This window comes from Peromyscus leucopus, chromosome 8b, assembly GCF_004664715.2.
Source record: "Peromyscus leucopus breed LL Stock chromosome 8b, UCI_PerLeu_2.1, whole genome shotgun sequence".
Taxonomy (NCBI): Eukaryota; Metazoa; Chordata; class Mammalia; order Rodentia; family Cricetidae; genus Peromyscus; species Peromyscus leucopus.
In genome coordinates this window covers 32,475,445-32,530,250 of record NC_051086.1, presented here as the reverse complement: position 1 = coordinate 32,530,250, position 54,806 = coordinate 32,475,445, and the positions used below count along the sequence as shown (strand labels likewise).

The following is a 54,806-nucleotide window of genomic DNA, read 5'->3' as shown; positions in this document are numbered from 1 at the left end:
CATGTGCATTTCCTCAGTCTTTTATGTCTCTCCCTGTTATGTCCTTCAGTTGCTCCTGACATATTTATGGGTAATTACATTTCTGATTCCTCACACTATCATTTCTACTTTTTTTCTGGTTAAAATCCTTCACTTATTTTTACTCTACCTCATGCAACCAGTTCTGGAAAAGTGCAATTCGGTGTGGTCACCGTGTCTGAAATTAGATCCATAAGTTGACCTATACCATTCAGCCTTTTACTTTTGGTGCCTAGAATAATGACTGGTACATGAAAGTTTTCTATAGGTCCTTGACCCTAAAATACTCTCTTACACTAGTTCTTTACTGGTGCCTTAGGAGAACATGAATTCTTACAGCAATTCCATTATTGCGTAAAAAGTTGGCTGTGACAATATCCTATTTCCTTGAGAGCTGTTCTTTTACTTGAAAACCTAGTGTAGAAGGTGAGATTCCCAATGCTCAGGAGTTCCAAAGGTGAAGACTTTCCCACCCCATTCTCCATTGCCTTCCTTCTGTACAAGCAAGATCTTGACACAAGTGGCTGCTTGTGTGATCCACCTTAGGGGATTTGTACTGCTTTCCAACCCCTAGAGTCCTGCAGAGGGCATGCTGACCGGCCCAACCACAATACCTATGTTCACCTGAAGTGTCCCATTGATCTTGAGACTGATGCCATCAGTTCACAGCTCCCCTGTCTGCACACTGCTCATGTATCTGTTACTCAGATACCAGTTCCTGCAGTTATGACACCTTACCAGCCACTCACAGAGTTTTTCTTCATTCTTTTCTTGACTCTGGTAACTGGGGCCTTCTTGATTATATACACGTTCTGAATTCATGAAGAGAATGTCCCTCTGGAGCCTTTTGCATCTTTTAAGAACACCTGTAAACTACTCCTCACCTGAATCCAATGATGGGCCTCTGGCATAATTTCTAGTCACATATCTAATCACTTAGGCTGACTTTGACTTTGTCATACTTGCTCAGGGTCTGGGCAGCAATGAGCTTCCTGTGTGAGCCCAGTACATGTGGGTGAAGATGGGGCAGACTTGTTAGGGTTCTCACATGTAGACATAGGCCTTTTCCAAGTGACTACCCTCCACACATAGAGGAAAACAATGACCTTCAAGTTTTTACTGGATCCCATATCCAAGTGGAGTAATACTTCAACAATTTATATTTATATTGTATACATTTTTCATCCAGTAAAAAAATGAAATGATGTTTGCCAATGGAAAAGGCCATAATTATTAATGCTTTCATTTCAACCATCTACTAGTTGTTAAAAAAATACACTTTTGTGGCTTAATGTGAAGACAGTTTCAAAGTAAATAAGTATAAAAATAGACTGCCTAGAAAAATTTGATATTCTCAAAGAGTCAAAGCTTTCTTCTCAAATTCTGAGAGTTGAACACTTCAGGATGTTAGAAAAATGTTCCTTTATTAACTGAACAATTGGGAAGGTTTGGGTCCTCCTGCACAGCTGTGACTTTCCTTATTCTTCTGATCCTACGTTTTTAAAGGTTGAATCTCTACTTCTAATCTGCTTGACACACATAAGGTATTTTGACATTTATGCATTTGCTTTCTGAAGTATAATACTCAGTGTCATCTGTGTTAAAGTGTGTGTTTATGTCTGAGCATGTGCACACATCTGTGTGCCTATGCATGAGTTCTATAAATAACATTTATGATCAGCCATCAGAATCAGTGTTTATGTTACATCCTTCAGGTAGCCTATCTTTTAATAGATAGGGACTCAGTGTATAGTCTAGACAGATCTTGACCTCATATCCTCCTGCCTTTTCCTTCCAAGTGTTGACATTATAGGCTGTACCAGAATGACCAGCTTGCAGTCAACTAATTGCATGACATTTTCAGAATATGATAGAAGGAATTTGTATCACACATTTCTTCCCACACCTGTATTGTTCAACCCTGTATTCTTAACTTTTGATCTGACTGCTCTTCCACCTTTTATGTCTGCATGTGTGACTCTTTTGTTTCTGTTTGAGAAATTAACTTACTTTCACACCTTTCTAGTCACCAAAGTGTCCTACTAACCCCCTCCCCCACCATTACCATGTACTCTTCTACAAACTGTTATTTTTCTGGTCTGGATCATATTCCCTCCACACTAAGAATTACACAGCATGTCTTCCAATTCCAGAAGTTTTAGGGTGATCTTTATTATCTTAAACATCCCAAATGTAACTATAAAGTTTCTAGTATAATTCCAACTAACCAAGGTTTGGGTCCAGACAGTTTTTTTAGACAATGACTCCATTGAGTTGATTGTTTTAACAGTGACTTCTGATACAAAATGTCAACTCTACCTAAGATCAACTCCCTGTTGTTCTCTAATCTTCCACAAGTCTTCCTTGATTTCACTTCAATTGCTGTTGACCACACTCCTAATTCTCTACCTAATAACTTTGAGCATATTTTTTTTACATGTTGTGAGTAATCAAACTAGTGAGTTGGTGAATGGATCTTAGAGAAAGATGATTAGTAATAGAATGTTCATTTTTTAATTTAACATTTCTCTATCCTCAATCTAGGTAACCAGAAGAGTGAAATCCTGTGTTTATTACATAATGGAATATTTCTTGATTATGGTTTTAAGTTGTGAGACTGGTGTAACTCAACCAGTCAGTACTCACTCAGAGTTCCAGGAACAGAAAGTATTGCATTACCATCTTCAATTTTCTTGGTTTCGAAATGATGTGTGATTCATCTGCACCTAGAGATGTTCTAGGGAGAATTGATATATTTTGTAGGATGCTGGCCTTGCATGAGAGCTCTTGTCTGGAGAACTTACTTACTTTTAATGATTATTCATGACTCCCTTTCCAGGGAAGAGTTTTCTCACTGGTGCTCATAACCTAAGGGATGGCAGTGTCTTCCCAATGTACCCTGTAGCCTCCCTTACCAGAGAGACAAGGAAGAAGCTGGAGTATTATCAAACCTCCTCTTAGCTTAGTGCGTCACACATGCCCTGGGGAAATTGTCAGACTCCTCAGTAGCAGCAAAGAAAAATTGTTTGTCAAGGATGGCCTTGGAGATGTCTGAGTCCCAGTGTGGCAATTACAACTCGTGGATGGGCTCTGTAAGACGTCAAATACAATCTTCAGTTCTCTATATTCCCAACACACTGCCAGTCGAATTCTATTGAGTATCCCCATAATATGACTTTTTCCTTTATCAATTTACCCTCTGAGATTCCTCAGACTGCATTTACTTTCATCTCCTTTCTTTATGTCCTTGACCAATCAGGCCAAATTCCCAGTCCTATTTGAAGTGTTCTGTGTTGACCACACCTTATATTTTCTCACAGTCTGGTTTATATGCATCATTGACCTAACTGAGTGTTTCCTTAAGGGAAGTCTGTTTTTTATCTCTCTCGAACACAAATATAATGTATCACTATGGCCCTGGGTTACTTCCTATGGCTGTCATAAAGCATAGTGATCAAAAGCCACTTAGGCAGAAAAGAGTTTATTTGATTTTACAACTCCCAAGTTATAGTCCAACATTGAGGGAAGTCAGCTCAGGAACTCAAGTCAGGAGCCTGGAGGCAAGAACTGAAACAGGGTGACTCCCCTTGGGAGGCCTTGCCTTGGAGGAGGTGGGGATGGGGGGTGTTGGGGAAGAAGGCTGGGGGAGAGGCAGGAGGAGGGAGGAGAGGGGCTCTGTTGCTAGTATGTAATATGACTAGAAACATTCTTAATACTAAAAAAGAAAAAAGGAATCTCAAAAATAGGCAAAAGTTAAAGTGGAGAAATAACTACAACCCAATTCCTGGGTTTGGAGAAAATAAAAAAATGAAAAAAGATTTGAAGCAGAGGCCATGGAGGGATGCCACTTACTGGCTCACTTCCCGTGTTTTGCTTAGTTTGCTTTTGATCTCTCTGCCTTGGGGCCCGGGGCACTGCCCACAGTGCTGGGTCCCTCCTACATCAACCACCAATCCAGATAATGCCCCCACAGACTTTCCTACAGGCCAAATGATGAAGCCAATTCTTCAATTGATGTTTTCTCTTCCCAGATGACTTCAGCTTGTATCAGATTGACAAAACAAAAAAAAGAAAACAAAACACACAACCAGCACAATTATGATTCCCTATTGTCTGATTTCATCAATAACAAACTCAAAAACAGCATTTCATCAATATATTCCAGTTTATGTACCAAAAAGTTAACACGAATCTACTCAATGTAGGGAGTTAATTTTTTTCAGTTTTTCAAAAACTTCAATATTTCACCAAGTACTTAAATTTTACAACCACGGTTTCTTGTATGTAATTAATCTTAAAAAGGATTTATTGGCTTCTAAAATAATCTTTTACATATATCTAATGAGCTGAACTACTTTAAAAAATCTTTTTGTTGATGTTTTATGGACTTCAAATCGTGCATCCTGATCCCCCTCATTTTCCTCTCCCCTCCCTTTTGCCCTCTGTCCTTGCAACAACCCCCTGAAAAAAAAATTTAAAAGTAAAACAAAAAAACCAAAGCACGAAACCAAACCAACCAACCAAACAAACAAAAACCAGTAAAAAATTCTCTCAGTGGAAGCTGTAGTGTGGCCCAGTGAGCCACACAGTAAACCCTTTTGTCCACACATCTTCACTTGCAAGTGTTCATTGCAGTAAGTCATTGGTCTGGTTGGAGCCCTCTGGCTTCTGCTGCACCCCTGATACTGGGCCCTCACTGGACTCCTCTTGGGTATCCTATTGTTGTGTCTTGGAGATCCTGCAGCTTTGAATCTGCCGGTAGAGCTCCTTCTCATGCAGCAGCAGTTCATAGATGAGGTGGATGTTGGCATGGGCTCCTGGGTTGGTCATCTCTCCAGCTTTCCCTCATTGTCCCCACCAAGGTGAGCTCTCTGGCACTGCCCCAGCTAATCACCCAGTGCAGCAGACAGCAGGGGAGCAGGGCCAGTTCTCCTGCTCTGATACCCTTGGGTCAGGTTCACCTACATTCACACCACCAGGGCCAGCATACAGTTTTGCCCAGGTGAGGTGCAGAGTCAGCTCTCCAGATTGCTGAACTTAGTGAGGGGCAAGGCCAGCTCTTCCATTCTTGTGACCCTGGGGAGGGGCAGGGATATCTTTCCTGTTCTCACGCGTACAGGCGTGGCTCACCTGTGCACCTGCCAACAGGATCAACTCTAGTGTGTCTCCAGGCAAGGTGCCCCGCCCACTCTCATGTGCTACAGCTGGTCATGGGTAGGGCCATCTCTCCCACTCTCAGTGTCCCTGGGGCCAACTCTCTCACCTGCTGCAGGTGGTAAGGGGTGAGGGTAGAGAAGGCATGTTACCACACCCATGCCACCACATGGCAGATGACTGGGGACAGGGTCGGTCCTCCTGCTCTCACGCCGCTGGGCCAGCTCACCTGTGCCCCTGACAACAGGGTCATCTCTACTGTGGTGCCCGGGAGCGGTGCAGGGCCTCTAGCCATTAGGGGCTGGGGCCAGCTCTGTGCAGCCCTATCCTTACTGCTTTCGGTGGTAATAGGAGCCACAGACAAAAACACAGACTGAGGCTGTGGCTGGGTCACAGACCCAGACATCATTCCTGGCCTGGATAACACTATGGTTCTGGGTGGCAGTGCAGTCTACTCAGATCTGCATGGGCCAGCAGAGGACCAACCCTCGGACAGTAGTCTGTACCTGCGTGGTGGCCCAGGCCGTTGATATCCTTGTGGCCCTTAGTGACACTATGGGACATGTATATCAATATAGAACCCAGCTGTGGTTGGACCATGGACCCAGACATGGCCCTTGGAAGCAGCCCAGGCCAGATATCACCATGGTTCCCGTGTTGGCAGTGCTGGTCACTAAGATCGGCGTGGACCCAACAGCAATGTGGTCCTTGAACCACCACATAGCCTCAGGTGTGGACCCAGATTCTGGGCATCCATATGGCCTTTGATGGCAACAGCATCCTCAGACATCAATGCAGACCCTGGCTGAGGCAGGGCCACTGACCCAGACATCAACATGGTCACAGGTACTAGCCCAGACTCCACAGGTCCACAGGGCCCTCGATAATAACAGCAACCATAGACATCAACGTAGACTTCCACAGCTGCATCACGGTCATGGACTAAGTGATGGCCCTTGGTATCAGCCCAGACCCAGACATCTCCACATCACTGGGTATCCAGCAGGGCATCTAAATCAGCTCATTCCTCACTGCCTCTTCAGATCTGTTTCCAGCACATGACCTGTGCTGCCAATGTCACTGTCTCTGTCTTTCTGTGTCTGTCTGTCTGTCTGTCTGTCTCTCCCATTTTGCTACCCTGTACTCACCGTAATGGTGACTGACTGCCCTGCCCCAGAGGTGCCTGGCAGGCTTGTGGGTGAATTCTAGGTCTCTGTCCTTGGGGCAGAGCTGTGTTTGTCCTCCACAGCCTGCCAGGGAAGAAACAGCCTTGGCTAGAAACATCAAGCAGCTCATGGGTGAATTCTTCCCATCTAAGGTCCGTTCAATGAGTTAAAATTTTAATAATAAGCCGGGCGGTGGTGGTGCATGCCTTTAATCTCTGCACTTGGGAGGCAGAGGCAGGCGGATCTCTGTGAGTTCCAGGCCAGCCTGGAATACAGAGTGAGTTCCAGGAAAGGTGCAAAGCTACACAGAAAAAAACCCTGTCTTGAAAAACCAAAAAAAAATTTTTTAATAATAAAAATTATTTGTAAACACTTAAGGAGTCATAACACAATGTTGGAAAATAGCTGTAGATGCAAGTTTTTTTAAATCCTGACAAGATTTCTTACATGTTTAAGACTCAATTTCTCCATCAGGGAGGTGATTTTGTGACCTATTCTATAAGGCTGTTTGAGGATTAATGAAAATATATGCAGATGCCCGAATATGAGAAAAATTTATCAAGAGGAAGACTTCAGGGTAAGATGTCAGACTAGAGGCTGCTTCTGTGTGAGGTGGTAAAGGAGAGTTAGAAAAATTAAAAAGAAACTTTATAGGAAAGGCACAAAGCTACACAGAGAAACCCTGTCTTGAAAAACCAATCAATCAATCAACCAACCAATAAATAAAAATATATAAATATATAAATAAATAAATAAAGAAACTTTATCCCCAGGGGGAAATTTCAAGCATCCATTGTCAAAATCCATGCTCACTGGAATTTGAATCATGCCATTATATGACCTGGATGCTGACACACTGAGCTATAGGTTTTAATGTGTGATCTTCAGGTTTTCAGTCTTGATTTGGTCCCATCTCCTTTCTATGCTCCCATATCTCCATTTTGGAACAAGAATGTTCATACTTTATTATTGTATGTCAGAACTGTATAAAATCTTTTTGTTTTTGAGACAGAGTTTCTCTGTATAGCTTGTGGCTATCCTGAAACTCACTGTGTAGACCAGGATGGCTTTGAACTCACAGAGATCTGTCTGTGTCTGCCTCCCGAGAGTGCTGGGATTAAAGGCATGTGCCATCACTGCCCAGCTATAAATACTTTTTCAATGTTTACAATGGCTCATAGCCAAGAGTTTGCTTTGAGTCTCACAGGAGAATTTTAACTTGACCTTTTGAACAATTCTAGGATTGTTAAGATTAATGGGACTCCTGAAGGAGTCTGAATGGACTGAATATGTGCTTGGGTGTCAAGCCGACCATGGGTAGACCTATAATGGTCCATCTTCTTTGACAACTTGATTAGATCTTGAATCATCAAAGAATCAATTTTGAGACACATCTTTGGATGTTTCTGTGAATACATCTACCTGGGAGAATGAATGTTACAAGGTCCATGGACTTGGCGGGTTGGAGAGAATAAAAGGGAAACAGGAGGAAGCCAGCAGAGTTCCTGTATTTCCCCCTCTCTGCTTCCTGCCTGACCATGATGTGAAGCTGCTTTGCTTGTTTATGTCCTCCCGGTCATGACAGACTGACCCTCCTGAAGCCATGTGCAAAATGAATCTTTACTTCAAATTTTCTGATCATTTGATCATAACAATGAAAAAAGTAACTGACATACAGAGACATTGATCACATGTTACTAATAGATTATTGTCATTAAATCTAATTATATTTATTTGTGATCATCCTCGTTGACTCAGGGAAACATTTCCATTGCTTGGGGTGGAGTTTGTGTAAATTTCCTGTCATGCTTTTATCACACTCTTAGGGACACAGTGAAGTTACAATCAGGTAATGAAAAATTATCTATTGTGCCTCCCCATGGGAGGTCTTGCTTTCTTGTGAGGGAGAGTGGGTGGTTATTGGGATGGGGAAGCTAGGAGGAGTGGGGAGAGGAGAACCTTTGATTGGTGTGTAAAATGAATGAAATTTTTTCTTAATTAAAAAAAATACCAAAAAGAAAAACCTGTTTTTAAAGAACAAAAACAGCATCACAACTGACAATGGAGAAATTACATAGACTCTTAACTCTCTTATACAATATCTTATTAAAATCTAGTTGCTTCAGTTTGGAGGCGTGGTTGTGACAGCCTCACTAAGCTATTTTTTGGTAATCTATTCTATTGTCTTTAAGACCTACCTGCTGAAAATACTGTGAAAATATAAATAACTCCACAAATGTAACAAAATAATGTGTATAAGATCCTTGTCCCTATGACAAGAAAACAATAGCTGTCTGCTTGAACATGTAATATATTAAAATAGAGGAAAGGCATTTCTGAATAGCTGTTATATAAATAAAATGGAATGATGCAAAAATAAAAAAAATCCAGGAAATTATCCATGCTCAAGGAATGAGTAGCTAGGGAAGGCCAAATCAAGAGATCTTTAGATCCTGAGTATGAAATGCTTTTTTATATTTTCCACTGAAAGCCATAGCAGTGAACTTATGTACTTTGCATTAAGACTTGATGCCTCGTCTGGGGCACCTGTTGGGAATCAGGTAATGACACATTTCCTGAGCCTTTCCTCACTCTGAGATGCCCACAATTCCTATACTCTCTGCATGTAGCTAGAACATACCATCTTCCCAAGCCTTCTTTACAATGTTGTGATATAAGGCAACTTTCATTCTCTGACACTGACATAGAAAGAGCCTCAAGAGATCCCCAACCTCTCCAATAGGAAGACACTAAAACTCTGAGGTCTACTGAAGGCTGTTTACTAGTGACCAATGGTTCTAGAACAGACTATGAAAGTTCTAATAGAAAAATGAGCTGGTCCTTCTTCCCCATCTTACCCGGAGTCTGTGCCTTTTCCTAGCACCTTCCACAGAGCCCCCTTCACATCCTTGTTCCTCAGGGTATAAATCAGAGGGTTGAGCATGGGGGTGATGATAGTATAAAAAAGGGCAACAAACTTCCCATCACTCTCTGAATAGCTGCCCTTGGGTTGTAAGTATGTGTAAATGGCTGAACCATAAAACAGAAAAACCACCAGGAGATGGGACCCACAAGTTCCAAAAGCCTTTCTGCGCCCAGCTGTTGACTTGACCTTCAGCACTGCCCTGGCAATCTGTGCATAGGAGCCCAGGATGAGCACAGCTGGAACTGCAACAATTACCACTCTGGCCACAAACATCTTGGCCTCTGTCCCTTCAGTGTCTTCACAGGCCAACTTGAGGAACACAGGCATCTCACAGAAGAAGTGGTTCAGTCGACGGCCACAGAGGGGCATGGTCACCATGAGGCTTATCTGGATCAGAGAGTTCACGAGGCCTCCCATCCAGGAGATAATCGCCAATGCCTGGCAGAGAAGGGGGTGCATGATGGTCGTGTAGTGCAGGGGACGACACACAGCAGCATAGCGGTCAAAGGCCATGACCACCAGGATCAAACACTCAGTGGAGCCCAGAGCGAGAAATATGTACAGTTGGGCCACACACCCACCATAGCTGATGGTCCTGTCAAGTCCATGAAGGTTGATCAGGAGCTGGGGCACGGTGCTGGTGGTGTAGCAGAGGTCCAGGAAGGAGAGATTGGAGAGGAAAAAGTACATGGGAGTGTGTAGTCGAAGGTCCAGTCTTGCAAGAGCAATGATGGTTGTGTTGCCAAAGATAGTCAGGGAGTAGAAAATCAAAATAGTGACAAAAAAGAAGACTTGTAGTTGAGGCCAATCTGAGAAACCCACCAAAATGAAACTCTCTGGTGAACTAGAGTTGTAGTTTCCCATAGCCTTTCAAATGCACAAATACTAAAACTCAACTCACTATTTCCTATAAGGAGTATGGATTAAAACACGACTTCCAGTATTCTACAAGTACTCAAAAATCAAGCTTGTCATCTTCTAATTCGCTATTCCATCCCATCGGTCCAGTCTTCTTTCTCTTCTGTTCTTCATATAGGAAAGCTCTAGTTCAAGGTGTTGCTAGAACTCCAACCTAGCTGTCTGGATGTTTCCAGATAACTCAGTCCTTTGGGTTCAATGCTTCTTTGTCTGAGGTAGAAATTCTATATTGCTTCCCTGACAGCACTGAGATGCAGATCCAAATGCAGTCACTTGGAAACTGCATTACAAAAATCTACTGTTGGCATTTGAAAGCTGCTGTGAGTGGGAGAATCAGTTTTATATAATGGTGTGACCACTATTAGGTTGACCACACACCAGGGCAATCCCCTCTCTCAAGACTAGATGAAAAACACAAACTGGACTGGATGGGGGAAAGGAAAAAAAGGAAAAAGAAGTCTCAAAGTTGGATGGAAGGTAGCGAAGGTGGTTATGGAAGGTTTAGGGGAGGTGTGAACATGTTGAGAGTACAGTGTATGAAATTCTCAAAGAATAACGAAAATGTAGATATTTATTTTAGGGTTTGTGATACAGATGACTGATAAAGATGTTTTCTAGCATGTGTAAGATCCTATATTCAACCCCAGCACCCAAGACAATTAAAATAAATACATGGATAACATGAAATTACAAAGCATTAGTGCTGCTCTCATTTCTTCCTCATCATGGTTTATGAGGCAGAATTCTGTAAATACCTGAAGATCCAGTATTAACCAGGCTAAGACCACAAATCTGCTTCCCCAGTGCTTATCTGCTTTCCTTTGCTGAGTGTACGTGATCCATATGGCACTCACAGGAGACTCACTCAAGTCAGCAGGTGTCTGTCATAAGACCCGAGAAGAGCACACACCTGTCCCTGCAGGGAAACAAAAGAGCTTTTGAGAAGTATGTGGCTTCCCATGTATCACCATGCCTATCGCCATGTGCCCACCCTCATCCCACTGGATTAAAACCATGTCTGAACTTCTCAGGAAAAGTTTTCTTCTCCTCTCAAGCCAAAATTTCTTTGTATGGTTTCTATCTGTACTTTGAGACTGGTTTTCAGTTAGTAGCACAAGGATTTTGACTGTCTCAGCTCCACCAATGATGCTTATAATGAACTCACTAAGTTATTTTACTCTTCTCTGTCCTCTTGTAAGCTGAGATGCTCCTAGGCACTGAGGAACACAGAAAAAAGGGTAATGTATACAAGAGGCATTAAATTAATTCTAATTTCACTTATGGCATGTAGTAGATATTAAATAACTTGAGTGAAACATTTTACTCTCCTCCCTAATGTCACTAAAATCAGTTTCTTTCAGCAACTTGGAGAATTAAACATGAATGCACTTTAAAAAACTATATTAACACGCTGTGAATAAAAGTAACTCCCTTATAAGTGGACATTATCATAATTTTAAAAAATCTGAATAGGATCAAGGAAAGCAGAAAAAGATGTTAGCAATCCACAGAACCTTCACCTGTGCTCCACACAAGCAGTTTTGGGAAATGAAGACATTATTCTTTTCACTGAGCCTACTCTACTGGGAGTCATCTCCAGTGCCCTAGCTGGATATTTGACTACCATGTTTGAAGCCTCTGTGGGAAATGTAAACAAAAGGTGAACTGTGAAACAAAGCATGAATATACACATAGGTAACCAGGACATCAAAGATGGTTTTGAATGACAATGACAGTTGAGTACCGTCCCAGGCACACCACTACATACGGACTTTATCACCTGTTCTGGAGGCTTGCTTCACATAAGTATAAATCTTGTATATTTTACAGGATTTTGATGGGGATTAAGTGCTGTGAAACATTCTGAAATGAGAAAAAAATGGCAGCATGTACTTCTTCCAGTGGTCTGTCTACACAGCTAGGCTTTAAGTGTCATATGTTGGGGTCTTTTCCATTATTCACTCATTTCCTAGTTCATTGCTTGGTGGAAATGGGCTCTCAACCAATGTTGAACTTGTTAATGGGTACATTACACTTATGGCACCATGCCTGGTACAATAAAAATCCCAAAAATAATTGTTTCCTTGAAATAGGAAAGAATTAACACTTTCATACTCCTTCTCAGTTAGTAACAATGAGGATTGTAATTGTCTCCATCCTATCAATGATGTTTCTAATGATATGTAGACAGCTTAATATACTTGAAGTACACAATCAGACCAGTTATGTGAAAGGTGCTGGAATTGCAAAGGATCTCAACATAAGTAAAGAAGACGCTGTAGACCATTAAGTGGCTACCACAGACATAAGGCAGAATTTACTTTAACTACAAGTTTTCAGCTGTACAAAAAGAGATGGAAGTGATTAAATTGAAAGCTTTTAAGTCATGTACTTAAAAAGAAGAAAACAAAAATGACCTGGATATATTGACCAAAAGGTAAATAAAAACCAGAAGTGGTGACTTAACAATGACTTTTTACCAAAAGCAAGCTGAGGCTAGATTAAAAAAAAAAAAAAAAGAATACAGAGCTGTGGTTGCTTTGGTTAGAACTGAACCTGAAATTCATTTTTCCACAGGTACATCATAGGGTGCACCCCACACACCTGTACACATTCTTAACCCAGGGCTTTTTCTATGAAACCCGTGTGCATTTCTTCAGCCTTTTATGTCTCTCCCCGCTATGTCCTTCAGTTGCTCCTGAGATGTTTATGGATAATTACGTTTCTAACTCCTCACACTATCATTTCTACATTTTCTGGTTAAAATCCTTTACTTATTTTCACTCTACCTCATGCCATCAGTTCTGGAAAAATGTAATTAAATGTAGTCACCATGTCTGAAATTAGATCCATAAGGTGACCTATGCCATTCAGCCTTTTACTTTTGGTGCCTAGAATAATGACTGGTACATGAAAGTCCTCTATAGGTCCTTTTCTCTAAAATACTCTCTTACCTAGTTCTTTAGCGGTTCCTTAGGGGAACATGATTTCTTGCAGCAATTCCAGTATTGCTTAAAAATTGTGCCGTGACAATATCCTATTTCCTTGAGAGCTGTTCTTTTACTTGGAAACCTAGTGTACAAGGTGAGATTCCCAATGCTCAGGAGTTCCAAGGTGAAGACTTTCCCACCCCATTCTCCATTGCCTTCCTTCTGTACAAGCAAGATCTTGACACAAGTGGCTGCTTATGTGATCCACCTTAGGAGATTTGTACTGCTTTCCAATCCCCAGAGTCCTGCAGAGGGCATGCTGACCGGCCCAACCACAATACCTATGTTCACCTGAAGTGTCCCATTGATCTTGAGACTGATGCCATCAGTTCACAGCTCCCCTGTCTGCACACTGTTCATGTATCTGTTACTCAGGTACCAGTTCCTGCAGTTATGACACCTTACCAGCCACTCACAGAGTTTTTTCCCCCACTCTTTCATTGATTCTGGTAACTGGGGCCTTCTTGATTATATACACGTTCTGAAATCATGAAAAGAAAATCCTTGGGAGCCTTTTGCATCTTTTAAGAACACCTGTGAACTACTCCTCACCTGAATCCAATGATGGGCCTCTGGCAGATGCCATATGTCACACCTAGTCACTTATCTCATCTTTCAGACTAAATTTGACCTTTTTCACACTGGCTCAGGGACTGGGCGAAATGAGCTTCCTGTGTGAGCCCAGTACACAAAATTTTCTGGTATAATACCAGATAACCAAGGTTTGGGTCCAGACAGTTTTGTAGACAATAACTCCATTGAGTTGATTGTTTTAACAGTGACTTCTGATACAAAATGTCAAATTTTTCTAAGGTCAACTCCCTGTTGTTCTCTAATCTTCCAACAAGTCTTCCTTGATTTCACTTCAATTGCTGTTGACCACACTCCTAATTCTTTTCTTCTAACTTTGAAAATATTTTTTAAATGTTGTGAGTAATCAAACTAGTGAGTAGGTGAATGGGTCCTAGAGAAAGATGATTAGTGATTATATGTTCTTGTTTTAATTTAACATTTCTCTATCCTCAATCTAGGTAACCAGCAGAGTGAAATCCTGTGTTTATTATATAATGGAATAATTCTTGATTCTGGTTTTAAATTGTGAGGCTGGTGTAACTCAACCAGTCAGTACTCACTCAGAGTTCCAGGAACAGAAAGCATTGCATTACCATCTTCAATTTTCTTGGTTTCGAAATGATGTGTGATTCATCTGCATCTAGAGATGTTCTAGGGAGAACTGATATATTTTGTAGGATGCTGGCCTTGCATGAGAGCTCTTGTCTGGAGAACTTACTTACTTTTAATGATTATTCATGACTCCCTTTCCAGGGAAGAGTTTTCTCACTGGTGCTCATAACCTAAGGGATGGCAGTGTCTTCCCAATGTACCCTGTAGCCTCCCTTACCAGAGAGACAAGGAAGAAGCTGGAGTATTATCAAACCTCCTCTTAGCTTAGTGCATCACACATGCCCTGGGGAAATTGTCAAAGACTCCTCAGTAGCAGCAAAGAAAAATTGTTTGTCAAGGATGGCCTTGGAGATGTCTGAGTCCCAGTGTGGCAATTACAACTCGTGGATGGGCTCTGTAAGACGTCAAATGCAATCTTCAGTTCTCTATATTCCCAACACACTGCCAATCAAATTTTATTGAGTATCCCCATAATATGACTTTTTCTCTTTATCAATTTACCCTCTGAGATTCCTCAGACTGCATTTACCTTCATCTCCTTTCTTTTCTTTTTTGTTTGTTTATTTATTTATTTATTTATTTATTTATTTATTTATTTATTTATTTATTCCTTTTATTTTATTTTACAATACCATTCAGTTCTACATATCAGCCACGGATTCCCTTGTTCTTCCCCCTCCTGTCCCCCTCCCCTTCCCCCCAGCCCACCCCTCATTTCCACCTCCTCCAGGGCAAAGCCTCCCCCGAGGACTGAGATCAACCTGGTAGACTCAGTCCAGGCAGGTCCAGTCCCCTCCTCCCAGACTGAGCCAAGCGTCTCTGCATAAGCCCCAGGTTTCAAACAGCCAACTCATGCAATGAGCACAGGACCCGGTACCACTGCCTAAATGCCTCCCAAACAGATGAAGCCAATCAACTGTCTCACCTATTCAGAGGGCCTGATCCAGTTGGGGGCCCTCAGCCTTTGGTTCATAGTTCATGTATTTCCATTCATTTGGCTATTTGTTCCTGTGCTTTATCCAACCTTGGTTTCAACAATTCTCGCTCATATAAACCCTCCTCTTTCTCACTAATTAGACTCCTGGAGCTCCACCCGGTACCTAGCCATGGATCTCTGCATCCAGATCCCTCAGTCCTTGGATGGGGTTTCTGGCACGACTATTAGGGTGTTTGGCCATCCCATCACCAGAGTAGGTCAGTTCCGGCTGTCTCTCGACCATTTCCAGCAGTCTATTGTGGGGGTATCTTTGTGGATTTCTGTGGGCCTCTCTAGCACTTTGTTTCTTCCTTTTCTCATGCTATACCACTCTTGGGCATATACCCAAGAAATGCTCAATCATACCACAAGAGCACTTGCTCAGCTATGTTCATATCAGCATTGTTTGTAATAGCCCAAACCTGGAAACAACCTAGATGCCCTTCAACTGAAGAATGGATAAATAAATTGTGGCACATATACACAATGGAATACTACTCAGCAGAGAAAAACAATGACATCATGAGGTTTGCAGGCAAATGGATGGATCTAGAAAAATCATCCTGAGTGAGATAGCCCAGACTCAGAAAGACAAATATGGTATGTACTCACTCATAGGAGAATACTAGATGTGGAACAAGGATGACTGGACTGCTACTCACATCACCAGGGAGGCTACCTGGAAAACAGGACACCAAGAAAGACATGGGGATCGTCCAATGATGGAGAAATGGCTGAGATCTACATGAACAACCTGGACATGAGTGGGAGTAATGAAGGGCGAGGGTCGAGGGAAAGAGAGCCTGTGGGAGCGGGAGTTCCCAGCTGGATCAAGAACAGAGAGGGAAAACAAGGAATAGGAGAGCATGGTAAATGAAGATCATCTCCTTTCTTTATGTCCTTGACCAATCAGGCCAAATGCCAGTTCCATTTGAAGAGTATTGTGTTGACCACACCTCATATTTTCTCACAGTCTGGTTTATATGCATCATTGACCTAACTGTTTCCTTAAGGAAAGTCTGTTTTATATCTCTTTCACGCACAAATAACACTATCGTCCTAGGTTACTTTCAATATCTGTGGTAAAGCACCATGGTCAAAATCCACTTAGGAAGAAAAGGGTTTATTTGATCTTACAACTCCTATGTTATAGTCCAACACTGAGAGAAGTCAGCTCAGGAACTCAAGGCAGGAATCTGGAGGCAAGAACTGAGTTAGATGCCATGGAGGGATGCCACTTACTGGCTTGCTTCCTATGTTTTGCTTAGTTTGCTTTTTATCTTATTCAGGTCCACCTGCCTGGGGGACCAGTGCACTGCCCACGGTGCTGGGCACCCCCACATCAATCACCAATCCAGATAATGCCCCCACAGACTTTCCTACAGGCCAGTATGATGGAGCCAATTCTTCAATTGATGTTTTCTCTTCCCAGATTGTATTAGGTTCACACACAAAACAAAAAACAAAACCCACAAACTTCACATTTATATTTTTCCATTGTCTGGGTTTATCAATAACAAACTCAAAAACAATATTTCATCAATATATTCCAGTTTATGTACTGAAAAATTAACATGATTCTACTCAGTGTAGGGAGTTAATTTTTTTTAAGATTTTTTTTTCAAAAACTTTAATATTTCTACCAAGTACCTAAATTTTACAACCATAATTTCTGGTATGTAATTAATATAAAAAGTATATATTTGCATCTAAAATAATGCTTCACATATATCTAATCAGCTGAACTTTTTTTTGTTTTTGTTTTTGTTCTTTGTTTTTTGAGACAGGGTTTCTCTATGTAGTTTCAGTGCTGTCCTGGATCTCGCTCTGTAGACCAGGGTGGCCTTGAACTCATAGAGATCTTCCTGGCTCTGCCTTCCAAGTGCTGGGGTCAAAGACGTGTGTCACTGCTGTCCAGCAAGCTGAACTACTTTTTAAAAAAACTTTTCATTGATTCTTTATGGATTGCACATCATGCATCCTGATCCCATTCATCTCCCTCTCCCCTCAGTTCTTCCCTCTGCCCCTGCAACAACCCATGAATCAAAATTTACAAGTAAAACAGAAAAACCAAAACACAAAACCAAAGCAAACAAACAAACAAACAAAAAAACAAGTAAAAAATTCTCTCTGTGGAAGCTGTAGTGTGGCCCAGTGAGCCACACAGTAAACCCTTTCATCCACACATCTTCACTTGCAAGTGTTCATTGCAGTAAGTCATTGGTCTGGTTTGAGCCCTCTGGCTTCTGCTGCACCCTTGATACTGGGCTCTCACTGGACACCTCTTGGGTATCCTATTGTTGCCCTGTGGCTGGGCTACAGACTCAGACATGATTCCTGGCCTGGAGGACCCCATGGCCCTGAGTGGTAGTGCAGGCTACTCAGATCTGTATAGGCCCAGTAGCCTGGCCCTAGGTGGTAGTCCAGGCCATTGATATCCCTGTGGCCCTCAGTGGCACTGTGATGGGCCATGGACATCATTACAGAGTGCAGCTGTGGTTGGACCTTGGAACCAGACATGGTCCTTGGCAGCAGCCCAAGCCAGATATGACCATGCAGTGCTGGTCACTAAGATTGGCGTGGACCTAATGGCAACATGGCCCTTGAACCCCCACATGGTCTCAGGTGTGGACCCAGATTCTGGGCATCCATATGGCCTTTGATGGCAACAGCATCTTCAGACATCAATGCAGACCCTGGCTGAGGCAGGGCCACTGACCCAGACATCAACATGGTCACAGGTACTAGCCCAGACTCCACATGTCCACAGGGCCCTCGATAATAACAGCAACTATGGACATCAACATAGACTTCCACAGCTGTATCTGGGCCATGGACTACTGTGGAGGACAAACTCCATGGCCCTTGGTAGCAGTCCAGAATTAGACATCTCCATGTCCCTGGGTGTCTACCTCGGCTCATTCTTCACTGACTCTTGAGATCTGCCTCTCTTCCTAGCACATGAACCATGCTGCCTTTTCCCCTCTCCCATTTTGCTACTCTGTATTCATCATAATGGTGACTGACTGCCCTGTCCCAGAGGTGCCTGGCGGGCTTGTGGGTGAATTCTAGCTTTCTATCCCTGGGGTAGAGCTGTGTTTGTCCTCCACACCCTGCTAGGCCTTGAAATGCCAAGTGGCTCATGGGTGAATTCTTCCCACCCAACGTCCCTTCCATGAGTTAAAATTTTAAAAATCAAAATTATCTGTAAACACTTAAGGAATCATAATACAATGTAGGAAAACAGCTGTAGATTACAAGTTTTTTTTTTTTAATCCTGACAATCTTTCTTACATATTTAAGACTTATTTTCTCCATCAGGGAGGTGATTATGTGCCTAACCTATAAGGCTGTTTGAGGATTAATAAAAATGTATGCAGATGCCTGGATGTGGTAAAAATTCATTAAGAGGAAGACTTCAGGGTAAGATGTCAGACTAGAGGCTGCTTCTGTGTGAGGTGGCAAAGGAGAGCTAGAAAAATTAAAACTAAAAAGAAACTTTATCCCAGAGGGAATTTTAAGTATCTATTGTCAAAATCCATGCACATTAGAATTTGAATCATGCCATTATGTGACCTGGATGCTGACACACTGAGCTATAGGTTTTAATGTGTGATCTTCAGGTTTTTAGTCTTGCTTTGGTCCCATCTCCTTTCTATGCTCCCATATCTCCATTTTGGAACAAGAATATTCATTATTTGTTATTGTATGTTGGAAGTATATAAAATATTTTTGAGACAGAGTTTCTCTGTATAGCTTGTGGCTATCCTGAAACTCACTGTGTAGACCAGGGTGGCTACGAACTCAGACAGATCTGCCTGTGTCTGCCTCCTGTCAATTAAAGGCATGTGCCATCACTGCCCAGCTATAAATACTTTTTCAATTTTACAATGGCTCATAGCCAAGAGTTTGCTTTGAGTCTCACAGGAGAATTTTAACTTGACCTTTTCAACAATTCTAGGATTGTTAAGATTAATGGGACTCCTGGAGGCAGACTGAATATGTGCTTGGGTGTCAAGCCGACCATGGGTAGACCTATAATGGTCCATCTTCTTTGACAACTTGACTAGATCTTGAATCATGAAAGAATCAATTTTGAGACACATCTTTGGATGTTTCTGTGAATACATCTACCTGGGAGAATGAGTGTGACAAGGTCCATGGACTTGGCGGGTTGGAGAGAATTAAAGGGAAACAGGAGGAAGCCAGCAGAGTTCCTGTATTTCCCCCTCTCTGCTTCCTGCCTGACCATGATGTGAAGCTGCTTTGCTTGTTTATGTCCTCCCGGTCATGACAGACTGAACCTCCTGAAGCCATGTGCAAAATGAATCTTTACTTCAAGTTTTCTGATCATTTGGTCATAACAATGAAAAAAAGTAGCTGACATTCAGAGACATTGATCACATGTTACTAATAGATTATTGTCATTAAATCAAATTATATTTATTTGTGATCATCCTCGTTGACTCAGGGAAACATTTCCATTGCTTGGGGTGGAGTTTGTGTAACTTTCCTGTCATGCTTTTATCACACTCTTAGGGACACAGTAAAGTCACAATCAGGTAATAAGAAATTATCTGTGTTCAAGAAATGAGCATCTAGGGAAGGCCAAATTAAGAGATAATTCTTTAGATTCTGAGTATGAAATGCTTTTACATATTTTCCACTGAAAGCCATAGCAGTGAACTCATGTACTTTGCATTAAGACTTGGTGCCTTTTCTGCGGCACCCCATTGGGAATCAGGTAATGACACATTTCCTGAGCCTTCCCTCACTCTGAGATGCCCACGATTCCTATACTCTCTGCATGTAGCTAGAACATACCATCTTCCCAAGCCTTCTTTACAATGTTGTGATATAAGGCAACTTTCATTCTCTGACACTGACATAGAAAGAGCCTCAAGAGATCCCCAACCTCTCCAATAGGAAGACACTAAAACTCTGAGGTCTACTGAAGGCTGTTTACTAGTGACCAATGGTTCTAGAACAGACTATGAAAGTTCTAATAGAAAAATGAGCTGGTCTTTCTTCCCCATCTTACCCGGAGTCTGTGCCTTTTCCTAGCACCTTCCACAGAGCCCCCTTCACATCCTTGTTCCTCAGGGTATAAATCAGAGGGTTGAGCATAGGTGTGATAATAGTATAAAAAAGGGCAACAAACTTTCCATCACTCTCTGAATATGTGTGAGTGGGTTGAAGGTATGTATAGATGGCTGACCATAAAACAGAGACACCACAAGCATGTGGGATCCACAAGTTCCAAAAGCTTTTCTGCGCCCAGCTTTTGATTTCACCTTCAGCACTGCCCTGGCAATGTGAGCATAGGAACCCAGGATGAGTGTTGCAGGGAAGACTAAGATTATTGTTCGAGCCACAAACATCTTGGCCTCTGTTCCTTTTGTTTCCTCACAAGCCAACTTTAGGAATATGGGCATCTCACAGAAGAAGTGATTCAGTCGATGGCCACAGAGAGGCATGGCCATCATGAGGCCTGTCTGGATCAGAGAATTCACAAGGCCCCCTACCCAGGAGGAGATGGCCAGTGCCTGACATAGCTGAGGGTGCATGATGGTTGTGTAGTGCAGTGGACGGCACACGGCAGCATAGCGGTCAAAGGCCATCACCCCCAAGAGCACACACTCCGTGGAAGCCAGAGCAAGAAAAATAAGGAGCTGGGCCACACACCTTCCATAGCTGATGGTCCTGTCAAGTCCATGAAGGTTGATGAGGAGCTGGGGCACAGTGCTGGTGGTGTAGCAGAGGTCCAGGAAGGAGAGGTGGGAGAGGAAGAAGTACATGGGTGTTTGCAGTCGAATGTCCAGTCGTGACAGAGCAATGATGGAAGTGTTGCCGAAGAGAGTTAAGGAGTAGCAAATTGAAATGATGACAAAAAAGACTAGCTCCAGGTGAGGCCAATCTGAGAAGCCCACTAAAAAGAAGGTCTGGTCTGAACTGGAGTTGAAGGTTCCCATAACCTTTAACCAGCACAAACAGCGAACAATTCAATGCTTCCAGAGAGGAGGATGCCTTTGAACATTACATCCTAAATACTACAGATTCATGGATTGTATTTTCCATGTTGCTATTTAGTTCCACCTATCCAGTTATCTTTCTCTTTTCATCTTTAGTTATGAGACATCCCTGTTAAGATGACGTCCCCTTTGCTTGAGTTCTAGTTCTGATCATTTGTATCATGATTTTATTGAGACCACTCAACCCTGGGGATTCAATATTTTCATGTCTGGAAGGAGAGATGATGTTTTACCATAGTCACAACACTGAGGCATGGTTCCAAATGCAGTCATGGGGAAGCTGCTTTTAAAATTTAATGTGGGATTGGAGATGCCACTCATAGGTGAAGTTCTTGTCTAGTATATGCTACTCCCTGACTTTGTGCTCTGAAGAACAGTATCAGTCAATCAATAAATCTCTTGTGTACCTGTTGTTCTTTTTTGCTTATCATCCTGGTCTGCTTGACAGGGTGTTTCAGTAGATGAAGACTCAAGAATAACCAGGCTGAGATCACATATTTTCCCTCTGGTAGTCATTTACTTCCTCCTACCTAGTGAATACTGTCATCGCACCTGTTCTGGACTCCTGGCTCACACAGCTTCCATCTGCCACAAAGGACTGAAGAGTGTAGATCCCTTTAGAAGAAAAATTAACTTTTATTACTGATGTTCCATGTCACGAATCAGCATGGCAGACATACTCTACTTTTCTCCCTTTGATTCATTCATTCGTGAAATTACCAGAAGGAGCTGTTTTCTCCACCCAAGTCAAAACTTCGTTGTACACTTTCTCTCCAGAAATTTTCACACTCTGTGAAAACCTCTTCCCTGCTATTGTTCAGTGAGATCTTGGGGGTGGGTATAGAACACAGTGAGTTTTAAAAAGGAAGGATCAATTTTTTTTTAACTTGATGAATCAGTTTTCTTCATTTTTAGATTTCTTTTTGAGTATTTTATTTTTGAGATTATAATATAATTACACTATTTCCTTCATTCCCTTTCTCACAACCCTCCCATGTACCCCTCCTTGCTCTCATTCAAATTCATGACCCCCTTTTCATTAATTGTTGCTACATCAATTTATGTACATGTATATATATTCCTAAATATAACCTGATCAGTCTGTATAATGTTACCTGTGTGGGTGTTTTCATGACTGACAGTTTGGTATTGGATAGCTAGTTGGTGCGTTATTTCCCAGGGAAAATTATTTCTTCCACTGCCATCAGTCAGGAGTTGCCTGTAGTTCTTTGTTGGGCTGAGGCCTCATGCGGCTTCCCCAACCCACATTCATCTATTGTCCTTGTTTATCTCATGTTTAAGGAGTCACGTTGTTGAGACTTTTAGGGTGTAACTTCTGACACAGTCTCACAGGAAGTTTCAGGATTCTCTGGTTCTCATATTCTTTCTGCTCTCTCTTCCACCATAATGTTCCCTGAGCCCTAGGTATGAGAGTACTCTTATAGATGTATGCTTCGCACTGTTAATTTTTAAAAAGCTCCACTACAAATGTCTATGTCTTCTCTTAGACCACAATCACTTGCGATTATTTGTCAAGGGACAGTATGCAGAAATCCTAATTGGAAACAAACTCTTCTTGACGTGTAGTCATAAACATGCCAAATAAATCGTAGTCTTCTAAAACAAATAGTGACATACCTTATGGAATATAAGATGTACTCAGTGTTACTTCCATTCATAACATTTAGCAGATCTCATGTAACTTGTTGATGGAAACATTTGATTCTTCTTCAGATATCATGAAAATCCATTTCCATGAGGAACCCTGAGAATTCACAGGAACATACTTTAATATGCCAGTGGGTTACACATAAAAGTTTGTTTTCTTTCCAGGTTGTGATTTCTCATAGTAGAAATCACAATTGGGAATGGAGAGCTGGCTCAGAGGATAAGAATGTGTACTGACTGCTCTTGCAATACTGAAGTTTGGTTCCTAGCATGAATGTTAGGTGGCTCACAACCAACCATAAGTTCAGATTCAGGGTTATCCTACACCTCTGCCCTCCACTGGCACCAGTGGCCATACATCCATATTCATACACATACACATACACGACATAATTGAAAATAAACAAGTCATTAAAATAAAATTAGGACATAAGAAAGCTTATCAGATAAGATTAAAAGAAACCATTAATTAATGGAAATTAATTATTTAATTTCCTCTGCTCAATATGAGAAAATTTGCCAAATTAGCATCTTCTCATGATTTATTATAAGGTTCACAATGCTCCATTGTGATGACAGGAAAGTGTGACAATCCATCCAACAATTGGCAAGGACCCTGCTTGAGAAGTAGGTGTTTTTAATTGAGTTTTCAAGATTAGAGAAAGGACATCATGAGACAACCACAATAACCGTTGCTCCTGTTTGAAGATCTGCCATATGGCAAAGATGCCCAGTTTGCTTTCTTCTTTGCAAAAAGCCAAAACTCGGACAAAATGCTGAAGTTTACAAGAGGAGAGACTATAGATTGGTCAGGAGCAAACTTGAAAATGAAGTTGAGATGGATTTATCTCTAACTGGCAGCTGTACTTCTGCCTTTAAATCTGTCTTCTCACTCAGATACCATAAGCTGATCTCTCAGTATGAGTCAAAAATATTTTTACATTAACCAAATGGTTGACTGTAATAGTTTGGAGCATTCCAACTCTCCCTAATGCTTGTTTTCAAATCAATATAAATTAAAAATTTTTTCTTGCCTATTCTTTATTTTTCTGGCAAATATAAGACATTTTGACACTTGCATACTTGATTTTCTGTAACACAAATGTCAGTGATTACCTGCAGTCAAGTCTATGTTCTTTGTGTGTGTACATGCATGTCTATATGTATTCTCATGATCTCTGTAAATAATTCACCAATAAGAACCACATAGTACTACATCCTTCATTTGCCCACTGATTTAATGTGTAGTTATTGGAATCACATTCAAGTAAAATAGGTTATTTTATATTTGAGCAGAAGTTCCAGAAATTATTCTCTAATCATCTTCAGTGTTAGAGTATACATTTTATAATTTGAGTCTAATTTACGTCTTCCTTTTGTACCTGTATGTGTAACTTTCTCATTAATGTTTGGGGAGCTAACTCACCATTAAACCTTACCAGGCACCAAAGCACTCCTCTATCAACTCCCCATCACCATCTGTATGTTCTTCTGCAAACTGAGTCATACTTTGATCTGGACCATATCTCATTCACACTAGAAACCATGCAGTAGCCCATTCTACACTACAGGTTTTTTTACAGTGATCTTCAAAACTCTTGAACACTCAAAATATCACAACTTTCAGAGCAATACCAGCTACCCAGAGTTTGAATCCAGGCAGAGTATTAGACATTCAAAGACTAAATTAATACATTGATTGTTTTAACTTGTGTCAGCCAATCGTTTGATTTCGAGTACATTCCCTCCCTCTGTGTATTCTTACAACAAATCTTCCTTGCTGTGTTGCCCACTGGCCACACCTCTTTTCTTCATCTCCTTGTTCTGATATGTGCAATTTACTTAGCTTATTAGGGCCTTGGATTTTTCAGATTTGAGTTTTATAAAAGATTTAAAAACTATTTTAAATAGACACTTCTTCATATTAAAAACACTCCTTTAACTGTATGCAGTTGGGATAAATACATGCAAATGAGACTATTTTTGCATGCTGTGTCTGGTGAAGTAAGTAGACAGGTGACAGAGGAAGAAACCCTGTCAGCAGTAAAACATAACTTCAGTGTCCTCAAGCCAGTTGTCCATCAGAGTGGAGTTCCGTGTTGCTTGTATAAGGGATATTTATAGCCTGATTTTCATCTGTGAAGCTAGAGTAACTCACCTGGTCAGTACTCACCCAAGCACTAGGAAAAGAAACCACCCTGTTAACAGCCCGAATTCTATTGGCTTCAAAGGCAAATGTGAGACCCACTTGGGACTGTCTACACAAGAGATGATCAAGGTGGCTATGTCCCTCTGTGGCCCTGAATTCTTTCCTGAAGTAGAGGTCTTGAACAAGAGATCCTGTCCTGGAGATCACCATTTCACATAGTTCTACACAAGAAAAAATGTTGCTGATGCTGGTAGTCCAGGGAGTGACAGCATCCTTGCAATGCCCTCCATTCTCCCTTTGGTTGGTTAACTGAGAATTGAAAGGATCTGGTGTATTACCAAATCACCCCATGATACTAAGGTTTTAGTGCACCACAAATGCCCTGGGGACATTACCAAGGCCTCCATGGTAGCAACAAAGAAAGAATTATTTGCCAGGTTGGCCTTGGAGATCTGTGGGCCCCAATGAGGCAATTACACTTAACCAATGGGTTTTCCATGATCCACCTTGAATTGTCAATTCCCTCTGTTCTTCATACATTGCCCAAATGAAACAGCTGTATCAGCATCCTCAGCGTGCCTCTTCTTACATGACTCTGCCATGTAAGTCATGTAGGGGAAGACACTCATGCTTCCCCTACTTTGACAACAGTCCTATCAGCCTTCACCCACCAGAACACATTCCATGACTCCCTTGGGAGCGATCATAGGCTGTCACTTAAATCTTTTCCTTCTCTGGACTCTTCATGTAGTATTCATGTATTCTATTTGTAGGAATTAGCAATCCAGCTAAATATTTATTTCCTTAATGAAGATTTTGATGATTTAATTTCTGTTACAGTGTTGCTATGTGAATATTTATTTTTATCCCCAACTAAACTGAAAAAGATATTTCACCAATGTATCCTAAAATCATTTATTATATATTTCCCACTATTGTACATAATACAGGAAATTTTTATATTGTTGATTGTGAGCCTAGCCTTTAACGACTGAGCCATCTCTCCAGCCCCAGGAAATTTTTAAAAATCAAAATTTTCTGTATCCTCTTAAGGAATCATAGTATAATACAAAGAAAATGATCTATCATTGCAAAATTTTCAACCATAGAACATTTTCTTGACACGTTTATGCCTCAGATTCCCCACTAGTAAATGATTTAGTGTGACTTATCTATATTGTTTATGAATTGATGGCAACATATGGGAGGTGACTTTTGTATTTAGTTAACACTTTTTCCAGTGGGAGTTAGTGTTATTCTAGTAATAAAATTTAGTAATAAAATTTATTCAGTGCCTTTTTTTGCCTGAAGAGTACAGAAAGTATTCTCTCCAACAATATCCAGCTCTAAGGATAGTCACAGTCTAGTGAAATTCAGACCTCCTATGAGATAATTACCCTAAGGTAGGAAGTAAACTAACCCATACTTTCATCCCAATCCCCTTCAGCAGTTAAGAGCACTTGCTGTTCTTGCAGAGGACTGTAGTTCTGTTCCCAACATCCATGTTAGGCGGATCACAACTACCTGTAACTCCAGCTCCAGGGGATTTGACACAATCTTCTGGCCCCCACAGGTATACACATATGTGGCATACACACACACACACACACACACACACACACACACACACACACTCACACACACATGCTTGCACAAACACACAGACAAATAAAAATCATTTAAAAATAAGGTATTTTTATGATCATTTAGTAATGTCATGTAAAATGCAAATATTTAAAGTCTACGATGCAATGGTTTTTAGTTTGTTCCCTGAGTTGTGCATTTATCACTTCAGGTTTTCTTTTGGGAAGTGGTGAAAATATTCTGAAGTGATAAATATACAATAGTTTAAAAATATCGTTTTTTTTTTTTTTTTGAAGAATTAGGAGGGTCTTTATTAATTCTTTTTTTTAACTTATTTTTTTCTTTTATTTTACAATAGTATTCAGTTCTACATAACAGCCACAGATTCTCTTGTTCTCCCCCTTCCTGCCCCCCTCCCCTTCCCCCCAGCTCATCCCCCATTCCGACCACCTCCAGATCAAGGCCACCCCGAGGATTGAGATCGACCTGATAGACTCAGTCCAAGCAGGTCCAGTCCCCTCCTCCCAGATTGAGCCAAGCGTCCCTTGTATAAGCCCCAGGTTTCAAACAGCTATCTCATGCAACGAGCCCAGGACCTGGTACCACTGCCTAGATGCCTCCCAAACAGATCAAGCCAATCAACTGTCTCACCTATTCAGAGGGCCTGATCCAGTTGGGGACCCCTCAGCCTTTGGTTCATAGTTCATGTGTTTCCATTCATTTGGCTATTTTGTCCTGTGCTTTATCCAACCTTGGTTTCAACAATTCTCGTTCATATAAACCCTCCTCTTTCTCGCTAATTAGACTCCCAGGGCTCCACTCGGGGCCTAGCCGTGGATGTCTGCATCCAGATTCCTCAGTCCTTGGATGGGGTTTCTGGCACAACTATTAGGGTGTTTGGCCATCCCATCACCAGAGTAGGTCAGTTCCGGCTGTCTCTCGGCCATTGCCAGCAGTCTTTTGTGGGGTATCTTTGTGGATTTCTGTGGGCCTCTTTAGCACTTTGTTTCTTCATTTTCTCATGTGGTCTTCATTTACCATGGTCTCCTATTCCTTGTTCTCCCTCTCTGTTCTTGATCCAGGTGGGATCTTCCTCTCTCTTTCCCTTGCCCCTCGCCGTTCATTGCTCCCACTCATGTCCAGACTGTTCATGTAGATCTCATTCGTTTCTCCATCATTGGGTGATCCCCGTGTCTTTCTTGGGGTCCTGTTTTACAGGTGGCCTCACTGGTGATGTGAGTACCTTGAGGTAACACTAACCAAGCAAGTGAAGGATCTATATGACAAGAACTTTAAGTCCCTGAAAAAAGAAATTGAAGAAGATGTCAGAAAATGGAAAGATCTCCCATGCTCATGGATAGGCAGGACCAACATAGTAAAAATGGAAATTTTACCAAAAGCAATCTACAGATTCAATGCAATCCCCATCAAAATACCAACACAATTCTTCACAGACCTGGAAAGAATAATACTCAACTTCATATGGAAAAACAAAAAACCAGGATAGCCAAAAGCATCCTGTACAATAAAACAACCTCTGGAGGCATCACAATCCCTGACTTCAAGCTCTACTATAAAGCTACAGTAATAAAAACAGCTTGGTATTAGAATAAAAACCGACATGTGGACCAATGGAATTGAATTGAAGACCCTGACATTAACCCACACACCTATGAACATATAATTTTTGACAAAGAAGCCAAAAGTGTACAATGGAAAAAAGAAAGCATCTTCAACAAATGGTGCTGGCATAACTGGATATCAACATGTAGAAGGCTGCAAATAGATCCATATCTGTCACCGTGCACAAAACTTAAGTCCAAGTGGATCAAGGACCTCAACATAAGTCCAGCTACTCTGAACCTGCTAGAAGAGAAAGTAGGAAGTAATCTTGAACGCATTGGCATAGGAGATCACTTCCTAAATATAACACCAATAGCACAGACACTGAGAGAAGCAATCAATCAATGGGACCTCTTGAAACTGAGAAGCTTTTGTAGAGCAAAGGATACAGTCAACAAGGCAAAGTGACAACCTACAGAATGGGAAAAGATCTTCACCAACCCCACATCTGACAGAGGACTGATATCCAGAATATATAAGGAACTCAAGAAATTAGACATCAAAAAGACCAACAGTCCAATTAAGAAATGGGCTATAGAACTAAACAGAGAATTCTCAACAGAAGAAACTCAAATGGCTGAAAGACATTTAAGGAATTGCTCAACATCCCTAATCATCAGGGAAATGCAAATCAAAACAACTCTGAGATACCACCTTATGCCTGTCAGAATGGCTAAGATCAAAAACACTGAGGACACTTTATGCTGAAGAGATGTGGAACTCGGGGAACTCTCCTCCACTGCTGGTGGGAATGCAAGCTTGTACAACCACTTTGGAAATCAATATGGTGCTTTCTTAGAAAATTGGGAATCAATCTCCCCCAAGATCCAGCTATACCACTCTTGGGCATATACCCAAGAAATGCTCTATCATACCACAAGAGCACTTGCTCAGCTATGTTTAAAAATACGTTTTTAAAAGTTTGGTTTCATTATGTACAATGAAAATTGGAATCAAAACTACAATGAGAGATCATCTCATTCTAGTTTTAATGATATTCCTAAAACAAGCAAATCATATCAAATACTGGTGAAGACACAGAGAAAAAGGAAATCTGACAGTTGGTAGGAATACAAATTAGTACAGACATTAGGGTGAACGGTGTGTATGTTCTTTTAAAGACTGGATTTATTACAGATCTATCACACGATCCAGGTATTCTACTTCTGGGTGTATATCCAATGGAACTGAATCGGCATCCAAAGAGATACACACTTACTGTGTCTGTTGTGATACAGTTCACAGTAGTCAAGGTGTAGGATCACTCTGCACACCAATCAATGGATGGATGGAAAAGAATAGGTTCTCTATATGCATAATATAATGTTATTCAGTCACAAAGATGAAAGAAATTCTGTCATTTAAGTAGAACTGATGAATTGAAGGGTGCTGTATTAGTTAAGCCAGGCATAGAAAGACAAGAGCCACATATTCTCTCATGTGTTGATGCTGAAAACATTGACCTGAATGGAAATTAGTGATTACTAGAGTTGGCTAAGAATGGAGGGGAACTGTAGATGGAAGAAGGATTTTATAAGTTCATTTATATTCATGTGTTGAAATATCATATTGAGCCAAATAAACATGTAAAATTAATGTTAATCCAAACCAGAACAAATTTGTAAAAACAATTTATACAATGATTAGAAAGCAGTAAACATTAATAAAAATTAGGTATATCTCCTTGTGTAAGGGTGCATAGAAAAGAGATGGAAATGTTGACAAAATTATTAAGAGGCTATTATGAGCTATTATCTTAGACCTTTAAATATATATATATATATATATATACACATACATATATACACATATATTCTACATTACTTCAATGTGTATCCTTACCTCATCTTAAAAGCACTTTAAGGGGTGAGACTGTATCTCAGCATTAGTGTATCTACCATATCAAGTATAAAAATTCAATGCTCAGAACCACCAAAATTACATTTTTGTGTCTGCTAATGAGATGCTATGAAACTATCTCATTGTCCTGCTAATTTGCATTTCATTGATTATATGGAGATGAGACCATCTTTTTGCATGGTTTATTTTCCATTTCATTTTCTTCTTTAATTACCTGCTCATATTTTTTTCAACCATATTAAGATACTTGTACTTTTCTGAAAGAGTTTTAGGACATTGATTGTGCACATTGTAAGTCCTCATCTCCAGCTTGTTTTATTTTTTTACTGTATTTATTTATTTATTTAGAGAGAAAACTCACTAATGCCTCTAATCCTAATCTATTCTTTATGTTTTGAGGCTTAACAATTACAACTACAACAACAAAAACAAACTGTATCTCTGGGAGAAAGGAGAGAGGATGGTTAACAGATCCTGGGGTTTAGTTTGGTGGTGGAAATAACATCTCCCTACATAGAAACTTAACTGTGATTTACAACTTTGTCTCCTTCAAAATAGTGAGTAGAGAGGATTTTGATTGCTGACAATACAAAGAAATGATACATATGTGAAGTTATATATATATATATATATATATATGTGTATATATATATATGCCAGTTACCCAGATCTAATCATTACAGATGTCTGTCTATTGCAATATTGCCATGGGCTTCATAAATATTGAAGGAGTTGATGCTGAGTTATGCCAAAAAATGCTGACAAGGAATCTTGTTTATTTCACACTGAAATCATTAGAGAAAACAAAATTTCACAAAGAGGCATTTAGACTGCCTTTTCCTACAAAAAATAAACTCTAGAGATCCTTTGGAGGGGGTTGACATCACTTCCCTAATGTGGGGAAATAGCCTTAACCATAGATTGTCCAAGATAAGACTTTTATGTACCCAAATAAATAAGCTATTGGAAATAACAATAATCTTACACTAGGCTTAAACCAAGCCCTAATATGCCTCTTAGAGATATCCCTATCCTACCTGAGAGATGCATTTGCTTTATAATTCTGTCATGTATTACTTATTCTTTGTTTAAAAAATATATAAAAGCATTTTGCTTTATAGTGATTTTCTTAGGATTTTATTGTTTTATGAACATCCCAGTGTATATAGAAATTTATTAAAATGTCTATGGGCTTTCTTGTTAGTCTTTTATTAATCTATGTATTATACTCAGTCAAATAACTATAAAAATATTAGAGATTCTCCCCTTCTTATGGATGCTTATTATGTATTTTTTAAGTGAACAATATAAATTACCTCCAAGATAAGGCCATATAACATGGTATCCTATATGATCTTCTTAAAGTTTTAAGATCTGCCTTGAGTCAAAATAATGTCTGAGAATGGAACTGAGAAGCTTATTTAGAAGGACATATACGCTTCGATAGAAATCCAATCTTTAAACACATGGAAAAGGGAAAAGGGCTGGTGAGATAATCAGGGATCCACACAGTGCAATAAAAGAATGGACTCCTACAAGTTGTTCTCTGATCTACACACACACACACACACACACACACACACACACACACACACACACACACACACAGACACAGACACACACACACAGACACACACACAGACACAGACACACACAGACACAGACACACACACACACACACACACACCACACACACACATACCACACACACACCACACACACACATACACACGCACACATCACACACACACACACACACCACACACACACACACACACTCACACACACAATAAGCAAATAAATGTAAAACAAGGCATTGAATAGATGGGAAAAATGACAATGGCAGATTGTCAAGAGTCCATTGTCTCTTTGAAGTTCCTATATCTGCCTGTTCAGGAACCTTCTGGCTCTTTTTTCTTCTTTTGTAACCACCCCCCCTCATGGATCATTTTGTGTGCACTCATGTCTTCTCTATTCTCTTTCCTCTTACACGAAAGTCTTCATGTCACTCAGCCTCCTGACATGGTTTCCTCATGCAGCTGAAGAGACTACGATGCTTGTTTGTATATAACCATCCTAATGGCACTACCTTTCATAGCTACAACTCTACCACTGTCCATGGCCTCCTTATCTCTCCATGTAACATTAGCCACTGGAAGATCAGTGGGGTAACTTCTACCAGTGAATGTAGTTACAGAATCTAAGGTGTGTGAGACTATAGCTAGCATGGCAACTATTTGGAAATCCAATGGTGAATTCATGTCCTATACCTTTGAGCAAAGGGTCACCTACATGACATCACACCAGAAACCAATCACTTTGGATAAGGTGATGTCATATATTAAGTCTTACTTCACTCTCAGAAATGCCTGTGATCCTCTACTCTCCATGTACAATGTAAATGCAAGCCCTTCCCAATATTCTTGTGGAAAGTAGCTATATAGATCAGCATCTCCTTTTGCACAAGAACCGTATACACTAACCTAGAAAGCATTGCAAGAGACCCCTCCCCACTTCCAGATTCCTGGAAGAATAGTCCTGGAACCTTGAGGACTGTTTGTTACTAGTGACCCTCAAAGGTGTGTTTCAGATTATGAGTGATACCACAGAGAATCATACGTGTCCTGCTTCTCCCTCTTACACTAAATCTGTACTTTTCCCAAGCACCTTCCACAGAGCTCCCTTCACATCCTTGTTCCTCAGAGTGTATATTAAAGGGTTGAGAATGGGGGTGAGTATAGTATAAAAAACAGCAACGAATTTTCCCTCATTCTCTGAATATCGGTGGATGGGTTGGAGGTATGTGTATATGCCCGAGCCATAAAACAGAGAGACCACAATGAGATGGGACCCACAAGTTCCAAAGGCCTTTCTGCGTCCAGCCATTGACTTGATTCTCAGAATTGCCCTGGCAATGTGTCCATAGGAGCCTAAAATCAGCGCTGCAGGGAATATCAAGATTATCGTTCGAGCCACAAACATCTTGGCCTCGGTTCCATTGGTGTCTTCACAAGCCAACTTCAAGAATATGGGCATCTCACAGAAGAAGTGATTCAGTCGATGGCTACAGAGGGGCATGGCCATGACAAGTCCTGTCTGGATCACAGAGTTCACAAGGCCAGACACCCAGGAGGAGATGGCCAGTGCCTGACACAGCTGAGGGTGCATGATGGTGGTGTAGTGGAGTGGACGGCACACGGCAGCATAGCGGTCAAAGGCCATGACCCCCAAGAGCAAACACTCCGTGGAGACCAAGGCAAGAAAGATGAGGAGCTGAGCCACACACCCTCCATAGCTGATGGTCCTGTCAAACCCACAGAGGTTAATGAGAAGCTGCGGTACGGTGCTGGTGGTATAGCAGAGATCCAGGAAAGAAAGATGGGAGAGGAAGAAGTACATGGGAGTGTGCAGTCTGAGGTCCAGCCGTGAGAGAACAATGATGGTGGTGTTGCCGAAGAGAGTCAGCACATAGAAGACTAGAATAAAAACAAAGAGGAAAACTTCCAGTTGGGGAAAATCTGAGAAACCTACCAATATGAAGTATTGGAAGCTGGTATTGGAAGTCTCCATTGCTTTTCACTTGAGCACATTCCTGCAGAGCCTCCTATGAGCAATATGTATTAAAACATTATCCCCAGGATTCCCTAAACACTCCAGAATTATGCACCACATTCCCTACTTTATTATCCAGTTCCACTTTTCCCGTGCTGTTTCTCCTTTAGACAGGAAATCACTAGGTTAGGAACGAGTGGGTTGTGTTTGAACTCTCATTTTAGATGTTCTCTGATTTTATTCTTACCACTCAAGCATTTGCAAGGATCCCTCTGGCAACACTGGCTAGGCTTCCTTGTCTAAAGTTATAGCCCAGGTATTCATCACCTCTCTCACAACTTGAGGTTAGTATCCAAATGTACTAACTTGGAGACTGCCTTTAGGATCTAACATGGACCTGGGGGTGTGGCTGACAAATGGAGCATTTATCTAGCATGTGCAATTTTCTAGAATCAACCTCCATCACTGCCCTCCAAAAGTTAAGAATAAAGAGATAAAACAATGTGTAAAGTGTAGCACTCATGTTTCTGCTTTTTTCACTCCTGGTTTTGGTTGTTCCTCTTCTCTTTCTAGAAGGTGGAGTATTCCTATGGATTGAGACCCAGGACTAACAAGGCTAGTATCGTAAGTTCACCCTCTGAGCACTCATCTGCTTCCTTCTGCTCCGGGGACTGCCAGCATGCCAACCCTGGAAGCCTCCCACGTTCAGCAGTGTCTGTTGCAAAGAACCAAGAAAAGTTCAGAATCAATTTGGGGGAGAATGTTTTGCAACAAATTTCTTATTGAAAATTACTATTTCTCAAATATATTTCACTTCTTTAAAAAATTCAACTAGTAAATCCACCCCTGGCCTTCCCAGAAAGAGTTGTTTTCGCTTTTCTAGATGAAAGTCTTCATGCTTGCCATGCATACATGGTATGAAACTCTTCATATGGTCCTACTACAACGTTTGTCATGCATTCATGGTCTTTTGTGTGTCTGTACCTCTCTGAGCTGTGAGATTCTGGGTGATAGAGGACACAGTGAGTTTTCAAATATTAATGTTCTTCTTTATGGCATATAAGAGGCTGTCAATTTAATATTCTTTTCATTCATGCCTTTCAGTAGATGTCAAAGTGAAAATTTTGACCCTTCATTTCAATCTCTTAAAAATCCATGTCTGGCGCACGCCTTTAATCCCAGCACTTGGGAGGCAGAGGCAGGTGGATCTCTGTGAATTCGAGGCCAGCCTGGGCTACCAAGTGAGTTCCAGGAAAAGGCGCAAAACTACACAGAGAAACCCTGTCTTGAAAAACAAAAACAACAACAACAAAAAAAAAATCCATGTCCTCTATGAACTCAGGAGATTAAACTAACTGCAAATGAATTTAGTAAATTGTAGCCTTGGGAAAGCAATAAAAGTTGCTTTCAGTGTTGATATTTCTGTGATAAAAATCAAAATAAGATATAAGAAAGTTAATCAGGAACCAAGACAAGAATGTGGGAGTCAAATGACATTTCACCTGTGTTCACTGTGAACAGTTTGGGGATGCTGGAATGTTTCCCTCTGCATTAAATCTACTGCAGGGGGGAGGTCATCAATGCTTCAATGCCGAGTCAGTGTTTCCAGGAAAGTATTCAGGCTCCATGCTTGAAAAGTGAATGATAAAGACAAGATGTTAGTGAACAGGTAGCTTAGCAAGCGCACCTAAGATGGATTTAAATGGCCTCCTTCGGCACACATAGGTAACAAACTGCAATCAGACCCGGTGTGTTGCCTTTACTACTTAACTATCACTTGTTCCAAGAGTCTCAGATCACTTCATCAACCAAAATCTTGTTCACAAGATCTTGATGGAGGTTAATTTCTCAGATACATTCTTTTTATCCATGTTGAAACATTTTACTTTAATTCTTGACTATTGAGTCTGCATCGGAACAGTTCATTTTGGGATGAAGCTGAGATTGCATACTGTCTTTCCCCTTCAATGTGCAGCCTGCTGACTGCATGTATTTCCTTCATACAGCACAGCACATCTCACACAAGATGGTCTGTACATTAAGCTGATACAAAACTCAAATTGAAACTTGGAATGGAGATTAAGATTTATGCACACTGGAAAGCAAAATCAGAATCTGGAAATCTCTTCCCTGCTTTTGAAAGATTTACTGTGGTGTAGTGCTTAAGCCAACCCAGTTGTTATTCTAAGTCTTTCATAAATAGAAAGGAGTCTACTGAAAATTACCATCTTGTAAATAGATAGACAGATATTTTTGTTTGGTTATCAAAAGACATCCAGGAGAAAATTTAAAGAGAAAAATTGTTATCTTAGCACCTTCCAGATTCAGGCATGTTTTACTTAAAAGTCTCCAGACCAGTTGATTTCTTCCATAAATGTTTATATAATTTCCTCCATAGGAGGTGGTATATCCAATAGGAGGGGATATATCCCCAAATAAGTAAAAATAATATCTCTGATACATTCTTAAATGATAAAATATGTTTCATACACATTCAACATTCTCTGTCTGGACCACTATTCTGTAAGTACTATCCTACTGGATATGATTAATTTCTTTAGTGCTGTATTTCCATGGTCCAGCACTGTTTCCAAGGCATGGAAGGCTCCCAACAAATGTTGTTAAATCAATTAATAGATCCATTATATACTCTAACTCCAAGCCGAATATATGTAAATGGCCCAGAAACTTTATTTCTGAGACAGGAAATAAGTAATACATCTGTTTTGCATAGAGTTTTGTCACACAAGAATTTTTAGCAATCCATGATCTATGGTGATATTGTGTCCCCCAATATATTGTGCACCCTAATAAACTTATCTGACGTCAGAGAACAGAACAGCCATTAGATAGACATAGAGGCCAGAAAATGGTGGCACACAAACTTTAATCCTAGCATTCTGGAGGCAGAGATACATTCGGATCTCTGTGTATTCAAAGCCACACTAGAAACAGCGAGGCACGGTGACACATGCCTTTAATTCCAGGAGGTAGTGGCAGGAAGCAGAAAGGTATATAAGAGGTGAAGACCAGGAACTAGAGCCTGGTTAAGCTTTTAGGCTTTTAGCAGCAGTTCAGCTGAGATCCGTTTGGATGAGGACACAGAGGCTTCCAGTTTGAGGAAAAAGATCAGCTGAGGAATTGGTGAGGTGAGGTTGGCTGTGGCTTGTTCTGTTTCTCTGATGTTTCAGCGGTCACCCCAATATCTGGCTCCTGAGTTTTTTTTTTTTAATTAATAAGACCCTTTAAGATTCGTGTTGCAATGATCTATACTTTTATTGCTATTTATAATAACATTCAGATATGTTGATAATTTTCAAATAAACAAGAACTCAAGAACATAAAAAATCCTGAAATCATAACTCAAAAGGACCTGAATATAATGAAACATGGAGACATCGGCCAATGTGCAGCCACCGTTGTCAATAAGATGGTATTGAAGAGGAAAAACCAAATTGAGTTTTACCACTGCATTGGTCAAATGTGGAATAGAGGGTGTACCACTGGAATTTGACAGTCGCTTATTTAGTAATAGCTAGACTTACTTAATAATAAAAAAAGGTGAGATAGTGGTTTGTAAATTCTCTATGTGACCAGGAATCTGAAGGGTCAGAATACTGAACTAGCTTGATTCCAGTGAGAGACAGAGGGAAGGCATCAGGAACTGTGTAAGCCAACAGGGGAGCCAAGGCGTAGAGAAACAGACAAGCCACCGCACAGTGTAAAGTACAGCCCACTCCACTGCTTTTAGCTCCACCTAGTGGCGGGGGCGGGGAGTGTGGTGGTGGTAGAGAAGGCCAAAGCTGCTTGTAGGAGACAAGCCAATTAGCCCTGGTTTTAGCCAGAGAACAATCCCTTAGTTCCCACAGCTGTAAATGCACTGGGTGGGTGAGTGGTGTGATGATAGTGACTACTCTTGGATTATTAGCAAGCTAGCACTGGAAAGCAAGTCCATTTGATCACTCCCCATATCTCAGAGTGTTTTAACCAAGCACCATCTTGAAGAAGGGGCCTATGTGAGATTGAGCTGCTTTGAGGACCTGAAAACAAGGAACAATGGGAAGTCAAAGTCCCACCGGTGTCTGGGTGGAAGACAGCATCGGGAGGCAATCATGCGGCGGGGAAGAGAGTTGGACACAGAAACACCAAGAAAACTCGACAGCAAGCGTGGTTTGTGCAGGCATGGTGGTCAGTGGCCTCATCACAGTGGTAAAGAGCATGCCTCATCACGTGGGCATGACTGTGGAGTCTGTTGGCTCAGCTTCTAGAGTGTCCTATCTGCTACACGTGGTTTGTTAGCAACAGGGCTGAGAACTTTGAGCACAGATGCAGGCATTTATTCCTGCAGCCTATTCCTGCAGCCTCCCCCCTCTCACAGCATGTCCATGCTGAGCAGGACCTGAAATGGTAACACTGATATGCAAAGTGCCAGGGCCCCTCTCTTCTCTTCCCTCCAGTGCGTATCTCAGCGATGTATATGTTTTCCCCACACTCCAAATCAGGAGTCTTGACTTCGATAGCAGGCACTTCTGGGTAAACAAACTGAGGTATAGGATCTCTGGAGCAAATGAGAACTTGTCCAGTCCACAAGCCACAAAACTAAATGTGATCACCCGCTCATTGCACACAAAGAAGTACAGCTTCTAAAGTGAATACAGCCACGGCAGACCACTGCTTTTCATAGGCTCATGCTCAGCACCAGCACAGTTTCTTCCTGGGTCCTTTAACCTGAGACTCTACTGGGTTCAGTGGTGAAGGCTGAAGTCAGAGCCTCAAGTTAAAGGACCCAGAAAGAAGCTTTTCAAATACTTGATCATTTTTATAACTCCTCTATACAGAACCTCAAACTATGAACTTACTTAGAGAAACCACTGCCTCATTTCCTCATTCACAGCCTTTCTGCATTTCAATCACCCCATTTCTTACTCCCCAGTTCTACTAATGGGGACTTCTGTCTTTTACTCCACCATCCATCATCTACATCGTTTTCTTGCTAATGCACTTAATTTATGTCCACTCAGTCTCATGCACCCTATTCTGGAGAAACATAATGTCTATGGTTTCTCTGACTACAGTCACATCAATAAACTGATTTACCTCATTCAGGTTTTCAGTTTTAGTGCTTAATATAATGATAGCTCTCAGTATACTCCTGACACTGGAAGTATTCACCTGCTTATGTGCATTAACAGGTCCTTAGAAAGGCATACAACTGTGCAGTAATTTCTGTCTTGTTCAGGATGTTTGATGTGGAAGGAGTTCTTCCTGCTTGGGAACTGATCCTTTTCTCCTTTGTGATCTGGTGTTTGAGGAGAGAGTTTCAGTCCTGTGCAGCCTCAAAGGTCAAGCCTTCTTCCCTTTCTATTGTATCATATTGACTTTCATTTGCTTAAGGAAGGCCTTTGATCCTCTACTTTGTTGCTTTAAGTGAGCCACTTCCTTTAGGGATGTGTACTGCTTCATAAACTCCATGGTTCTGCTGACAACAGACCAGTCTACACAACCAGACATCTATACCCGCCTGAAGTGTCCCGTTACTGCTCTCCCAACACTGATGGCAGTGACTCTGTGTTTAGGCAAGTTACCTTCTTCTCCATGCACTTTCCTTGAGTCTATAACTTATGTACCATTGGGTGTGGTTATGGGACCTCCCTCATCCCCCAGAGAACTGTTCTACTCTTTCACAGAGCAGTTCCTGACGTCTGTCTCATCACATGCACATCTGGGAATTCTAAATGGAAACTCTCCTGGGAGCTCTTTCCATCCTTATGAGCAATAGAAAGTTCCTCTATATGTGAGCACAAGGATGGGCTTCTGGGAGGCCCCACACATTATTCTTAGTCTACATGCCATACCCCAGGTAGGCTTTGACCCCAATCACACTGGCTCAGGAATTAGGAAATACAGAGCTTCCTATGGGAACCTGGTACGTGTGTGTGTGTGTGTGTGTGTGTGTGTGTGTGTGTGTGTGTGTGTGTGTGTGTTGTGGGAAAGCCCCATGAGAGTGCACACAGGTGAACACAGACCTTCTTAGGAAAATGACCAGGGCCTGAAAATACTAGTGGAACCCATATTCTACAAGAAAAGATGACACTTGGGCAATTTGTTTCCTTTTATAATGTCCCAAATATTCATCTCAGTAAAAGAATGAAGTGATGTTGGGTTGATACAACTGGTTCTTAATAACCTACATGGAATATTGAAGATTACTCATGTGCTTGATAGTAGGCCTGTTTTAAAACCTTAAAAAGTAGATTGACTCTCTATAGAAGCAGTATGCATCCTGAATGAGAAACTGATGCTTGTTATTGAGTTTTGGGTTACAAAAATGCTTCAAGATAACCACAACACCTTGCATCCCCACTTGGCAATGTCTCACATGGAAAATATATCCAACCTGCTTTGTTCTCAAAAGGCAAAACTCATAACAACCAATGGAATTATTGAAACAGATTGTGGCTTAGTAAAAGTGAAATGAAAATGAAGCAATTTAAAGACAGACTGCCTGGGCAGGGAGTAAAATTCCTCTGCTTTTAAAGCAGCCAGAGCACGGAAGGTGAAATTTAGGGATGATGTAAAAATATGGTTGAATTAGCTGGAATGTTTGGAAGCATCCACTAAGCCTTTTCCGTATTTACTTTTGTAACATAAGTTGACGTTAAAAGCTTATCCCCTACTCCTGACCTCCTTGGCAAACAGAAAACATTTTGATATGTCCCTGTTTGTGATCATCTGCGTTCAGTTCTGTGCTTGTTTCTGAGTTGTGCACACATCTGCCCATGCATCATCTCCCTATGAAACAAGTCTCTCCTTTATCAGAAAACATGTTTAAATTTGTCCAATAACATTTAATATTGCATTTTATACATCACCCCACTAATTTAATGACATCATCAGGTTGCAGTGGAACAACATTGAAGAGAAAATTGTGACTCATTTGAGCAAAAACAGAAATTCAATGAGCTTCTTCTAGTCACATTCAGTGATGTATTATGTATCATAAAATTTGAACCTCATTTTGCTTCTTTCCATTAAGCCTTCATGTGCCACTCTCCCAGTGTTTGGGAGATGAACTCCCTACCAAACCTCCCAGGCACCAAAGCAACCTTGTACGAATATTCCTTCTTTAACTTTTCTACAGACTCACTCATCCTCTAGTACAGATACCACCTCTGTCTCATTAGGAATTGGACAGTTACCCCATCCTATCCTACAAGCTTTGAGTATTATTTTCAAGATTCCCAAGCAGCCAAAATTAACAACATTTTTAATATAAAATCAGATAACCAAGGTTTAGGTCAACTTACTTCAGTAGACATTCCAATCTGAATTACTTAATGAGGTGCCTGTTTCCCTGGAACCCTACACATGAAACATCAGCATGACCCAGAATGGGTTTACTTCTGCTGCACGCTCTTCCTACAAGTCTCCCTCGATTTATTATCAGCACCTGTGACCACGCCTTTTGTCTTTGTCTCCTAGCTCTGATGTCTACAGCTTACTTTTCGTTATTAGTGCCTTGGCTATTCATGAGTTGAATTTCAGAAAGGACTTAAAACAGTTCTAAATCAGCATTCATACTTTATAAAAGGGATATTTCTTCTGCTAACCTTATGCTGTTGTAGGTAAAGAGATGCGCGTGAGAATGTTATAGATATGCTGTGTATCATTGGCTAGATGGACAAATGTGTGGCTGATACAATATCAGCAGTAAGACATTTTGCAAATCTTTACTTTTCTATGCCTCAATGGGGTAACTAACAGGAGTAGAATCACTGCCAAACTGCATAACAGAATAGTGATTTTTCTAGTTTTAACTTTGAAGATAAAGTAGCTTATTCAGTTAGCAATTACCCACAGTACCAGGAAAGGCAACTACTCCATTACCACCCCTGATTCTATCGGCTTCAATGTCTATAGAAGACCAGATTGGGACTGTCTATAAGTAGAGATGTTCAAGGAAGACACGTCTTTCTTGGTCCTGATTTCCTTTGTGCTCTTGAAAAATAATGATCACATACCTTCTATTTGAGCAGAGAGGTTGCTGTGAGTCTTGACTTAGAAGGTAGCAGCTACCTCCCTGTGTACCCTACAGTGGCCCTAAACAACTGAGAACAGGAAGGAGCTTGCATGTTGTCATGTCATCTCACAACACTAAGACTTAGCGCAACATTCCCTAGGGATGTTGCCCACACCATAATGTTGACATAAAATTATTGTTTACAAAGTGGGGCTCTAGAGACCTCTGGGCTCTGTTGTGGCAATTATAATCTACTGAGAGGTTCCACAGGTTAAAAATATTTATCAAGTGTGGCCTTGGAGATCTCTGAGCCCCAATGTCACAATTATAATGAATCAAGGGGCTCCTGTGTAAGAGTTAGTTTCTAAGTGTGGCTGTGGAGACCTTTGGAGACTTCCAATGATTATCACCGACTGACTGGGTCCCCAAGACCTGTCTTGCAGTCCTTAGTTTTCTCTGTTCCCCACACTCAGACCAAATCAAGCTGATGAAGTCAGAGTCTTCAGAGCACAATTCTGTAATTGTTTCTGTGACTCTGCTTGGGTTTTTCACGATTCCTCTATTCCGGTCCCCATCCTGACAGCTAGCTCTTCACCAGTCACACCCACCTGCAACACAGACTGAAAGTTTTTCCTTGTCTAGAATATTCACACAATGCTCATGTTCTCATATGTGTTTATCATTGACCCAATTATCTAGTGCCTTGATGAAAAGTTTGATAATTTATATTTAGGTCACATATAACGCTGGATGTTTTAGTGTTTATTTTATCTCATTTTAATTGCTATAAGTTTTTTAAAGAAAGTATATTTTGTCAATGTATTCCAGAGGTATTTACTGAACAGTTAAGCTATTTTACACAGTGTGGGAATAAAACTAACAATTGGCGTTAGTCTGTAACCACTGAGGAAATTAGATGTCCCATTACAAACTTCCCAGTGCTTAGAAGCTTTCTTGATGTGTCAGCCTTGGATTCCTCACCAATAAAATGTTATTATTGGGAACTACAAGGTATCGCTGTTTGGGGATTAATAGGAATGCATTTGAGGTGTGTAATATGAGACTGACATTCATTCAAGGGCACGTATTGTTACTGTACCACCAACATCTATTCAGTGGGAAACACACTCTGACTCCAAGGATGCTCACACTCTAAAAAGACAGGCATCATCTGAGATCATTAGAGTCAAGGTGACTTGTGCCATGATCTTTTCCTTCACCCAGCGAGCATAAAGCCGTAAAGGGAAGTGTGGTATTATATTCCCTCAAATATTGTGCATGCTAATAAACTTATCTGGGGTCAGAGACAGAGCAGCCACAATATTAAACATAAAGGATAGGCAGTGGTAGCACACACCTTTAATCCCAGCATTCCAGAAGCAGAAATCCATGTGTTCAAGGATATAGCCAAGCATGGTGACTCACACCTTTAAACCCAGAAAGCAAACCTTTAATCCCAGGGAGTAATGGTATAAAGCAGAAAGATATATAAGGCATGGAGACCAGAAACTAGAAGCATTTGGCTGGTTAAGCATTTGGCTGGTTAAGCTTTCAGGCTTTGGAGCAACACAGTTCAGCTGAGATTCATTCTGGATGAGGACTCAGAGGCTTCCAGTCTGAGGAAACAGGACCAGCTGAGAAATTGGCAAGGTGAGATAGCTGTGGCTTGTTCTGTCTCTCCGATCTACCAGCATTGACCCCAATAACTGGCCTCAGGTTTGATTTTTATTAATAAGAACTTTTAAGATTCATGCTACAGGGAAGCATTCAAAATACTTGAAATATTATTTATTCCTTTACTGGGTCTTGCTTACTATACAACAGTATAAATGGAACAAAATACCGTGTACAATTATGAGAGTGTTTATAAGAATGAGAAAAGACTTTTTTTTACTGACTTATGGAAGAAAAATAGCACCTGAATCTTATATGGTGCTAATATGCTATGCATTAGACCCTGTCAAAACACAGCTCAGTCTTAGCACTGGCCTCAAGTACTAGCCACTGGCATTTATCACTTCCTGTTCCTTGACTGTGGATATAGTTTGACCAACCACTTCATGCTCCTGACACTGTGCCCCGAAATAAAACCTTCCTCTTTTAAATAGGCATTGTCAGGTTATGTTATCACAGCACCAGGAAAAATAACAAATACATTTTCCTTTTAATTTCTTATATTTTTATATGCACTTCTGTGCCTGTACTGTTCATTATATTTTATTCTGCATCTCACCTGAGTAGCTTTTAGGATTGTCCTTTCTCCTATACAATGCTTTCTCTGTTATTTCACCTACCTCCAAACCACGTTCTTCACTAAACACTCACACTTCACTTCCCACCCCGTTCTTTCTTCCTTTCACTACATCATTATCGATGCCTTAAAAATCTATAAAAATACATTCCCTGAAAACAGCAGCCTGTGGTATTGTTTCTGAAAGTGTTCAAGGGACACATGTAAAATACATTCTATTTTCCAATACAAGCCAACACAGAGATTGGTGTCAAATCATTGTATCTGTTACTGTAGTCGGCTTCCCCCTCAGTGGTAGTGGGGAGTGTAAAGCCAAGTGAAGATAGCTCAATGGAGCATATGCAAAACAAAACAAACACAAACAGTGGGAGAAGCAGGAAGACAATCCACCCCAAGAGATGACCAAACACAGCAAAGAAACCCAAAAGATACGGAATGAAAAGCTATTACAACACATCCATGAGCTCACATAATCTTTAGAAGCAGAAACCAAAGACAACGAGATAGTGGAAATGCCAGCAAGACCTTTCAGAGTCTTACTTTATAAAAGAATCAATGACTCAATGAAGTATTCAAATGTGCATATGAATGAACTAAGAAAACCCATTCCAGACATAAAGACAAAAGAAAAGTGGATGCAATGATCAGAGAGTTCTGTTATCTCTGAGAAATAGAACTTACTGGCAACGACATGCTGAGTCAAAGGATGGTAATCAACATACTAATTAAATGCAACCAAACAGCAAATTCCCATAGCTATGTCCATAGATGATCACCTAGATTTAAAATAAAAACTATTTATAAGCATAAAGATGATCATTATGTATTAGTAAAGAGAACAATGCATCTGGAGGATATAGCAGTTGAAAATATTTATGTACTGAATGTTGGAGTAGCCAGTTTCATAAATCAAACACTAAAGGCCTGATCGACCGGATTGGACCAGATAAAATAAGAGTGGAAGACTTCAAAACACCATTCTCCCCCTTTAAACTCTTCTAAACTAAACTTCTCAATTTTTCTTTTTATAAACTGAAAAATCAACAAAGAAACTTGAGTGCTAAACTGTGACTTGGATAAATTGGATTGACTATATCTATAGAGCACTCTGTCCTACAGATTCACATTTTTCTTGGTGGCTGAAGAATCATCTCTAAAACAGATCCCAGTAGAGGCTGAAGAGATGGTTCAGAAGTTCACTGTGTGCTCTTCCAAAGGACCCAAATTCAGTTCCCAGTACCCATATGGCAGCTCATAACCTGTAACTCCAGTCCCCCAGGGTATCTGATGTCCTCTTCTGGCCTCCATGGGTACCACACATACACAGCACACTTAAATACAAGCAAAACACCCTACACAGAAAACAAAAGAAAAAGAAAAATGAAAAGGAAAACAGAAAGGAAGAAAGAATGAAAGGAAGGAAGGAAGAAAAGGAGAAAGAAAGAGAGAAAGAGAAAGAGAGAGAGAAAGAGAAAGAGAGAAAGAAAGAGAAAGAAAGAAAGAAAGAAAGAAAGAAAGAGAAAGAAAAAGGAAGGACAGAAGGAAGAAGGAAGGAAGGAAGGAAGGAAGGAAGGAAGGAAGGAAGGAAAGAAGGAAGGTCGTTATAGACCACAAAGCAAGCCTGAACAAATACAAAAGAAAATAGAGGTCAGGTGGTGGTCATGCACACCTTTAATCCCAGCACTTGAGAGTCAGAGACAGGCGGATCTCTGTGAGTTTGAGGCTAGCCTGGTCTACAGAGTGAGTTCCAGGACAGCCAGGGCTACACAGAGAAACCCTGTCTTGAAAAACCAAATAAGTAAGTAAGTAAGTGAATGAACAAAGAAACAAACAAATAAAATAGTGTAGATGTAACCAATCGTCTCATTAAAATAAGAAACACAGAGCCAATGTAAAAGAGAAAGCTGAGAGGTCAGACCTCAGAGCTAAAATCTTACCTCCTGCAGTGCTCCTAGCTTCCCCTAGAGAGAGACCTTCTTCCTGTTTGTCTGTCTTTAAATAGTCTTTCTGTTCTGCCTTCTCATTGGTTGTAAACCCAACCACATGACTGCCTTGTCACTGCCTGTAAGTACTGCCCTCCAGGTCTTAAAGGCGTATGTCTCCAATACTGGCTGTATCCCTGAACACACAGAAATCTACCTAGCTCTTCTAACCACCATGCTCTTGCTATGGCTCTAATAGCTCTGACCCCAGGGCAACTTTATTTATTAACATACAATTAAAATCACATTTCAGTACAAATAAAATATCACCATAAAATAGAGACGAAGAGAGCTGGCTCTGCCCCTTACCAGCTGCAGCACTCAGATCAGCCCTGCACCTTGCCTGGGCAGCACAGTTGAGCTGACCCTGGTAGGATGGGTGCTAGTGAGCCCACTCCAAGGGCATGAAAGCAGAACTGGCCCCGCCCCTTGCTGCCTGCTGCATTGGGTGAGCTAGCCAGGTCACAGCAACAAAATTGTTTTTTTTTTCTTTGAAATGATGAATAAAATCAACAGCTCCCAAACCAAACTAATCAAATGAAATAGGAAATAGAGATGAAAGCCAAATTAATAAAATTAGAGAGGGAAGGGGAATTGACATCAGACTCCAGTGAAGTCTAGAAGGAATACTTTCAAAAGTTATATTTCTTAAAGCTGGAAAATCTGAAGAAATGAATAAATTCCTAATATATACAACCTACCAAATTAAGCCATGAAGATATAAGTAACTTAAATAGGTCCCCAAACAAGCAATTAAATTGAAGCATTAATTAAGTCTCCCTACAAAGAGAAGCTCAGGGGTATGCATACGTGTGTGTGTGTGTGTGTGTGTGTGTGTGTGTGTGTGTGTGTGTGTACACACGCACACGTGCCAGGGTAGTCCATGTCAGGTGTCTTTTTCTGTCATTTGCCATTTTATATTTTAAGACAGGGTATCTCACTCAGCTTGGAGCTCACCAACTGGCAGAGACCTGTCTGTCTCTGCCCTCTCAGTACCAGGGGTACAGATGCATGCCACAGTGCCTGGCTTTGTGACTTCCAGAGATTTGAACTCAGGACCTCACACTCGGTTACCAGACACTTCAATGGCTGAGCTATTTCTCCAGTCCCTATGAAGTTTTAAAGAAATAGCTAACTAACACTTCTTACATTGTTCCACAAAATAGAGAGGGAAGAAACATTATCAAATTCATTCTACAATGCCAGCATTACCTTGTACAAAAACTGGATAAGGATGTAACAAAAAAGCAAAACTATAGACCAATTTCTCTGATGAACATAGATAAAAGTATTCCTTAATGGAAAAGATGAGAATTCCTGCAAATTGAATATCGTACATCAAGACCACACATCCCAAGGAGGCAAGGTTGGTTCAGTATACACAAGTCAATAAATGTAATACAGCACATAAATATACCTCATACATGCTGATCGAGAACTCTGCTACTGAGCTCCATCCCTCCAACAGTTGGGAGGGAAAAAAAACTTAAATCATATATCAGACAACTCAGAATGTTGTAGATGTAACCAACCGTCTTATTAAATAAGAAACACAGAACCAATGTAAAAGAGAAAGCCAAGAAGTCAGAGCTCAGAGCTAAAATCTCACCCTTCCTCCTGCGGTGGTTCCAGCTTCCCGAAAGAGAGCTATTTCCCTGTGTCTAAGTCGTTTCATAGTCATTCTGCTTTCTCATTGGTTATAAACCCAAACACATGACTGCCTTGTCACTGTCTGTATGTACAGCCCCCCAGGTCTTAGAGGCATATATCTCCAATGCTGGCTGTATCCCTGAACACACAGAGATCTATGGGATTAAAGGTGTGTGCCGCCGCCGCCGCCGCCGCCGCCGCCGCCGCCGCCGCCACCACCACCACCACCACCACCACCACACTCTATGTCTATGGCTCTAATAGCTCTGACCCCCGGGCAACTTTATTTATTAACATACAATTAAAATCACATTTCAGTACAATTAGAATACCACCACATTTCCCTTTTGCTATTTTAATAAAAAGAAAAAAAGCAAAAGGTTATAACTAACATAAGAAAAACTATATACAAAAGTACAATAACTACATACAATATATACAAGTAATAAATACCTAAACAGGTATTTGACAAATCAGAGAAAATAATTCCATTATCTATCCTATTTTGGTAAATCCAAGATGTATCTAATGCACTTTCTATCCTAATTAATTTTCAACTATAACTAAATAATTTTCAACCATAACTAACTAATCTTCAACTCCCTCAGAGACCCAAGAAGGAAATAATATTAGCTAACAAAAATAAAAACAGGAAGTGCATACAAGGAACTTCCAAAAAATTTGTGAGTTGACAGAAACAGCCAGCTGCCTGGACAGTCACCTGAGGTTTCCGCAGTGTTGGGGCATCATCTGACAGACTCATTTGTGAAGTAGGATGTACACAAGGTCAACAGTTCAACCTCCATTGGGTGAGAGCAGTCCATGTACCAGAAACACCTGAATTCCACTAGAGTCCTGTCATGATTCAGGATTTTAAATTCTGGAAATTGTTGACAGTTTTTGAATTCAGCTGTCCATTCTTCTTGACTGTGTATATATGGCTTCATCTCAGCATCCCCTTCTTCTCCATATCCCTCTATTAAATGCCAGTCTACAGAGAGGCGTGAGCTTTCAGCTGCTGTTCCATTGCACAACAGAAGCCATCGGCCCTTTGCCTGTTAAACTGCCTTCGAAGAAAAAGACACTGTACCGTTTCCAGATTGTGAAGACCACTTCAGGGATGGTGCCATATTGTCCTGGCCTCAGAAGATGCCTTTTGATAAAGCCATAACCACACTTGTTTTGACAAGAATCAGTAGTCCTTTGTTTCGTGTTCTGTCTGTCCATTTTGTCCTGTTGATTCAAGGATACTTTGTTGTCCAATGGCTAACTTTTGCCACAATGAAAGTTGACTCCATATGCAGCTTCTTCAATGCCCATATTTTCTCTGAAGTAGATTGGTACTGCCAGGAGCCGACATGTCTCAAAAAGGAAAAATTTTCTAAGTTATTAAAATATTTTAAATGCCATAGTCTGTAGATCTCTGAAGGGTTTGAAGATGACCTGTCTAAAACATCTCTGCTCAATTTTTAAAATGTATCTAATATGACTACAAGTTCTATTGTAATGTCTAACTACTAACTTTCATTTCTTTATATCCTAATAGTTGGTAATAATAACATTCAAGGATCAGAAAATTGCATTACATTGTTAAATGAATGGTATAAATACAATTAGAAATATACATATAGCATTTTCTAACAATATCAGTTTCAAATTTGTATACAATATAAAACAATCCAATCCAATGTATTTAAAATTAGTAATTGTCTTTTTCTTTTCTTTCTTCCATTCTTTTTTTAAAATAAGAACCTTAAATCTAATCTCCTTTGCTTAGCCTTTTTCTTAACCCTTGACAACAACTTGTAACCAATCCCCCTAAACATTGAAAATTATCCCAGACCCAAAACCCATTAAAAAGACCAAAAAACCACCCGCCCCACACCACCTCTTTGGGAATGTGGGCGTCGTATTCTTAAAATTGCTTCCTGCTGGGTATGGGCGAAGTTTTCTTTATCCTGAAAGAAAAAATTTAGGTTAATTGTCAAATTCTAGGAGAGGTAACTATATCCTTCATTATCCAGCCTGTGTATAATGCCAAAGTTCAGGGTTTATCTCAAGTCCTTATTCAAGTAGTCTTTGAGACTGGATCATCTCAGCTAGTCATCTCAAAATTGCTCTGAGCACCTTGTAGTTCAAAGCTGATCTGTGGATGATGTTTGTCAGCTTAATGGTATTATTATTGTCCACGTGGAATTGTTGTTGTTGTGGGGCCCCATCTTCTTTCTGGAGACTTCAGTTGATGTTAGTCCTGGCCATGATTTCCTGCAGAAAACTGATAAGAGACTCGAACACAAAAACATATATATGCAGCTAGCCTTTTCTAGAATAAGTTAGTATTTTATATGACCATTCATCTCTAAACAAAGTTTAAAATGTATATATATCTATATATCTTTATATGTTAATCTTGTAAATTTTGATATAAAATTCATACTTTAAGAAAAGTTTAAAGAATCAGAATAGAATCAAAGAGTTGAGATTAGTAATAGAATAGTCCCTTAATTAATTTTGCTTTTGTCCTGTACCATAGCAGAAGATGGCTCTTATTCTGGCATGATTCAGGGAGTTTGCATTTTCCTTTTAACAACATGCTTGAGTTTAAAGAAGGAGAGAGCCATTCTCCAACTCCAAAGTCAGCTTTAAATTTTAATTGAACTGGGACTATTAGAAAACCAATAGTGTTAAATCTTTAGAGAAAAGCAGAAACAAACATTTAGGAAGACATAAAATTTTTTAGATAATATATACCCATACACCATTTCATTCTGTTTCTTGGGATAGATGATTTGTCCCTTTTCTTCCGTTGTCTCATTTGTCCAGTTTTCTTCAGATTCCTTAACCTTCATTCTCCTAAAAGACAAAAACAAAAACCTTTCCCCAAGACTAATTTTGGGGATGTTTCCTTTTGGCAAGTTATTATCTGATTAAATGAAAAGGCATGTGTTATTGATACAAATTAGTTTAAACTGGATGTTCATGCAGATTGATGAACTATCACCTGTCACGGCTACCTCGACGAGCAAAGAAATCGCAACACCGAGCTCTTCTTCAAGCTGTTTATTCAGGCCGTTAACAAGTATCTTCTCCCCTCGGAGGAGCTCCGTCCCAGCCTTATATAGGTCCTGCTTTACCAACCTCCTTACGCCATGTGGGGCTATTGAATTGGTACACGTCTGTGTACACGTCTGCCTGAGCAAACCATGTCATGATGCCAAACCAAATATGGAGTTATTTTTCACAGAGAGCACTCACCGTCTGGAGGGTGGAAGGCAGAAGCCAGCGCCATTTTGGGGTGAGGCTGCATGCAGCTCTCTACAATCACCTCCTCTAATTAAGGTCTCTCTTGTTCAAATCGAACCTTTATCAGTTTTGATGGTACCCACTGCTTATCTTCTCCTGTAGAAACAAAAGCAAAACCTCGTCCCCAATGTAATACATACCCTGGTTTCCATTCTGAGGTCAGCACATCCTTAACGTATATAGGCTGATTTAATTCTGTAGTTTTTTCTATTATCCAGTGTCTCCCTGCAGCTGTTGTTCCTTTCTCATTGGCATGGAGAAAATTCAAAGTTGATAGAGCATTATGCAGTCTATTTCTGGGGGTTTTTGTTACCCATTTCTGTTTATTTAGCATATCCTTTAGAGTTCTGTTTGATCTTTCTATAACTGCTTGACCTGTAGGATGATGTGGTCTACCTGTAATATGCTTTATATTGTAATAAGCAAAAAACTGTTTCATTTTAACAGAGACATATGATGGAGCATTGTCAGTTTTGATTTGTGCAGGTATACCCATGATGGCCATAACTTCTAGCAAATGACTGATTACAGAATCAGCTTTTTCAGAACTCAAAGCAGTTGCCCATTGAAATCCTGAATAAGTATCGATGGTATGGTGTACATATTTCAATTTTCCAAATTCTGCAAAGTGAAACACATCCATCTGCCAGATTTCATTTCTCTGAGTATCCTTTGGGTTACATCCTGCTGGTAATGGCATTTGATTGTAGAAGGAACAAGTAGGACATTTCTTTACTATTTCTTTGGCTTGTTGCCAGGTTATGGAAAAATCCTTTTTTAAACCTTTACTATTGACATGATGTTTTTTATGAAACTCTGAGGCCTCCAGCACATTTCCTATCAATAATTTATCAATCTCATCATTGCCTTGTGCTAGAGGGCCTGGCAGACCAGTATGGGATCGAATGTGAGTTATATATAAAGGATGATTCCTTTTCCTGATTGTATCTTGTAATTGAATAAATAGTGAAGTTAATTCTGAAGCATCAGTGATAAATTCTGCAGTCTCAATATGTAACACCACTCTTTCAGCATACTGAGAGTCAGTTACTATGTTGAGAGGTTCTGAAAAATCCATTAATACCAACAGAATAGCAGACAATTCTGATTTTTGAACTGAATTATAATGACTTTGAACCACTTTACTTAAATTTTCTGATTTGTAACCTGCCTTTCCTTGTTTATTGGCATCTGTATAAAATGTATGAACTCCAGATATGGGTTTTTGCCGTACAATTCGAGGCAAGATCCAATCAGCTCTCTTTATAAGATCAATTCTATCACTTTTGGGATATTTGCTGCTAATTTCTCCCAAAAAATTACTGCAAGCTCTTTGCCAAGGTTCACTTTCTGTCCACAATTTTTCAATGTCCTCCTTAGTTAATGGTACGACAATTTCTGCTGGGTCTATTCCTGCTAATTGACGAAGTCTCAGTTTTCCTTTGCAAATCAAGTCAGAGATTTTTTCCACATAAGTTTTTAATTTTTATTTGGTTTATTTGGTAAAAATATCCATTCCAATATAATATCTTTCCTCTGCATTAATATTCCAGTAGGAGAATGCCTAGAACGTAAAATAACCAAAATGCAATCTTGCTTTGGATCAATATGATCCACGTGCCCTTCATGTACTTTCTTTTCTACCAAGGCCAATTCTTTCTCAGCTTCAGGTGATAATTCTCTTGGGCTATTTAAGTCCTTGTCACCTTCTAAGGTTTTGAACAAATTAGTCAGTTCATCATTTTTTACCCCAACAATAGTTCGTAGATGAGAAATCTCTCTAAATAATCTTTGAAAGTCATTAAGAGTCTGTAGTCTATCTCTCCTAATTTGCACCTTTTAGGGTCTAATTTTTTTGTAGCTCTATTTTATATCCTAAATAATTAATAGAATCTCCTCTTTGTATCTTTTCAGGAGCAGTTTGTAATCTCCAGCAAGGCAAAATTTTCTTTACTTCTTCAAACATTATTTCTAAAGTATCTGCATTTGAGTCAGCTAGTAAAATATCATCCATATAATGATAAATTATAGATTTAGGAAATTTTTTATGTATCACTTCCAATGGCTGTTGTACAAAATATTGGCACAGAGTTGGGCTATTCAACATTCCCTGTGGGAGGTCCCTCCATTGAAATCTTTTAACTGGTTGAGAATTATTATAAGTAGGCACTGTAAAAGCAAATCTTTCTCTTTTTCTTGTAAGGGTATTGAAAAGAAACAGCCTTTTAAATCAATAACTATGAGAGGCCATCCTTTTGGTAACAGAGTAGGCAAAGGCATCCCAGATTATAGAGAGCCCATTGGCTGAATTACTTTGTTAATTGCTCTAAGGTCTGTTACCATTCTCCATTTACCAGATTTCTTTTTAATAACAAATACAGGAGAATTCCAAGGGCTGGTTGATTCTTCAATATGCTGAGCATTTAACTGTTGTTCTACCAGCTCTTCTAAAGCCTGGAGTTTCTCTGTTGTTAAAGGCCATTGCTGGACTCATACAGGCTTGTCTGTTAACCATTTTAAAGGTAGAGCTGTTGGTGTCTTTGGAAGATCATCAGTTGTTGTGCCCTGTTCTTGTATAATATGGATGGCTGGTAACCACTCATTAGAACAATATCTTCTAATATTTCTCTCAGTAACATGTGCTAGTTTATGATTGGTTTCTGAGATTGGAGGGATGTTAATCTGAGTATTCCATTGTTGCAACAAATCTCGACCCCACAGGTTCATAGTTACATTAGCCACATATGGTTTTAATTTTCCTCTCTGTCCTTCTGGACCTATACATTCGAGCCATCTTGCACTCTGTTTCACCTGAGATAATGTCCCAATTCCTAATAGTTGAATGTTTACCTCCTGAAGAGGCCAAGTTGGATGCCAAAATTCTGGTGCAATTATGGTAACGTCCACACCTGAGTCTACCAGACCAGACAACAAAACACCATTTATTTGTCCAGTGTTTTCCCTTACCACACCTTCTGCATACTCCAGAAGGAAGGGGCATTCTGTTGCCATCATTCCTTGAAGAAACATTGTTTCTAGGAATGACCTGTTTATAGTCCCTTTGCAAATGTCCTTCCTTTCCACATCCAAAACATCTAACATTCCTCAAACCTTTTGAAATTGCTTCTCCTACCCACATATCATCATGCTCATCAGCCTCAACATTAACTGTGTCTCTAATCCAATCTTCCAAAGGTGCAGATCTTGCCCTTAATGGCCTGATTATTCTTTTGCATGCTGCATTCGCATTCTCAAAGGCCAAAGATTCAATTATTGCCTTACTAGCTTCTGAATCCGAGACCATTCTCTTTACTGCTGAAGTCAGTCTTTGTAAAAAATCTGTAAAAGATTCTTTTGGGCCTTGCATCACCTTTGTAAATGACTCAGATTTTTTTCCTGGTTCCTCAACTCTGTCCCATGCATTCAAGGCTGCCGTTCAACATAAAATTAGGGTTTTGATGTCATATAAACATTGTGTTTGTACTGAAGCATATTGGCCTTCTCCAATAAGCTGATCCTGGCAAACTTGTATTCCTTTATCCCTCCATTGTTTTTCTATGTTTTTAGCCTCCTCCTTAAACCAGGTCAGAAATTGAAGTCTCTGGCTGGGTTCCAGAACACCTTGTGCAAGGTCCCGCCAGTCCTGTGGTACAATCCTATTATATGTTGACCAAGAGTTTAACATTTGCTTTACATATGGGGAATGCATGCCATAAGATACTATTGCCTCCTTAAACCTTTTTAAATCCAACATTTCAATTGGAGCCCAAATATTTTGTGTAGCCATTTGATCAGGTAT

At 40.4% G+C, this 54,806-nt stretch overlaps 2 protein-coding genes and 1 pseudogene across 2 annotated transcripts; all 3 read right to left on the bottom strand.

Moving 5' to 3' along the window:
- Positions 1-9,192: 9,192 nt before the first annotated feature.
- Positions 9,193-10,128, bottom strand: LOC114681500 (olfactory receptor 10-like). The gene has a single exon (XM_028855014.1). The coding sequence runs from the start codon at positions 10,126-10,128 to the stop codon at positions 9,193-9,195; it is 936 nt and encodes a 311-aa protein (XP_028710847.1).
- A 10,242-nt stretch (positions 10,129-20,370) lies between these two features.
- LOC114681504 lies at positions 20,371-21,305 on the bottom strand (annotated as a pseudogene).
- Positions 21,306-32,798: 11,493 nt separating this feature from the next.
- On the bottom strand, positions 32,799-33,856 carry LOC114681499 (olfactory receptor 2Y1-like). Its single transcript, XM_028855013.1, has one exon. It carries the CDS (start codon positions 33,817-33,819, stop codon positions 32,887-32,889), a length of 933 nt encoding a protein of 310 aa, XP_028710846.1. The 5' UTR covers positions 33,820-33,856; the 3' UTR covers positions 32,799-32,886.
- Between the last annotated feature and the right edge of the window lie 20,950 nt (positions 33,857-54,806).

Excerpts from the sequence above, each read along its gene's own strand:
- LOC114681500 (XM_028855014.1), bottom strand. The coding sequence starts at position 10,128 with ATGGGAAACTACAACTCTAGTTCACCAGAGAGTTTCATTTTGGTGGGT.
- LOC114681499 (XM_028855013.1), bottom strand. The coding sequence starts at position 33,819 with ATGGAGACTTCCAATACCAGCTTCCAATACTTCATATTGGTAGGTTTC.